At 40.0% G+C, this 72089-nt stretch overlaps 1 protein-coding gene across 1 annotated transcript; it reads left to right on the top strand.

The window, feature by feature from the left end:
* Nucleotides 1–15172: 15172 nt before the first annotated feature.
* On the top strand, nucleotides 15173–70417 carry LOC140693697 (uncharacterized). The gene is made up of 18 exons (XM_072957403.1): nucleotides 15173–15176; nucleotides 15549–17014; nucleotides 18495–18580; nucleotides 18862–18981; nucleotides 19087–19168; nucleotides 19823–19861; nucleotides 20462–20527; nucleotides 21324–21387; nucleotides 22745–22812; nucleotides 24759–24890; nucleotides 26238–26345; nucleotides 28199–28309; nucleotides 28691–28753; nucleotides 30979–31063; nucleotides 41970–42095; nucleotides 49481–49633; nucleotides 50391–50498; nucleotides 70183–70417. Exons 1-3 carry the CDS (start codon nucleotides 15173–15175, stop codon nucleotides 18501–18503), a joined length of 1479 nt encoding a protein of 492 aa, XP_072813504.1. The 3' UTR covers nucleotides 18504–18580; nucleotides 18862–18981; nucleotides 19087–19168; nucleotides 19823–19861; nucleotides 20462–20527; nucleotides 21324–21387; nucleotides 22745–22812; nucleotides 24759–24890; nucleotides 26238–26345; nucleotides 28199–28309; nucleotides 28691–28753; nucleotides 30979–31063; nucleotides 41970–42095; nucleotides 49481–49633; nucleotides 50391–50498; nucleotides 70183–70417.
* The last annotated feature ends 1672 nt before the right edge of the window (nucleotides 70418–72089 follow it).

Genomic DNA, 72089 nt, shown 5'->3' with positions numbered 1-72089 from the left:
ATCTATCAGCCTCAGTGATACATGTTGTCAAATACTAGAGCTATAGAAAATGATGATGATGATAATGATGATTTTGATAATGTCTAATATTATTGAGTGCTATATGCCTGCATTTGATTCCCTAATTTTCCTAAGAGTGGGATATTACTGTCTTCAATTTTATTAATGAGAAAATTGAGGAAGAGTTAATTTAACTCATATGCCCAATATCATAAAGCCCTATGACAAAGTCAATTATTTCAAATATTAAGCTTTATGGAAAAAATATTATCAGTGTTCATTAGTATCCTTTCTGTGCACCAGCAAGACTGTATTATTTATCCACTTGAAGATAATTAAGGTCATGTAACTAGCTTTGTCCAATGGCCATGAGTCAAATTTACATGAATAAGTTTTGGCATAAAGCATGGAAAAACCAGCAATGGCTCTGCAGGTGCCTCTTTTTCTGAGATGCCCATCAGGAGGCAGTAAGCTCCATATGATGTTGCTTCAAGACGGTGGTACTTTCCTTGTTCTGAATCACTGAGTTGCTGGTTTTGGAACAGTTCATCTTGCTTCTTATCTGGATACAGACTTTGCTAGAGTAAATTCTAAATCTTTGTTGTTTAATTCACTGAAATTTGGGGATATATATATGTGTGTGTGTGTGTGTGTGTATACATACACACACATACATACACACACACACACATATGAGGATATCTAGCCTATACACAAAATCAGGATATTTTTATCTTCAATGAAAGTTAAGGGCATGAAGCTTTGAAAGTTTTCCATGTTATCAATTATACCAGTATTTTCTGATATAACCAGCAACCTGGTAGTTAGCGTTGGCTACCATGAAAACATCCTTAAGCATGAATTATTCTCTCCTGCTAGATTATCTCCTTTTTTCTCACTTCTGTCTCTCTTGAAACCTCTTATTCCTTGCCCCCAATTTTTTAGTAAATACATAACCTAACAACTCCTACTTTTTTTTTTGGAAATATTGTTTCTTTCAAGATTGAGAAATAGTAAGAAATATTTGATTTTCAATACTGACATTTAATAGCAGTGTGATCTCATCAAAATTATGTCTCAGTCAGATTCAATCTGAAAATGAAAACAAATATGAGTATTATGTAATAAAGAGTTAGATATGTGATAGCACTTCCCCAAATTGTGTGTATTGCTGGGGTCATAAATTTCTAAAAGGGAGAATTGGAGGATCAGAGAAAAGACAATAACCAACCCTTTTAAATAAAGCAGTTTGGGCTGCCCAAGTGGGTCTGCAAAGGAGACCTGGTGGAAAAGATTATGGAAAGCTGCTGTCTCCACTTATTTGTTGGGTCTCAGTGGCTCTTGGTCAGTAACATTTTCATTTGGGAAAATGATGTTGGTGTGGAGCCAAAGACAGCAAGAACTAGCTAGAATCCACATGTATCTTTTGTTTGTTACTCGTACCTCTAAAATAACAGATTTCAGATGAGCTGCTTTATTTTCCCCTTCCAAAATTTGTAAAAAGAATTTTTATTTGGGCCAGTTAACAAAGTATCATACAGGATAGGGGATTCTTGTAAACTATCCTAGCTTAGCCAAGATGACAGTGCAAAAAATTGCTGCAAGTCAATTAATTTTCCTGTACTTTAATTTCTTTATTTCTAAAATGTTTGATTTTGCTTCAGAAACTCAGTGTCATAGTTGTTGGAATCACATGTGAATATACACTGAAAATTAGGATAATGATAAAAATTATTATTGTTCCAAAGTAATTGTGATAACATATTTTAAAACGATTTACCTAAACATATCAATCTGTGAAATTAAATATTTAATACATTTTAAAAATAGAAGCCTCTTGAAACAGTGTGGGCTTAACTTGTCTTGTGTATATCTGCTTGTTCTATAGTCTATGATTGTAGATTTCAAATTTTTACAGTGCAGTACACAAAATTTACATAAAAATTTCAATAATCATCTGTTAACTAAATCCTTACTTGTGACTTCTAATATAATATATTAATAATTTAATGTTCATGACACATACAAAGAGGTGGATAGCTTACAAATTCTATTACATGGAATTCTGAAGTTCATGTACTACCAAGAAAATTATAAATATAGATTAGAATCTTATGTAACTGCTGCTCTGATAAAATTAGTTGGAAGAAAATTCAGTGTTTTGAGTTTTTAATAGTTATTATTTTTAATACTTATTTACTTCAATTTTAGCTAATGATCAGTGGAAACCAACACACATTTAAGCCAGTAATTTCTACTTCTAGCCAGAAACACATAGGAACTGTGTATAAATAAATGCAAATGCCATTAATATATAGATTTTTAAAGTTCTACTATATTTTTCTTGGAAATGAAGTGAAATTTCAAAATTATCGTTCTTAATTCTATCATTTGATAGATAAAAATACAAAATTACCCAGATAAAGTAAGAAATATTATATAGATCATAAATAAACTTTTTGTATAATTACTGAATATTTCATGTGCCTGTTTTATTTTATTATTGTTTTTTGTAATACAACTGACTACTTAAATCAACCACTGTGGTATATATTTTACCAATTGTGCACATATTTCTATGATTCAGTCTTACAAATGTTGATTATGGTGTGTTCCAAATTCATTTGGGTTTGCAAACCTAATCATAACTAAAACAACTGAGGAATTAGAAATTCATTTTAAACAAAAATCAAAGGAGACTTTGCAAGAGACTATCCCAATCAAACCTATGGCCCTATTGCAGAAAACAGATTTTAAAGAAATCTGGGCTAGGCCTTGTTATGTACATGGTATATAGACTGAGGTTCAAACCACAGTGCCTGATGTTGGGAGTATGTGGTCTTATTAAGATAGTGAAAGACATGTAGTCAGTAGTTACAGAACAGTGCAAGTATTTGACAATGACTGTTTCATAGGAGAGGCAGTGAAGAATTGATTTCTGTGTTTTCATCAGAGACATAGAGTTCAAAACAATGACTTTGGTCCTAAACTTAGGAGATTTTATACTACAATAAGTAGTAGTAAGGAGGATGTGTGGATATATTGTGTTGTGCGTGTTGGGGCACACACACACATGCCTGTTTTGGGCAAAGATAATGTGTTTTTGGCAGGGTTAGCTCATTTAGCCGATACTAAAAAAAAAGGGGGGACATAGATCCCAAGTGACTGTGATTTTTACTACTAATAATTATAAAGAAAAACACTGGCAAAATAAGTATAAATTACAGAATTTTTCTAGTTTTTTATTTTTTTAACATTTTTTATTAATTTATAATCATTTTACAATGTGTCAAATTTCAGTGTTCAGCACAATTTTTCAGTCATTCATGGACATATACACACTCATTGTCACATTTTTTTCTCTGTGAGTTATCATAAAATTTTCTGTATATTTCCCTGTGCTATAAAGTATAATCTTGTTTATCTATTCTACAATTTTAAAATACCAGTCTATCCCTTCCCACCCTCCACCCCCCTGGTAACCACAAGTCTGTATTCTCTGTCTGTGAGTCTATTTCTGTCCTGTTTGGTGCAGCCACTATGGAAAACAATGTGGAGATTCCTCAAAAGACTAGGAATAGACTTACCATATGACCCAGGAATCCCACTCCTGGGCTTGTATCCAGAAGGAAATCTACTTCAGGATGACACTTGCACCCCAATGTTCATAGCAGCACTATTTACAATAGTCAAAACATGGAAACAGCCTAAATGTCCAACAACAGGTGACTGGATAAAGAAGATGTGGTATATTTATACAATGGAATTCTATTCAGCCATAAAAACCGACAACATAATGCCATTTGCAGGAACATGGTTGCTCCTGGAGAATGTCATTCTAAGTGAAGTAAGCCAGAAAGAGAAAGAAAAATACCATATGAGATCGCTCATATGTGGAATCTAAATCACAAAAACAAAAACAAACAAACAAATAAAAACAAAGAATTTTTCTAGTTTTTAAATCCAAAGTCTGTTTATTTTTTCAAGCAACTGTTATACTCACTGAAGGGGAATAACAGTTCCTGCCTTTTACAGTGAAGGAATAAAGAGTATTCATGATGTGACTTTTCATTAAAATATGAAATTTTCCATCCTAAGGTCCTAGAAAATTAGTTATTCTACCCTGATCAAAAATGGTCCTCTGGGCATTGACTCATATGGGGTAATTTAATGGAATTTCACATTCTGTAATCGAGACTATATGTTCATCTAATGATGCCACGCATATTTTAAAAACCCCTCAATACTGAAGTTTCAGTCTCTTGTCATGATTGTTTATATCTCTCAGTTGATTAGTGATTCTAAATGACAATGCAAATCAAAATGAATTTTCATATTGTGTTTACACCATTGGTGAAAATCTAATTAAATATCTAATAATTAATGCAACTTCTTCCAAGAGAGTTAATACATCAGAGAATGTCAATGGGGAATATCCAGTGGGAATATTACCTTCATTGTTGTGTTTCTTATTGTAAATTGAGTGAATTATAGTGTATATTATATTTTATATGCATATTTTTTAAAAACTGCGTGGGCAAGACAATCCAGTTCTTGGTACAATAATGTAACTTTCTTTTAGTTGGACATTATTATATTGATAACATGTCTATGTGTCTGACACCAGGTCACCCAGCCAGCTAGTCAGTAAACATTTAAAGAGTGCCTAATATGTGACCAGCACTGTGTTAAATGTCAGTGATATAGAAAGTGTTATTATAGAGACCTTTTTCTAAAAAAGATCTTTTTTAAAATTACTAACCATTATAATTAATCATCTAATTTTCAGTGGGGAACTTTTGAGTGGAGGTCAGAGAAGGTTATCATGCATATTAGAATATCCTTTGGCATTATATTTTCACGTGAGGAGTATTTATTTTCTCCTCCATTTGGGCTTGAACTTGTAACTTGCTTTGGCCCGTAGGCTATCAGCAGATATGATGTGATGCAAGCCAAGGCTTGAAATGTGCTTATGCACTGGGCTTTCTCTCTTGTACTCTACCTCTACCATGAAGACATGCTGAGTAGGCTGATTGGTCTCAAACAAATCAAAGGCACTTAAGATTATACATGAACTGAACCCATGTCCTCGAACTAAACAAAAGTGATGGCAACAGAGGTCTCAGCAGAGCTGGCCCAGTGGGTCAGCAGTTTGAGGTAGAACCCCGGTTGAACAATTAGTCAGTGCATAAGAATATTTATCTTTATAAGCCTCTAAGTTTTGGGATGTTTTGTTGCAGACCCATAGCTGACAGACACAAATGAATCTGTGTTTTATAGTGATTGCAATAACAGGTATGTTTTTCTTTTTAGATCTTGTATTTAAAAATATTTACAGGAGTATAAATATGTGTTCTCGGTTTTAAGGAAACAGAGGCTTCATCATTATTTAACTATAATTTAAGAACAAAGCAACAAAGGCAGAAACAGTGAAAACATCAATGGTATAAATGTAATAATATGAATGATTGTATTCTACCAAATGTATCCATGACAATTTCTTAAGTGATTATCAAAGTATAGGCAAATTATTCTCCTTAGAATGCCCTGTAAGCTCCCTGTGTAGTTAACCAGTTTACATAAACATGGAAGACAGTGATGGAGTTGCTTCTTGATTTAAGAAAAAAAGTTGTGTCAGTGTCTTTAGGTAATTTTCATCTGAGTTGGCTCAAAAAATGACAAATAGGCAACATAAATATAAAAATTCTAGGCCATTAAGAGAAAGAAATATATGCTAGACTTAAAGCCATTAATATGTAATTGTTAACTCCTTAAAATAAAGCACACTCTTATTTTATATTATACACCTCTAATCCTTAGAGCTATGTCTTTCATGATGTTGGTATATCATGTATGAGCAATAAATAGTATTATGTGATTAAAACAATGATCACAGATAAATATATTGCTAATGAAAAGTTAAATGTTTAGGGACCTTTGTATTGTTAGTCCTTGTATAATGTACTAAATTTACTAAAACAACCTTTTCATGTACATATGTACATTAATAATAGAAAGTCATTTGGCATAAATTAACTGTGTATGTTCAGTGATTATAGTCACACCTCAAATCTCTGGAAGCAGTTATTTGGTACACTTTGACATGGACCCTTTTAAAATTAGATTAAATTGTTAGTAACTCTAAAATCTCTGACAAGAATATGCTCCTTCCAGCACATTTTATATAAATATAAAATTAAAGGAAGGATGTACCCTCCTGTGAGAAAAGCAAATGTAAATATCCAGTTATGGGGATTAGGTGAAGCAAGGACCTAGTGCTCACTTTACATAGTTTTATAGTGGGCGTTTTTTCACCATGACTCTTTCATCACAGGGTGACTAAATGTGACTTGTTCATAACTCACAATTTAAATAGTTTGAGCTCATGTACCCCTTAAGAAAAAAGTGAGATTCAGCATTGCATATTTAATTCTTAAAGTGTAAACTGTCTCATATTTACTATCACACAAAATAACAGAACAAAAATAAGTAAATACAGTAGAAAAATATGAATCTGTAGGCAAAATTGACCTGTAAAAATAAATGGGATTATTCCAACAATGCAAATTAGTTTGCCTGTATACAATAAATTAATGTAGTATGGCACATTAATAGATTACAAAACTACAAGGGGAAAAGCAATTGATCATTTCAGAAGATGCAGAGAAAGAGCGTGATTAAAGTCCAATACTAGTCCTGATAAAAAGCTCTTAGAAAACAAGAAATGAAAGAACTTCTTTATTCTGACAAAGAATATCTGAAAAAAAAACACCCAAATTAAACTACTTTGATCAATACAAAAAAGTAAAAACATTAACTTCAAAATTAAAAACAAGTTAACAATATTCTCTATGACCTCTTGCATTCATCATTGTAAGGGAGGTACTTAAGAACTTAGTAAGAAACAGAATCAAATGTATTATTTACTAGAATCTGAAAGAAATTATCTAAACTGTTTACGTTAAAAAAATAGATATGTATAAAAAGAGTAGTTTACAAAGACTAAATATCAGGTGTATTTCTATGCCTAGAAACAAAATGTTTGAAATGCAATAAACAGATACAATTTTAACCACAGAAAATACGAAGAAAAGAAATTCACCAAATAAAAGTCTTGCGTGCCGTCAGAAAAAAAATATGACTGTGTGGAAATGCATTAAAGATACAAAAGTAACTGGAGAAATATAGCTTCTTCATGAATATGGAAAGCCTATATTTTAACCATATAAAATCTTACCAAAGTGATTCACAGATTTAATCTCTATGATTAAATGCTGGCAGAGGTTTGAATGGTACTCAACAAACTTACTCTAAAATTTATATGGAAAAAGACACAGCCAATGATAGTCAAGTTATTCTTGAAGAAATTTAGGTGAGTGTAAATTCCAGCCATAAATATTAGACAGTAACACTTAGCAGAAAAGATAGAAAAACACTTACCCAAATGTGAAACTTTGAGTTTAAACTTTAAACTTTAAGTACAAGAGATGTGGTGTTGGGGCAAGGAATAGCGACGTTATTTGGAAAGCTGGCAGACCGAGAGGATGGCCGACTAATGTCTTGGAGAACCATCCAGATCCAGTCACAATACAGGCTTCTTTTATACAAAACAAAAACAAAAACAAACAAGAACAACAAACAAACAAGAAATAAAGGAGGGTATATGGTTGGTTGTTGCAAACATCTTGCTGTAGAAATTCTTTGTTCTTGCAGCTGTCCATGTGGGTCAGTTCATGGTGTCCCTGTAAACCTCCAACAAACAAATGTTATTCTCTATTCTACAGCTGGTTATCTTTATGTGAGTGCAAAGCTAGCAAGACTAAGCCTCGGAAACAGGGCACAGTGGTCAAAGCTAAAGGAACAGATCTAAGATAGAGTCAGATTTGTTCTCCTCTTTTACATTAACTTCAGAAAATTATAATATTCTTATAAATTAAAGGTGTCAACACACGAACTCTAGCAATTTCTTTCCTAAGTTACCTTCAACCTTCTGCCTGTGTTCAGTGTGCACCAAGATAAATATACAAGTATGTTCATAACATCATTGCTTATAGTAATCAAAAATTGTAAATAACTCAAATATCCACTTTTTGGAAAATGGATTAATGGAGTAATTTTTAAGTTCCATTCTAAAAATTTCAGTTTTATAAATATTAATAATTCTAAATATAAAAATTGTAGTAAAGAGAATGTTTCAGGGGAAATTGAAAAAAATATAACATTTAATAAATATAAATGGCAACTTAAACTAAATGATATCATTTTATTGATATATATGTGTGTTCAAGAAATTATAAAGAAAAGCAGGAGAATGCATTTTAAAATCTCAGGATACTCCATAGTGAAGAAAGAGAGGTAAATAGGATAAAAATAAAAGCACATTAAGGGCTTTAATAATAAAGTACATGTATTAGTTAACGTCAAAAAGAAGGTTCATAAATTTCAGTTAGCCAGACAATTAGCCATTTTTGTTGTTTAAATTTTATCTTATTTATTTTTATGAAAATAGTACAAATTTATCATCATGAAATTTGTGGACACTTCCTTTCTGACTTACTATATAGTTATTTTTTGTCATTTTTATATGTACGTTTAAAAATATATATTCTGTGAGGTGTACAAATTGTTAGACAAAGGTTGGAAACTCTATAAGAAAATCCTTTCTGTACATTTTTTTGTCTAATTACTCTAGAAATCTTCAAGGGATTAGTTGGTTTTTATTATTGTAAATCTTCTCACTTTAATTTTGAGTTTCTCAATATCCAGACATTCTTTTTTTATCAGTCTACCCTATATCTACATATATGAGAGGACCAAGACCCTGATGCAACAATCATTCTTCCCAGAGAAAGCCCATATCCTGGGATATATAGGACCCAGCAGTATATATAAATATATACTTATCTACACTGGCACATTATAATCACTCATAATTACCTTTGGACTCACTCTTGGTGTTGAATACTCTATGTGTCTGGACAAGTGTACAATGGTATTTATCCACTATTACAGTACCACACACAATTGTTTCACTGCCCTAAAAATCCTGTGTGCTTTACCTAATCAATCTTCCCTTTCTCATAACACTTAGCAACTTTTCATCTTTTTATTCTCTCTATAGTATTGTTTTTTCCAGAATATCATGAGGTTGGAATCATATAATACATAGCCTTTGTAGATTGGTTTCTTTCACTTATCATTATACATTTAAGGATCTATATTATCTTTTTATGGCTTAATAGCTCATTTCTTTTCAGCACTGAATAATAATCCATTGTCTGATTGTACTATGGTTTATCCATTCTCCTACTGAAGGATATTTTTGTTGCTTCCATGTTTTGATAATTACAAACAAACCTGATGTAAATATCCTTGTGTAGGTTCTTATATGGACATAGTTTTCAGCTCCTTTAGGTAAACTGCAAAGAGTAGACTTGAAGTATTTTATGGTAAGAGCACATTTAGTTTTGTAAAAAACTGCCAAACTGCCTTCCAAACTGTTTTAATCATTTTGTATTTCCATCAGCAATAAGTAAGAGTTCCTGTTGTTCTACATCTTGGCAGGATGTTTGGTGTTGTCAGTGTTCTAGATTTGGTTAGTCTAATAGGTATGTAGTAGTATCTTCTTGTTTTAAATTGTAGTTTCCTAATGGCATATAATGCTGAACATATTTTCATATGTTTGCTTGCTATCTGTTACCTTCTTTGGTGAGAGATCTGCTCAGGTAATTTGCTCATTTTTTAAATCAGGTTGTTTAATGTTCTATTGTTGAGCTTTTTAGAATTCTTTATATATTTTGGCTAATAGTCTTTTATCTGATATATCTTTTGCAAATACAGCCTCCCAATCTGTGGCATCTTATCATTCTTTTGACAATGTCTTTTGCAAAGAAAACCAATTGTAATTTTTTTTAAAGTCCAGCTTAGAAATTATTCCTTTCGTTGATCATGCCTTTGGTGCTATATCAAAAAGTAAAGTGAACAAAGTCAAAATATGGACTAGATAATCCTTTAAATAGCAGAACCAAATTTCCAAAGATGGAGCGAAATACCATAATGTACTTATAATATAAAAAATAGTTAACATGACTATTTTCTTGATATAAAGTAGAAAATATATAAAAATATATAATTAGAAAAAATGTAACTATCCTTGTGTAGGATAGAATAATAACTATCAGAAAAAAACAATAAACAGGTTGTTTTTTTATATAATATTGGCAAAACTGGATTAAAGAAGACAGCTTCTTGAAATTTATCTTTTATAGAAAAGTCATCCTGAATTTTAAATTCTAGAAATAGCCAAAATATTATACAAGTAAGAAATTAATGAAATTATCTTCAGTGGTATAAAGAATGAGGTGTTTAATGCCTGAAAAACACATCTGAAGGAAAAACAAAAGAAAGTCACTCAAAAAAATGAAAATTAATGAACAAAGTTATATGTGGAAAACAAAATAAAGTCATAAATAAATTAGTCAATAATACATATGGATAAGCCTTAATTGAGTCAATTTTCCTATTAAAAGACATTAAAATGCATACATTCTCAGATATTTGGGGGGAATCTCTAGGATATTTGCAAGAGGAACAATTAAAAATGCTGCAAAAATTATTGAAAATAAAAATATAGAAAAAGAAACACCAGAAACAAATACCTATTTCTATAAAATGTAGTTATAACAGTTTTAGTTTTAAGCAACATAAAAGAGCAAGGGTAAATATATTGGAAATGTCATGTTTTACTTCTCAGTTTGGGTGGTAGAGTAATGGATATATATTTTATAATCATAACCTGTATGTATCAAATGTTTCATAATTTAGAAATGCAAATAAAAACTATAATCAAATCTTACTGTAATGTAACAAATAAAGAATTAAACATACTTTTTTGTATGTAATTCCTGGGTATTAGTTATGTGTGTGTATATTATATATATGTATGATTTTGTCCTTGAATCAAATTATGCACAGAATTTTGCTCTATGAACATTAGACATTCTATATTGAGAATCCCTTATGGTTTTAAAAGACTGTAAATATAATTATTAATAAAATAACTTTTTATTTGTGAAAACCATAAGAAATATAATTACTCAGTTTTACTGATGTTGTTACATTGTTTTTATGCTTCACACTGTCATTTTTCTATTAAAATAACCATTCTAATATCTCTTTATTTATACAATTAAAATGATTTTAACTTTGAAATTAAATTCTTAAAAATTTTTAGTGAATAATATAGGTTATTAAATTTAGAAACAAAAAAAATTACTCACAAGCCCATAATTAACTAAATTTAATCTTAGATATAGAGACTTCCAGAATGGTACCATTAAAAATATACTCAGTGTTGTAATCATAAATTTTGCACAGAAATTTTAAAATGTTTTACATATCCAAAAAGTCATTAACTCTGTTTTCCTTTTCTTCTTTTTCCCCACTACTTATACCTGATACGGATTAGTCTTGAAGGGATCATCAAGAGGACATGACTACTGGAATGCGTTTCGCTTGCCTTCCCTGCAGAAGCCCCACCAAGTACTCAGCCTTGTGACAGTAATGTGGTTGTTGCCGAGACCATCCGGACAGTATTTTAAGGCTTCTATATAAACTTTTAAGATTCTGGTGGGGTTGCAGGGAGACTCTTGTGGCTGCTCAAGACAAGTCTCATAAGTAAGTTATCTTGCTGATAAAACCTGCCGCCCACTAAGCTGCAGGGCTCTGCTTCTTTCTATGGTCTCTCCTTCCCCTCTGTGTTGGACCAGTTCGTGGATCATCAAGCAGACTGGGCTGAAGTACACCCTCCAGAAATTCTCTCTGTGAAGATGTCTGGGTGTAAATTTTTTTTCATCCTTTTTATTTCTAGAAGTATATTTGGTTATTACTCTCACAACTGCTAATTTGTCCAGATGCATAGTTATAAGCTTAGAGTGATTTATCTTCCCTTCATCATGCTGAAAATGTCTCTCCTTACACAGATTCATTATCATGGTGGCCCAGTTTATTTTTTTTATTTCAATTTGAAATTATATAGGCAGAGGTATCTTTTCACCAATTGTGACATCAATGTTTTGAACTATTTTAATATACATGCTGTTTACTGAAATACAATTTTATAACATGAGAGTTGTGGATTAAGTTTTATTTGGGGCAAAATGAGGACTATAATCTAGAAGACAGAACCTCAGATGGCTCTGAGGACCTTTTCTGAAGAGGCAGGGGGAAACTCAATATTATATATGTAATTTTAGTGAAAGGGAGTATGTGCAGTCAAACACACATTGAGTTCTTTTGCCAGTTATGAGGAGCAGATGTCACCATTAATGAATTTAGTGCTCTTATAGATATAAGGAGATGCAAGAATTGGGGCTTATAAAATCTTCTCCTGAAAACATTTATCTGAAGCTGTATTTTGTCATTTTTCCAACAGCACAAAGTGCCCCATTCCTTATCTCCACTGTGAACTTTCAGGGAGTGTTGGAGGTCAGCGGCTACAGTGGCTTGTGATTGGTTATAGTACCAAGCAGAGGTAGATGGCAAATGTTATAAACGATTATTCCCCTTAGCATTTTTATTTGAATCATTTTTTGCTTACTTTTTCTCCATTATAATTTTCTATTTTACTGAAAATATAAAGACTTATGATTGATAAAAATTCACTGTTAAAACTTTAATATGTAAATATTAGAAAAGAAAGTTATTTTTGCTATCTCAACTTTTTTATAATATTCTTTTAATTGTATCTGTGTTATTAAGCATATAATAATCAATAATGCAAATTGATATAAAGTAACATGCACTTACAAAATCAAACAAGTTAGACGGAAGTATCATTTTAAGAATTATTTTTATTTATTGGCATTTATTTTGAAATATTTTCAAAATAGACGTGATCCTTATTTTGTCTACCTGTAGATTCAATACCCTTTCACATAGCATTTACATAATCATATCTTTCTTCTTAAATTTTAATAAATGTATCCTTTTCTTAGTATTTATTTTTATTTTTTAGGATAAATATATGGTTACCATTCCTTCTGATTCTTTGAATGTCTTGGTATTACTTTGGCTTAACTACAAACATAACAACCTTAGTGGTAACACAATTATAGTATTATAATATTTTTTCTCAAAGCTTTATAGCTATTTCCATAATATTTTGTGGCTAGTCAGTCTTTAATAGAAGAAGACAAGGCTATTCTTTGTTTTCTCTATAGAAGTAATTTTGTTTATTTTTTTTTCTGGTCCACTTTTAAGTTTAACATTTTGAAATAGATATAGATATATATGTATTTTGTATTATAATTAAGCTTTAAACATGGTATATTCTTTTACTTATCTTGATATGCCTATTTCCCTGCCCTGGGAACAAATCTGGGTATCCAACAGTTTGGCACATTTTCTTGGTTGTTCTCTGATTGCTTAGAGTCAGGTCATACCCATGCTTTAGCTACTGCACTGGATGACTGAATTTCTAATGCTATTTCCGTCTTTTGAGCTGCAGTTTCATTAAATTTATGTATTATTTATTGTAGAAGCAAATAAAATTTTATATTTGTAGGTAAATGGCATAAGTTTTAGTGGAATGTGGAGGTCACAATACAAATGTTTAGTTGATATAGATCTTTACTCTAAATAATGATGAATTTTTTTGATGTTAAGTTGCCTTCCTGCTTTCCTTCCCTCTTCTTTTCTTTCTTTTTGATTGGTATTTTTGGCTCTAAAATTTATTTTTTTGGCAAAATCTTATTTGAATTGATACAGAGATGAAGGATACACACACACACACACACATAAATGTCTATATAAACTCTGCTAAATAAATAATCATAAATCTCTGTTTCTCCAATCAATTCAAAATATTTTAAGAATGCTGCTTTCCTTGAATTAAACTTAATTCTTCTCACTTGTTTATTAAGCAGCATTCCTTTGTCATGCACTGACTACAGCCTTGTTCTTCCTATAAGTAATTGTGTTTTATAAATTTGTAAGCAACCAGAGTGATTTCAGAATTTGTTAAAGATTTACAAAAAATTGACATGATCTTAACCACATGCTGCTATTGCCAATATGCCCTTTAGAGTGATGATTTTACTAAAAGCATTGTCTAACTCCTTCACATTCCTACAATAATGGCCTTATTATTATACTACAAAAGATGACATCTTCAAATAAAAATGTCTAACTCTATAACAATATTCCATGAATTCACTTATTACACAATATTAACAAACTACTTAAAGAATGAATCAAAACCATATAAGATATTATTTCTCATGTATTGGAAAAAATAATACGATGAAGTAAATTAAATCTAATAATGTTAAAATATTCAAAGCCTTTCTAATGATAAAAACTTTAAATATAAAATATTCTACTTCAAAAATGCTTTCAGAGATGTTATAAATGGTGAGAGGATTACATATCATATATAGTTTTCTGTTTATGAATTTGATTATAGCAATGGAACAGTGTAATATTAAATTAAAAAAATGCATATCAATTGAAGATATAAATTAACCTCAAATTTGGGTTGTAAATAATTTTATATTTAGCTTTCAGTTTTCTTTATGTGTTTTTATATACTTTCAGGAAAATAATTATCATATGCAAATGTACAGATTTGAGTATCAAATATGTCTCAATCTCAAGAGATCTAAAACCCCTCCATTTCCTTCTTTCCTTCCTTCCTTCCTTCTTTCCTTTCTTGGTATAAAAGTTAATTGTTGGCAATATTTTATCAGAACTTATATTGTGAATGAAGGATGAAAGATATATACATATATACACACACACATATAGTGATGATCCAACTTGGAATAAATATTCTCATATTTCTATGAAAAATTATGAATGAATTTAACTATAGTATGTAATTCCTTAACATTTTTCATAATATAAAGTATATGTACTTACAACTTTATATTGTGAACTTAATTGTTTAATATCTACCTTAATGCATGGAAGAGTTTTTATGTTATTATAAAGTATACTTTAATAAGTGTGATAAAGGAGCGTTACATGGTGTTAAGGAATTATGTTAATGTAATGGGCTTTATGAATTCACAAATTAGCTGAGCACTCAGAGTGATTGGAATTAGATAGGCAAATCTCTTGAGGGGAGTAGGGGATTGATGTGTAAACGATTATTTCTAAGAGTGAGAATAGCATGTGTATGCCACTGTAGCATAAGGGAACATAGTTAAGTACGAGGATTGTAAGAAGTATATCTATGGTAATGATCCTGAAGGTGAACAAGAAGTGATTTGAGGCTACTAACAAGGGTAAGGCCAAATATGTAACAGTCAGCATATTATAGCAGGCTGTCCTGCGAGCAGGCCCTCCGCCCGCGCCGCGGGGTGGGCAAGCGCCCCGCGGGGGTCTCGGGCTCCCAGCCCACTGCCCGGCCTCCCTGCCACATGCTATGCGTCATCTGGGGATGCCCCTCGCAGAGAGACCCTCAATCACAAGTCACCCGCCCTCCCCACCCTCCTCGCCATGCCTTGCAACCCCGCCCCCGAACCGCCCTCCCGATCTCCGTGCAGTAACCCCCGCCCCTCGCCGGGAAGAACGCAGTGACTCCAAGAGCCGTGGCGGCTCTTTGAGCCCAAGGGGAGAGCGATGCAGCCATTGGCGGAGGCCGCTGCCTCCGGCTGTCAATCCCGTGACCCGGCCCCGCCCCACCGGCGGAGCGTGGCAGGACGCAGGGCCGCGGGGACTGTCGGGACGGTTCCAAGATGGCCGCGCGCTTGGGGTCCGCACCGGCTGGCGGCCCCGAGCTCCGTTCACTGCCACCGCTGCTGACCGGAGCCGCTGGTCGGGCCGGCGACTCCGGGGTCTGTACACGCGGGGCGGGAGGCCGCCATGGCGACCCTGGAAAACCTGGCGAAAGCCTTCGAGTCCCACAAGCCTTTCCAGCAGTCGCTGGCGACGCCTCAGCCCCCTCAGCCGGCACCGCAGCCTCAACCGCCACCGACACCGCCGCCCGCCCAGCCCCCTCAGCCGGCACCGGCGCCGCCGCCGCTTCAGCCCCTTCGGCCGGTACCGCCGCCGATGCCGCCCCAGCCCCCTCAACCGCCACCGCCGCCCGCCCAGCCCCCTCAGCCGACACTGGCTCCGCCGCCGCCTCGGCCCCCTCAGCCCCCTCAGCCGGTACCGCAGCCGCCGCCGCCTCAGCCCCTTCACCCGGCACCGCAGCCGCCGCCTCGGGCCCCTCAGCCGGAACAGCCGCCTCAGCCGGCACCGCAGCCTCAACCGCCATCGTCGCCCGCCCAGCCCCCTCAGCCGGTACCGCAGCCGCCGCCGCCTCAGCCCCTTCACACGGCACCGCAGCCGCCGCCGCTTCAGCCGGTACCGCCGCCGATGCCGCCTCAGCCCCTTCAGCCGGCACCGCAGCCACCGCCGCTTCGGCCCCTTCAGCCGTCACCGCAGCCTCAGCCGCCGCCTCCTGGGCCCCTTCAGCCGGCACCGCAGCCGCCGCCGCTTCAGTCCCTTCAGCCGGCACCGCAGCCTCTACCGCCACCGCCGCCCGCCCAGCCCCCTCAGCCGGCACCGCAGCCGCCGCCGCCTCGGCCCCCTCAGCCCCCTCAGCCGGTACCGCAGCCGCCGCCGCTTCAGTCCCCTCAGCCGGCACCGCAGCCGCCGCCGCTTCGAACCCCTCAGCCGGAACAGCCGCCTCAGCCGGCACCTCAGCCGCCGCCGCTTCGGCCCCCTCAGCCGTCACCGCAGCCTCAGCCGCCGCCTCCTGGGCCCCTTCAGCCGGCACCTCAGCCGCCGCCGCTTCGGCCCCCTCAGCCGTCACCGCAGCCTCAGCCGCCGCCTCCTGGGCCCCTTCAGCCGGCACCGCCGCCGATGCCGCCTCAGCCCCTTCAGCCGGCACCGCAGCCGCCGACCCCCCAGCCCCCTCAGCCGGCACCGCAGCCGCCACCGCCTCGGCCCCCTCAGCCGCCACCGCCGCCTCAACCGCCACCGCCGCCCGCCCAGCTGTGGGTCAGGAGCCGCTGCACAGACGGTGAGTCCCTGCGGGCCCCTCCCCAACCCTGCGCGGGTCTCCGTCCCTCCCTCGGCCTCCCACGAATGCCCCGATGCTGTCCGGGCCCCAGGCCTCTTCTTTCCCGGCTGCGAAACTCGGGAAGGAACGGGGCTGTGTTGTGATCCGAGGCCGCGTGTCCCGTTCGGCTTCCTCTGGGCCACTCCCCACCCCTCTCCTCGTCCGGGCCAGGTGTAACATTTTGTCTTCCCTTTTCAACTGACGGCTTAAAACAGTGTTTCAGATAACTGTCAAAACACTGTACATGCAAAATACTAGGTTAACTTAAGGGAAGGAGTAGGAGAGAAGGGGGAAAGGAGCGAAGTTCACCGGTCAATTCTGTGGGGGTGGTTTAGGTGGTCACAGTGGTGGACGCGTAACTGCTACATGGCCCCGTGCGCTTACCATCATAGTCGTTACTGTTACTAACCCCGGACAGCCCTGTTATTAAGGAGGCATGACCACAGAACATGTGCTCATTGAGCTTAATTTTACACAAACAGTAAGATTTCCACGGAATCAAGACAGGCAGTAAACGCCAGCTGCAGAGGACAGCTTGTGCAGGGCTGGGAAACAGCATGGCATGATCAGAACTTTAGTTTGACTGGCTTGAAATGTAGAGGGAAAGGGAAACTTCACACTGATGAATCAGAGAGGAGATAGCTGTTTTTTATTAAACTAAAATGGTTGAATGAGCCTTGTTGGTTAATGATTTGCCTTAGCAATGTGAATTTGGATTCTGCAAGTATTTTATAAGTTCTGTAAGAAGCTTGTTTTAAAATTTCAGAACTCTTAAGGTATTAGAAGTTGTTTTATTTTATAAGAATTTTTTAAAAAGTGTTTATTTAACTCAATTAGAACAGAGTTCCTTTAACATAGGAGACTTTATTATCTCATGTATTAATACCCTCTAGAGGTACACAATGAAAAATGTGATTTATAAACAGATACATACAGACACAAGGAAAACAGAGCATGTAACTCCAGTAACAGTTTAAGAGAAAAGTCAGAAACAGAAATTTTCCCTGGTCAAACTATCAAAAAAAGCACCTGGGGCTTATATCCCTTAATTGATTTGAGCTCTAAATGGACAAATACACATTTTTTTTTAAATTGCTAAGAACAAGATTGTTTTTCACGTTGAGTAATAACTTTGAAGTTTAAATAAATACCAACAATGGAGCTATGAGGGAGGCAAAATATAAAATACTGATTTTTTTTTTTATTTCACCGTAAGGTGCATTCTTAAATACACAGGAGAGAACTGTCATGATTTGCGCAACTCGCTTGCAAATAGTTCAACAGTATTAACAATGATTGAGTTTAGGTGGTGGGCATATGGGAATTTATCATCCTATTAAACAGTTTTCTGTACTTCTGAGACTTATAATAAAACATTGGAAGGAACCTGTTAGACATAATGCTCTATGTGAAGTAATTTGTTCCCTTTGTGAAATTCTAGGAAGGTTAAAATGCATGTTCATAACATCAAGAAAATCACAAGCATTTACGATGTAATCAGAACTACCTGAGGATCTGTGAAACTTGGTGAGTTGGTGAATTTTTTAAAATGTCGTAAAACATTTTGTTTTTACAAAGATTACAGGAGTAAGAGAAGATACATCTTTATCAACTCTTAATATTTTTTTCCTGGTTGATGTGATATAATTAAATGTGGGGAAAAAAAGGTAAATTCTAAAAGGAGACACTACCTTGATGGTTTTCTATGGAGGAAACTCAAGCAGGAGGAAGTTTAATTTAAAAACATAAATTACTGCTCTTTATAATACATTCTAAGTTGTCATTCTTTTGAATGCCTTCCTTTCCAGACAGATGTGTTATTCTGGGAGATCATCAGGACTTCTGGGTATTTGGAGGTATTGACCTAACCAGTGGAACTGCTGATTTGTAAGAAGTTGTCCAGAATTTTGGAAAACTGATTAGTAGAGGTAAATAATGTTTCCTTGGCAAGTGATGACAGAAAGTGACTCCAGTGAATTTTCCTTTGTTTTTAGGCAGGTGTACCTAACCATGTATGTTAACAATGATTACAGGCTGGAGACCGAGAAGAACTGCCATTTTTGCCAGCTGGGATGCAGAAAAATTTGGACTTCTGGGTTTCACAAATGGACTGAGGTAACTAAGACAGTAAACATATCTTCTTGGTCAACATGTATCTCAGGGTAATCACAGATGTGTTCCATTACCTGATACTGTTTTAATTTGGATAAAAACAAGAAAATTTAAGAAATAGAGTTTGGTTTTGCTTTTACATCAGTTTGACAAAACAGAACAACCTCTTAATTACTAAGCACAAACCAATTTTTTCATTAATTTTAAAATATTTTAGTTTCTATTTATATTTGTTTTGTGATAAGTAAGTAAAATCTGTAAGCTCAGAAAATAGTCAAACCTAGGAAGCTGCTTCTGACAAGTGAATTAGCTTATTGAAAATCTGATTTAGATCCTTGGCATTAATTTTCAATTTTTTACAGTTTCCTTGGATTTCTTCTATCCAGGAAAACAACATGCTCTTTTAAGATGACTATACTCTGATTATAGTCTCTCCTTTATGAATTCCACACTAAATTGTAACCATAGGTATATTTTACCATTTACAAAAGTGCCTGGTTGGGAAGTATAATACAATGATTTTGTAAATTGAATTACTCTAAAATTTCAAGGATTTATTTTTAATTCAATTATGATTAATTTTCATTTGTCACTGGCTCTTAATGCTTTATTTTAAAGTGTCTCTCATAGACCCCCTTCTTTCATCTTCTTCCTTAGGCTCTCTGTCCGGTAACTCTAAGTTCTTACATGTTCAAGGTAGGCTTGTGTATTTTTTTAAAGGCAGGTGCACCAAAAAGCACTTTCCTGTGACTATCCTCTGTTTTGTTCATCATTTATGAGTCCAAATTTTATAGAATTGATTTAAAGAATGTCATATGTTTCCTATTATTGTGTCTGGTTTTTAAAATGCTTTCTTTCTGACTCATTTCTGCATACTTTAAAAGAATAATATGAATCAAATAAGTATGGGAATAAAATCACAGTTACTTGTATAACATTTGATTCCATTTATATGGCAAAGTCTTATTATTATGTTGGTGTTATGAACATGCATTTCATAATACACTTATTTAGATGAATCAGATCTTATTCATTAAGGTCATCTACTTTTAGAAATGTGTAATTTCTTGTGAATACATGTATATAGAAATACATGTGTCTTTCTATAATTTAAGCAGCTTAAAATACAGATAAAATAAATCCAAGATACAAGATAATATGCCTTGCATTAATTTAAATTCATGTGAGTTAAAAGACAATTTGAATATTGTTTCCCATTTTCTACTATCTTGATCATATTCAGCAGCACCTTTACCTTTACATATAGTTAAGGAATCTTTTTTATTTCTACTGTAGCTCTGTCATAATTGAAACTCTGCAGCAGAATCAGCTGTCATCTATCCCATGTGGCCAAGTGCAGAGGTGAGAATTCTCATTTGTGGGATGACCACTCACAGCTTTAAATGTTTTTACTGTAACTGCTTTTATAAGGTAGCAAGCTAGAGAGAGAGAGAGAAACAGAGAGAAGAAAAGAGTTCTCTCTGCATATTCCTATGTGTGTGATGGCATTAGTCTTCTTCTGCTGTATTTCTCTAGAATGTGTGTGCGTGTGTGCATGTATGTGTGAGAAATGTCTTGTCTTTGTCCTAATAGCCACTCTTCTCTCCCTCTAGTTTTTTCTCTATCCTCCCCTCCTATATTTTTCTTTTTCATTAATATCTTCTCTTTCAAAAAATTCTTGATAAATCTAATTTCCAACTTCCTCACTTTTAATATGGTAAAGTTACTTGGATCCCCAACATCAAGGGATCTCATACTTTAATGTCTGTAAGGATTGCCAGGGACAACTTTTAAAAATACAGATTTCCAGGCCTTACTTTGAGCAGTCCTCTTCCAGTAGATCCAGGGTGATGCTGAGCATCTCGAGCCTTCCCCCTTCATATTATGGTGCAGGGGATCAGGGGCAGTTTTCCTCTGGGTCTCCCTGCTGCTGCTATGAACAGTGGCTACAGCATCACTACTATTTTTCTTTCTTGTTTTAATTGCATTAATATTATCAACCAGTTAATAGTATTTTCTTAAAATTATGGTCAAAAGCATAGGTGTTTGATTTATAATGGCACCTGCAAACCACTCTTTTACTGAATTAATTTGTTTTGCTTGTATTTCCACTATTGTAAACGCTGTGAGTTAAGTGACTGCTTTGCTTCAACTACAGGAGAATGTGAAAACACTCCAGGAGAGAGAGGTTGCATATATCAATGCAGACTCATACACAGAAGGTAAATTTTATTTCAGATTGTCATTAAATAGTATACCAGTATTTAAGTCTATCAACTCCAACTCATAAACTAGGATTATCCTCTTTCTATGAGATGCCTCAATAATACCTCCATTTCTCCATTTTACCAGAGAGAACATTATTATGATTCAAATGAATCAATATGATTCATAACTAAGCTATTGATCCTAATTTCTTTAGTATATTTACCATTTGCCTATCTTGGATTACTACTTAAAACTTTAGTACTTTCGACATTCTTCCTGTGGAGCTATTTTTAAAAGTTGGGCTAAAATATTTCATACAGAAATAGTTCCTGTATGTATTGGAACAACTCTGGGATAAGCACCCACTACAGACTTCCTTTTGACCCTGATATGTGGCATGTGCATCTGTAGGCTTTCATCGTATTATGGTTATTTCTAGGTAAGTGTCAGAGGACACATGTTAGTTACTGACATGCTCTAGCCTAAAGTCTTGATATTGAATTGAATGAATGAATAAAAACATGAACATTATGGCCTTACCACTTCCTTTGCCAAAGACCCCTAGGTACTGCTGCCGTAATGAGCAATGACCCTTACTGTTACTGCAGGAGCTGCCGCCTTAGCAGCAGAGTCCACCTCTGCAGTCTCCTATCCTGAGTGTGTGCTGCAGCCTCTCTGGCTCCTGAAGGGTTATTTCCACCTTGTGTTTTAGTTTTAGCCAGACTGCCTGTCTGTCTATTTATCTCCCTACCTGTCTATCTATTCTAAAATTTTATTTATTTCTTTTTACTGAAGTACATCTGATTTGTAATATTAGTTTCAGGTGTACAGCAAAGTTACTCAGTTATATACATATACATATACATATACATATACATATACATATACATATACATATACATTGTTTTTAGATTCTTTTACATTATAGGTTATTATAAGATACTGAATATAATTCCCTGTGCTATACAGTAGGTCCTTGTTGGTTATCTGTTTCATATATAATAGTGTATATCTGTTAATCCTGAACTCCTAACATATCTCTTCCCTTCCCCCTTTCCCCTTGGGTAACCATAGTTTCTTTTCTATGTCATGAGTCTATTTCTGGTTTGTAAACAAGTTCATTTGTATCTTTTTTTGTTTGTTTACATTCCACATATAAGTGATAGAATTTGATATTTGCCTTTCTCTGTCTGACATACTTCACTGAATATGATAATCTGTAGGGTCCACCCTATTTTTAATTCTCCAGGAATGATGCCTTCAATTTGAAATCTGTTATATATTGTTTATAATTAGAAAATAAAGTTAGAATTAAATACAGGTTTGTAGTCCATTTGGAGGTATTAAAATTCTCTCTTATTTATTTTGCAGGCAATTATACTCTCAGAGTTGACTGTACACCCCTTCTTTTCCAGTTGGTATATAAACTGACAAAAGAGGTATGTAAATAGATCTGTCGTAATGATTTCTGATGAGTAGATAAATCAATAACTTTTGTTTTCTAAATTACTAATATTTAAACTGGTGACAGACATAGCTGATTTGTATAAACAAGAAATCAGAATGAGCTTTAATACACTACTTATGTAACATAACTATGAGAACAGTAGTGCTAGTCTCTGTTCTAATAATAGTTCCTAATAATTGTATACATTTGTTAAAATGTGCAGGGTCTATTGTTTCATGGGGCAGAGTCTCTTTGATATAACAGAAAGATTACTAAGCTGGGTTGGGGAAGCCTTGGCTGTGAAGATTGCCTTGGCTATTCATTCATTCATTCAGGAAGTATTTATTGTGTGGTTACTATGTATCAGGTCCTATGAAAGGAACTCTTGCAGCAACAGTGATAAAAGGACAAGGTTACTGAATCCAAATACTTTGTAATCTAGAGAGGCCACAGACCTGTAAATGAGGACTCATACTTCACTTGAATATTGGATACTATATACAGTGGAGGACAGTTGCAGAAGAGAGAAGTTAAAATCCTGGGGTAGCTGGTGAGTTTGGAAAGCATTAGAAGGTGTTTAGAGAAGGATTAGTGGTTAAGATGTAAAATGGAAGAATGTGAAAGTGGGGAGAATGTTTCTCCTCAGAGGACACAGGACCTAATAAAGATGTGGATGTGTGAAAGAACATTTCCTGACCTCTGGGTAATGCAATATAACCTCAATGTAAGGTGTTGGTGAAAAAGCTGGTAAGAAACGGGGCCTGACACATAGGCCTAAATGTTCATAAATCTGGTGATGGTGAAATTAAAGAATCTTTAACAAGGTTGTACATTATCATTTTTATTCGTTAGAAAAATTACTCTGTATCAGTGCAATGAATACGTTAAGCTGTAGTAAGTCTAAAAGCAAAATGGAAATAATTCCACATACTTATTTAGCACACAGGAATTTATAAATACTAGTTATTGATGTAAAAAGTACTCTGAAAATGCTACTGCACTCTGAATCTCTAAAAATTATGTGATCTACTCATTGAGTATATGTGTGCTTCATTTAAATAACCCCCATTATAGAATTTAACTGTAGAAATGTTTCTTTCAAGTAGGTATCACTTAGATGACAATGGGAAGTAAATGTCACATCTCTGTGGTCCTGTTTCCAAAACGCCCTTCATCTTGCCCTGTCCTTTTCACTGTTAGTGTCTTTAACATCTCATCCTCCCAAGTGAGCATCCTCCCATGCCCATCACAACTCCCACCATACTGGGAAGCTTAGGTCCTTGATCCTTTTATTGAAATGTCCCATAAAAACATCTAAAAGCACGCTGAAAAGACAGCCCTTGTTGGGGAATCCTTCTCAGGAGATACATTTACTCTCTGTCCTACAGAGGAGGCTCCTGCCTTTATAGGAGGTGTAGTAAGAATTTTAGGGCCAAGAAGGGGAAGCTTAGGTCTATCCCCTTTGTACATTTATTTAATAAGTATTAAATGTGTAAGTGGTTACCATAGTGACAGGATAAATCAAACATAGTTTCTGCTATTAGTGTGTTACCTGTGTAGCCAGGAGAGACTATGATCAAGAATTTTCAAATCCAAGATAGTGATTAAAATCACCAAAGCGAATACAAATAAAAGTGTGGGAAGCAAAAAATAAGTATCTTAGTTTATTATTTTACATGTTGGAATTAAACAGCCTGCTTAATGGGAAATTGCAAATTTTTTTCCCATTTTAAAGTCTCTTTTATGTTAATTTGAATTTAATTTTCATGCCACTTAAGATACAATATATTTGTCTTTCAGAGTTTTTGTTTTAGATAGATTTTAACAGTTTAACTGGGAAATTAAAATGTATATTTAGAAGTTACATTATCAGGGAACTAATTGATTGTCCAGAAGAGAAGAGTGAGATTTTATAATCTTGTTTGATTTGATTGTCAGTGGAAGAATCAGACATCATTAATCTGGAGAAATGCTATTGGTTGCTGAGGGCTCAATCCCAAACTGGATGATTTGATTTAGAGGCATTTGGCCCATTGGCTTCACCACCAATTCGTCCATCTCTGAGTGAAGGTGGGAATCCTTCTATTTCCTACAAATGTTCTTTGCTAAACACGTGAGCCTTGTTCCAACTTTGGAGCCTTGTGTAAGTCGGTTTACCTTTCTGCACTTGAATATTCTCATATATAAGATCAGTTTGACCAAGACAATCATGAAAGTGTGCTTCAGTGCAGTGCCTCAGCATCTGGTGCAGGGTCAGGGTGGTGGACACTGAATAGGCAAAGCTCTAGCTTCCACACCTGACCCCACCTCTTCCTCAGCTGAGAAGTGTCTATTGTATTTCTTTTATATAGAAGAAGGTTCCACTGCTGTATCCTTCCCCCACCCTTAAAAAATTAAGAAACCACTAGACCATCTCTAAGGTCCCCACTTAGCTCTAAACTTTTCACTACTATATATATATATTTATTTTAAATGAGGTTTACAAGGAACAGTTGTGGGTGATAATCACAAAAACTGTATTTGAAATCTGAAAGCTTGGGTTTTTCTTCTGATTCAGACCTTTTTAAAAAAATTTCTTAGTTTTAGCAAGTCATTTAACTACTTCTTAGCTCCAATTTTCTGCTCTTTGAGGGCACAGAATTAGATTCTTGAAATAGACAGTCTGTATTCTTCAGGTTTCTAGTGTGTTTTAGAAATATTTATTTGTTAGGGGAGCTAGAACAGACAGGGTTTCCACTTCAGCAGTGCAGTTATGTTTTTACCTTTTTATAATTAGAGATTGAGAAATCATTTCATTTGAAAATAAAATGATTCCATTTATTTTTTATGAAAAGTTTAAAAACCACAGGATTAGATTATAAATTGCCCTTTATTTCTGAAATTTAATATATTTAGTTATACAGATTAAGTGGTACAATGAAGACTGCAGTACAGAATTTCTGTCTCTTATAGTGTGTTAGTTTTCTTTGCTTCATGAAGGAGCCGTATGAAGCTCATTAATAACAACACAGTATATCTTTGATAGAGTTCAACTTTTCTTCTTCCTTTTTCCTTTTTCTTCTTAGTCTTTCCAAATTAGGATAATTGTGGTCTCTGACTTTTTTCCAGTTAAATTTTTAAAATACATTTTTATTTTTTACATTCTACAATCACTTTTGACTTTTGGAATTAATATAAGATAGAGAGGTATGCAGACAAAACCAAACACTAAATGATAGTATTTTCTTCTAGGAAGTTAAATTTTGGTTATAATTATGCCAGGGGGAAAAAAATAAACTTCCCAAGACAGTGGAAACTACTGATAACTTTTAAAAACTAAATCAGTTTATGCGAGTCATGCCTCCTTTCATAAGCATGTCATTATTAACAGGAAGTTTGTTGGCTGTGATTTATTCTGTCTGTGTTCCTATTTTGCAGGTTTATTTAATGCTTTTGGTGGAAATCATGACAGCCACATAGATTTTAAGGAGATATCCTGTGGGCTATCAGCTTGTTGCAGAGGACCTCTGGCTGAAAGACAGAAATGTAAGTGTGTTAAACATCACAAAATTTGGAAGCTATACAGAGAAAAACATAGCATCCATTCATGTAAAAAATCATCTGATTAAGGCTTGAATTTTCATCCCTTTGGCAAATAGCAGTCTCTTGCTGAGGTTTTACTGAGATAAGTGTAAAGGTTCAATCATCTATTCTTTTTTACTGTGGAGTAATTTAAGATCTTTGTTATTAATAATGGTTGATTTTCCAGATAAATGTACAATTCATGATAAGTGAACTACATCAATCATGATGTGTTTAAAAATGTTAAGCATATAGAAAATATTTTCTGGTAGTCTATATAGAAAATTTGTCTTGCTTAACTTGAATTCCAACTTATTTTCTATCACTGTGTATATTGATATTTTATTAGCAAAATTAAATTTATGATAAAACGATTTTATTAAATACTAAATTTATCTTTTAAACCTATCTAAAATATTATGGCATAATTTATAAGCATATTACATTCCTAAATCTTAACCATATTTGTTTAGGAAAATGCAGCAGTTTACATTTAATTGGAACATAATTCTTACATATTCACTAGGGTAGTTATCTCTGCATCTTTCTAAAATACAGCTTTACAAATACTGCATATTTTGGGTATGATACTTAATAGTTCAATATTCTTTAGTAATGTTGTACTGTGATGCACTTAGTTAATTTAATAGCATAAATATTACATGGGTGTGTGAAGTAGATAATTATTTAATCTTAAAAATTTAGATTTCTTTTATCTTCCCTGATAGTATAACATTACTCTAACCTGGCTTTGTGATAGATTATTTGTTCACATTAAAGTTCTGGTATTAAAGAGGCTGAAGTCTTTGTTTCTCAATTGAGGTTAATTGTTGTCTTAAATTTTTTTTAAATTTATTTTTTTGCCAGTGGACTAGTGGAAGTTAACCAACTAGACTAACTAGCAATTTTGCTGATATTGATGTTAATTAGCAAAGTGCTGATATTTTGGATTTTTAGCTTGTTGTATATAAACTTCATTGAAGATTTGAAATTGTTCTTAGGCAAAAATATTGGGTGCACATTAATTACATTGGAGAGGCAAAATCGTTATACAGTCATCTCTCATTATCTGCTGAGGATTGGTTCTGAGACCCCCCTCAGATACCAAATCCATGGATGCTCATGTCCTTATGTAAAATGGCATAGTATTTGCATATAATCTATGCACATCCTCTTGTATACTTTAAATCATCTCTAGGTTACTTGTAATACCTAATACAATGTAATTATTTGTAAGTACAATGTAAATGATATGTGAATAGTTGTCAGTGCATAGCAAATTCAAGTTTTGCTTTTGAGAACTTTCTAGGAAAATTTATATATATATATATTTTGATCTATTGTTTATACCTGTGAATGCAGAACCAATGGATACGGGGAGCTGACTGTAGCAGCTTTTTGTTGATTCTTAATGTAGATGGAATATTTTCAGCATTGTAAGAATCAACTCTGAAGTGATCAGTTATAAATATTAGAAATTAATTTAAAAGCTTGAATTACCTTCTCAAAATCTGTGAGATATTCTATAGTAACTTGGCCCTTCTTTTTCAGTTTTGCAAGAAATTTAACTTTAGGTTTAGGTGAAGGATAGAGTTCTCACAGCTGGCTAATGATATAAGGAGAGAGACTTGTGAAGTGTACAGGAATTCCTACAAGTTCAAAGGAATTTAATGACACAATCTCCTCCAAATAAGAACTTAATCCAGAATGTAGTTGTTTGAGGAACTAAGTAATTTCACTAGGGCAGCTTGTAATAAAATGTATTATACTTCAGAATATAAAAGTAATTTTCCTCCATAAGAGTTTCTTTTCTTTAGTTTGCTTCAAGGTATTTGATGTTGACGGTGATGGAGTTCTTTCTAGGGTTGAACTGAGAGACACGTGGTTGCACAGAGGTCTGGAAGGACAACTGCACCGATGATACCCTGGTAAAGTCTGATTGTATACATCTTCTTGCATGTAAACTTCCAACAGGAACATAGAGTGAAGAATTTTTTTAAAAGAGGTTGAGAAAAAGATTTCTTACTACTTCTAGGTTCTATATTATGCTACTCAAAATATTCATAGCCAAAGATGCAAAATTGGGAAGAGAATTTGCCTAAGAAAATTTAATAAACTGAATGTATTATGTAAAAAAAAAATGAAACCACTGGAAAATTGTCATAAATTTTTAAGGCAAACAAGCAATCTATTTCTGGAATTAAAAAAAAAAAAACTTGACCGAAAAAATATTTTATACTTCAGCTACTGGCTAATAAAAATGATACCTTCTCTTTCCTAACTACTGATTTGGGTTTCTGGTTTTAAAGGAATTACTTGTGGATCTATCCAGCATTGTAGACGACACATAGAATGCACATGACACCACAAAGGTGAGTCTAGCAGAGCCTAATTTATTCTTTTCTAAAAATACATTATATTCTGAATTGGTATACATACCTTACATATACATACTTGAATCTCTTCTACATCATCCCTGCTAAATGCTTATTTGGACCTGTGGTTACAATAACTCTAAGTTGTCCCTAAGGAAAGCCCATTCGACCTTTAAGCAACTCCATTAAGTGTTATGTACATAAAAACATTATATTTTATAAGCTAGGCATTTTGTAAAAATTAAGTACAGACAACCCTTGCCATCTGTAGTTTATAATCTTTACTTCTCCCAGTTTAATACATTATGGTAAGACAAAACTTATATTGAGCAAAAGAAGCCACAGAATAAAAGAACACATTGTACAATTTAATTTATATGAAGTTCTAGAACAGAGACAGAACTAATGTTAATAAGTGTTACAATAGTGATTTTGGAGATGGGTGACTTAACTGAGAAGGACCATAGGATATCTGGGATGATGGAAATTATTTTTTATCTCAATCTGGGTGGTGTATATAATTTTTAAAATTTTTTTTCAATAATATTGGTGAGGGTCTGTCCTAAGTTCTTTAATAGCAGCCAGAATAAGTGTATAATAGCAGAAACAAGCATGTACTTTACAAAGAATAAAGCTTTGAATTTTTTTAGTTTCACAACATTTATTAAAGATATTATAATAGGTTTGCCTTCATGTCTATGTATCCCTGTGAAACTGAAGATAATCCATATATGTGAGACACATATGAGTTAATTTGACCCTTTCTATTCAAATGTTGACATGTACCAAGTTGCAGATGGTAGGACGTAGACCATAGTGGCCTTACACAGGCTTAGAAAAATAAGTAACATTTTTTTCAATCACAAATCCAGAAGAAATCATCATAGTCTTATTAACTGACACTCAATAGAAATAAATAATAGAAATGAATTTTTCAGGGCTTGATCTTTGTTTGGCAATTCAGATAACCGTCTTCATTTACTTTTCTGCCCAAAACTAAGGTAGCCATTTCTATTTGGTATATATGAAAACAGAAACACAGGAAAGTTTCTACTAGGAAATACCTTATGTAGAGATACAATTTCCATCGCCTTTCTTCTGGGTGTTTGATAAGTATGAAGGTTATCATTGCTGTCTATTTTTATATAAGACCGAGTTTCTTCTTATGGCTGTACTTTTGAACATTAAAAAAATGATCATTTAGCTACTCCATCTCCATGTAACCATAATAATGAAATGGTAAAAATTTAGAATAGAATTTGGACCTTTCAACCAAACCTATTACCCATATTCACTGGTGACTAGATGGTGACAATATTACCCATTATTTTGTACCATTACATTGGTGTTAATATACTTCAATGGAAGTTGCATCATGAAAGCCAATAATTACCATCACAGTGCTTTAAAATCTTTCCTTATAATAAATGGTAATATATATTGAATGAATACATGAATATCATTAATAATAAATATTATTATATATCATTAAATAATAAATCATTAGATAATAAAAATATAATTAAGTAATAAAAGCTAAGAACATTATTATTCATCTAGGATTGTTAAGGTGATTGTTCAAAACATGAAGTAAGAAGCATTTGGTTATATTTTTGCCTGCCAAGAAATATTGTCTGCTGTATATAAATGTAATTTTTGGTACACTTTGACACCAAAAAAAAAAAATACTGCTTTACTCAACTTGTGAATGTAATGTTAAATTTTATTTTGAGGAAATGTTAATATAGATACTCATTTATTATATATATTTAGTTTTTTTAAATCTCTTAAGAAGTCTAATAATATTGCCAGATGTTTTAAAGATCTTAGAAAATTGTTAGGATCAAAGGGCATAATCCAAAGAGTTTGGAAAAATGCTTTCAAAGTTAGTAAATAGTCCTTTTTCTCTACCCAGAACCTTTTGTGGGTTCTGTTAGTAAACTTCACCTTGAGCCAGAAGATACTGTGAGTTATTTCCCAGGTCTTACTTGAGGAAGATTTTTGGTGATAAATTGCCCACGTTATGACTGACTACTTCAGAGTTTGGTTACTTTTGAACTTACTCTTGCTGGCCTACTTTCAGATGAATACATAGCATCTACATTAAATCATTAGTTTTCTTTCAGACAAATGACCATTGCAAGTTTAATAAAACAAATTTAATTCAAATAATATAAGAAAATGAAGATTTAAGATATTCTTAAATATTGTTTCTCTTTCAGAATGGCCATCTTAACTCTAGAAGAATATCAGATCTGGAGTGTGAAAAATGTTCTTGCCAATGAGTTTTTGAATCTACTTTTCCAGGTATGTTTAAGGTAAATGACAGAGACCGAGGGCAGTGGTACCAGTAGTTCTACATCTTTTCCATTATGTAGTAGTTAGACAACTAGACTACAAAACCATATATTGTCAAAAGAACTGCATTAACCTGTACACCACCTGCAGATGGTAAGTTAGAGCGTGCCTGCTTCTCAGAGTCACAATGTGCATGATAGGAAAGTAGAGTATAGCTGATAATGTCTATCTTAATTACTCTTGATAGAGCAGATTGTAGACACATAAAAAAGAATTTAAAATGAAAAAGCCATTATAATTTGCTATTTTTCTTTACTTTTTTTTTAAGACCCTCCCTAACAAGTAAGGCAGTGTGGACAGAGACATAGATCATAAGTTGGCAGCTGTAAATTTTTCACAAAGTATACCATCTTTCCAGTTAGGAGGTTATTTTAGATGCAGAGCTGTTTCTTAATTTTCTTTCTTTCTTTCTTTTTTTCTTTTTTGTAATTTAATTCTTTAGAAGGTCCAATAAAGATTGAAGGAGAAAGGAGGAAAGAAAAGCTGTCAGGGGTGAACATGAAATCATAAAACTTGCCAGATTTTAACTATTTTCCCAGTTAAAGTAGTTCTCTTTGCTCCAATTTAAAGAAACAACTTATAGTTTCCCATTTTTCATAATTCTTCAAAAATATATGTTGATTTAATAGTATTTTACAGGGGGAGGGGTGTGAGTAGGGACAGACTGGAAGTTCAAGATTTGTAAATAGTGACAGGTATATATAGAATAGATAAACAAGCTTATACTGCATAGCACAGGGAAATATATTCAAGAATTTGTAGTAGCTCATGGTAAAAATATATGAAAACAAATATACGTATATTCATAAAGGACTGAAAAATTGTGCTGTACACCAGAAATTGACACAACATTGTAAATGGACTATAACTCAGTTAAAAAATAAAAGATAAAACTGTTAGAACACTATAAAAAAAGTAGTATTTTAGATTTTTCTTATTTTATTCTCCTTTTCTTATAAAAGCACCCCTATGAAGATCAATGAGGCTTGATATCTTCATATCTATCATGATCCTCCATTGTGAATACAGAGTAACCTGCCTGTGGCACAGCTATGTTAGAATAAATGAAAATTGAACTCTTCCTGACAGCTAATAACTAATGTATATTTAAAGCATATGAAATCTGATAAGCCTGTGATGCCCATTTAAATCAATCAGTTGCTCCACTGTCAGTTATCTGCCAGGATCTAAGTTGATGTCTTTATAAAATATAAATACATGTAAAAATAATATAAACCTACTATAAACAGAAATGACTTGCTTAGTAATATGAAAATTGAGCAGCTATTTTTATCTCATTTAAAATGATGCCCTCAATTACTTTGTTATCATTAATTATATAGATATTTTGACCACTTAAGTTTGTGTCTGAGTCATCTGGCAGCTCTTACATAGCAAAGCATTTTGAACTTTTATATTGCCTTTCCTATTTTCTCATGCTTATCAGGGACTTGCATAGGCACTATTTTTTCTATGACTCTATAAACAGATTTATGCCTGAAATTTTCTTTTGTGTCTCAGGGTTTCTAGCATTATATTACTGACAGATTTCTTGTTGGTTACCAATCTAATTTTTTTCTTGGTATATTTAGTCCTTTCAGTCCTTTCAAATATATATATATATATGTAGTCAGTTTACAATGTTGTGTCAATTTCTGGTGTGCAGCACAATGCTTCAGTCATACATGAACATACATATATTCATTTTCATACTCTTTTTCACCATAAGTTACTACAAAACAGTATTGGATATAGTTCCCTGTGCTATACAGTATGAACTTGTTTATGACTTGGGAGTTTGAGATTTGCAGGTACTAAATATTAACATTACATTTTATGATGCTCACTTTATCCCATATTCAGACATGCTTTTAAAACTTTATGTTCACTTAATATATAAGTAAGCAGACTTACTCTAAATTGTTTTATTTTCTGTCTGTTTCTAAAATAGAATTAGCTAATAAATTCAGTGATAAAAGCTTGAATTATACTTTCATTTTATTTGCCAAGATCCCACTCCTGGCTGACCATTTTGGGTATTTAAGTATAAAGTAAGTAAATGTCAGTAGAATTAGGAAACCATTCCTGTGGTAATATTATTTTCAGTCCTTTCAAATAAACTCAGTGCCCAATATTTTGCAGAGGAAGCATTCTAAACATGATCAGGATCTTCTATCTTGTACGTTTGTCAGAAAGCGTGAAATGTTAAACAGTTTGATAAACAGAATAGTGCACCACACTGACCCCTACCTATATCCATGTTCTAATCCTGAAATCTGTGAATATGTTATTTTACATGGCAAAGGGGATTTTGCAGATGTATCAGGTTAAGGACTCTGAGACAGGGAGATTAGCCTGGATTATCTACATGGGCCTAGTCTAACAACAGGAGTCCTTAAAAATTGAAAATCTTTCCCAGATGTGGTCAGAAAGATATGACTTTGGAAGAAGGATTAGAAAGCTGTAAAGCTGTTAGCTTTGAAGATAGAGGAAGGGCCATGGGTAAAGAAATGTGGGTGAACACAAGAAGCCGGAAAAGACAAGGAAATATTTTCTTCCTTTGACTTACAGAAGGGCATACAGCCCTACTGACATCTTGATTTTTAGCCAAGTGATACCTGTTCCTCACTTGACCTACAGAACCATAAAATAATAAGTTTGTGTTGCTTTAAGCTGCAAAATTTGTGATAATTTGTTACAGCAGTGATAAAAATAAGTATAGGGGAGGTAATCCAAATTTATGGATTGGAGGGCTCAACATTTTAAAGATGTCAGTTCCCCTTCAACTGATTCAAAGATTTATATGTGCACATCAAAATCCCCAAAACTTAATTGCTGTTACTGTTTATTTGTAGAAATTGACAAGCTGATTCTAAATACATAGAGAAGCTTGAAGAGCCAACAATAGCCAAGATGATATTAAAGAACAATGTTAAAGAACTTACTATAAAACAATATTAAGTCTATGTGATAACTACCTAAAGTTAGACATATAGACCAATGGAACAGTATTGAATTAAACCCTGTACCATACATGAACAGTAATTTTAGATAGATTATAAATCTAATAAATTTGAAACAAAAAGCAAAGCATCTGGGGGAGGGCAAAGCTCAGGTGGAATGTGTGCTTAGCATGCATAAGGTCTTGGGTTCAACTCCCAGTACCTCCATTAAAATAAATAACCTAATCCCCCACCAAAATAAAGCATCTAGGAAATAGTGTAGGAGATATTTTAATGACTTTGAAGTGGCAAAGAGTTCTTAAACAGGACACAGCACTAAACATAAAAGAAGAGTTTTAAGTTAGACTTCAGTAAAATTAAGAATTATTTTTATCAAGAGATACCATTAAGAAAGTGAAAAGCCACACGGTGGGAAAATATATTTGCTATACCTATATCCAACAAAAGACTTGTATCTAGGGCATATAGAGAACAAAAGCCAGTGGAGAAAAAGGCAAAACCTCAATATTAAAATGTGCAAAAAAATTGAACAAGTGCTTCACACACAAAAAGAAAAATCCAAATAAGCTATGAAAAGTGGCTGACCTCTTTAGTAATAATAAAAATACGTACTAAAACCACACTTGGAACACCATTAGACATCCACTAGAATAGTTAGTTGTTAAGTGATATGAAGCATTGGTGAGGGTAACATGCAATGGGGACTCTTACACATGGCCAGTGGGAATATAAATTCTTTCAAATACTTTGAAAGTAGGCTTTTTGAATGAAAGTTATATATGTATATGTGTGTATGTATGTATGTACACACACACACACATACATACATACACACACACACACACACTCCCTGTGTACCCTTCAGAAGCTTCTACATCTGAGCACAAAAGGACATCCAGAAAATTCTCATAATCACTATTTGTTATAGCCCCAAATAGAAAATGACCCAAACACCTGTCAACAATAAATACATAACCATAAGTGGTGGCACATGCATACAAATTGTATACTTTAAAGCAATAAAAATAAATATACCAGTTTACAGAAAACACTAGTGGATGAATCTTACTTAATGTTGAGTGGAATGTACGGGACTAAAACTTTCAAAAGCAAAAAAAAAATCCATGGTGGCTGAATTTAGGATGGTGAATCCATCAAAGGGGTGCCATAGTATCTGGGAAGAAACCCAAAGTGGAACAGCAATGTTCTGTTTCTTGACTGGATGAAGTTTACATAGATGTGTTTACTTTGTGAAAAATCACTGAGCTGTATACTTAAGATATGCTCACATTTAAGCATGTATATTATATTTGCACTTTTTAAAAAAATGTTTGCTGCAAAAAAAGATATCCAAAACCTAAGTATTTATCAGTAGGAGAATGGATAAAACAAATGATATTATATTCAAACAATGGAATACAATTCAACAATAAAAAAGAATCAACTACTGATACAAGGATGAACCTCAAAAGCCTAATTTATACATTTCATTGTCAGGTAAATTTTAACTCAGAAGGTAAACAAAACTATAAGCAGGCATGTGCCCTGGGGGGAGGGGTGCTGAAGCCTTTGTCTCCTCAGACCTGTGCCATTACTGGCACATCTCGCAAGAAGAGAGGCAGGGCTCAGCCACAGCTACCATCTCCTCCTGTGCATAGTGCCCGGGTGGGGGCAGGGCTGAGACCTGAATCTGCACATGGGGGCTCCACAACCTTTTAGGCAGGACTGAGACTTGTTTATAGCCTGAGGCAGAGAGGATTTTTCTACCCTGACACCTCAGAGAACTTGTGCTGCCAAGGGAAACAAGGAGCTCAGATTTGGCACAGAGCGTAGGCGGGGCTGTTCCGTGGTCTTCCCTGAGCCCACCTACAGACCGCCTACCTGAGGCAGAGCAGGCTGCTGCACAGAGCAGCAGAGTGACCAGCACCAGGAGAGGGCAGGTGGGCAGCCACCCACCTTCCTGGCAGGAACACAGCACCTGACCACGGTGCTGGGGTGGGGTGTGATCTGCCCACCTGCTTTCCCCCAAGCACAGCATCTGACTGTGGCATCAGGAGGGGGAGTGACCTGCCCACCCACTGGATAAGAGCTCAGTTCCTGACCTAGTGTTAGGAGGGGGCACAATCTGCTGGCCAACAGCCACTGAGAGCAGCACAGATGAGGGTGCCAACAGAAGGCCTATGAAACAGCAAGCTGAGTTCGTGAAGCAGGGCAAAGACACAAAGACCTCTCGATAAAATCATTAAGGGCACACCATCTCCAGGATAAGGAGGTAACTGCTACTCCTTAAGCCACGGTGCCAGAGAGATATGAGCAATGTGAAGAAGAAGAGAAACCACTCCCAATGAAAAATTCAAGAGAAATCCCCTGAAAGCATGATCAAGGAAATAGACATTGATGGTCTGTTAGATCAAGATTTCAAAAAAGAGTGATCAAAGTACTGAAGGAACTAAAAGAAATAGTGTTTTGGTATATAAAATGTATCAAAAATGAAATAGAAACTATAAAGAAGAACTAGGTAGAATTAGTAAACTCATTGGCTGAGATGAGAGCTGACCTAAAGGCTGTGCAAAGCAGACAAGAAAATACAGAAGAATAAATAAGTGACCTAGAAGACAGGACAACAGAAAGCACCCAATCAGAACAGCTGAGAGAAAAACAAATGAAAAACAAAACAATATATGGGACCTATGGGGTAATATAAACTGTGTCAATGTATGCATAATAGGAGTTCCAGAAGGGGAAAAAGAACAAAGCGGGTTGAAAAGGTATGGGAAGGACTCATGACTGAAAACTTCCCAAACCTAAAGAAGGAATCATATCCAAGCACAGGAGGCTCAGAGGGTCCCAAGCAGGAAGAACCGAAACAGACCCACACCAAGGCATATCCTAATCAAGATAGCCAGATTCAAGGATAAAGAAATGATCCTAAAGGTAGCAAGAGAAAAACAAAGAGTGAGTTACAAGGGAACCCCCATAAGGTTTTCAGCTGATTTTTCTACACTATTTACAACAGCTAAGACATGGAAACAGCGTAAAATGTCCATCAACAGATGACTGGATAAAGATGTGGGATATTTATATGATGGGATACTATTCAGCCACAAAAACTGACTACATAACGCCATTTGCAGCGATATGGATGCTCCTGAAGAATGTTATTCTAGGTGGAGCAGAACAGAAAGAGAAAGAGGAATACCATGTGAGATCACTCATGTGTGGAATCTTAAATATATGCAAGATCTTGTGGTAACTCACAGCAAAAAAAAAAAAGTGACAATGAATATATGTACGTTCATGTATAACTGAAAAATTGTGCTCTACACTGGAATTTGTCATAACATTGTAAAATGACTATTACTCAATAAAAAATGTTTAAAAATAAGTAAAATAAAATATAACCTTTAAAATACTGTATAATGAGAGGTGTGATGTTCTAGTATCTGTTCTAAGAAGTACGTTAGACACACATAAGAATAGCCAATGGTCAGAAAGATCACATGTTATCAGCTACCACCCCATGCAAATTAATGGCATTTAGCAGATATTCATATATGTGTGTAAATATATAAAATAGGTATTAGTCTATATGTAAATCAAATCAAATATTATAATCTAACGTAAAATCATATCAGCAAAAGCACTTTGCTGACATAAGTGTCTTGGTGTAAACAGATTACAATTTTTTATTGAGTTGTCATAATGGGATAATATTGTGAACCAAGTGGAAATTGTAAAAAAAAAAAGTTATCCAAAAAAAAAAAAAATCCTGACTACATGAAAAAATGCACAGTTACTATAAGGCCTCTCCCATTATTTACCATCAGTGTCAGAAAGTCTTGGAATAAGTTAGGAGAATTAAAAACTCTAACAAGACACAAGAATGCACTCTCTGTTAAAGAAAATAAACGAAAAGAAAAAAACAAATGAATAGACAATTAAGGTCCTACAGATAAAAATACCAATTTTTATGGGAAATAGCCTTAAAATCAAAAATAAGGAGATTATATTCTAATTTCACCTTTTGAATAAAGATATACAAAATTTAGCTGAATACCTTCGTATTTTGCACTTATGAAGAAAAAAATATATTTGCAATGAAAAAGCAGCCATTACCCTGCCTTTTGAGTATTCTAAAGTTTTAGGTTTGAATATATTTCATCTTAAATGATCTTAAGCACTATGCAGTGGTTGGTGTTTTAAAAATACCACTGTGTGTGGAACTTCTAAAAGTGCTTCAAAAAATTTATATTTTTGTAATAATTTAGTAATGGCCTGGATATTATTTTTAACAAGACAACTCATCATGGAATACTGCAAGATTTTTTCAATGAGTTTATATTCACAAATGTTTAAGATTGTCACTTTATTATGAGAAAATGTCAACCGTGGCAGTATTTTGACTTGAAAATGAGATAAGCTGAGAAGCATATTTTAAGTATAAACTAAATGATAGCACTCCTTTAAAGACAAGAAAGTAAAAGCATGATAAACTCTGACTTTGACACACTTAAAATATAAAAATTAACATAATGTAATTTTACACACTTATGTGTAACTCTCAGTACTTTCTCAGCCCCTTTCCCATTACACCCGCGTCCCCGCTCCTGACCCTTGGTGTACACACCTCCGTTCACACGGAGGAAGGGGGGACCCGGGCGGTGAGGACCAGGGGCGCGGACACCCCCGCGGCCCGGATGGACACGGACACTCACCCGCTCCCGGCGGGCAAGGAGAATAGTCGAAGAGGGCCCGCCAGCGCACCCGTCCCCTCCTGCCCTGCCGGCCGGGGCCCCAGCTCGGTCAGGTCCACACACATCCCGGCAGGAAGCGGGCTCAGGCCGTGGGAAACCGGAGTAACTTCAGACAGAGAGCGGGGAGCATCCTCCCACAGACACGCAGGCAGCGCTGTCCCGGAGCCTCCTTGGCGCCGCCCGCTCAGTCCTGAGGAAAACAAGCTCCGCCCCCAAGGAAGACGCTGGCTGCTGATGCGGACTGCGCATGCGCACCGCTACCTAAGACACGCTGGCTTCGTGCACCCCCTGCAGGTCCTCGAGGACGGTGCAGGATACTCGGAACTCATTGTAGAACACATGACTCCTCCCAGCCATGATGCTAAATCACTGGAAATCTCAGTGCCCTGGCCTCTTTTTTAATGGCACTGGTGATGCTCTCATCCAGCTATGCCTGCTCTCTTGCCTGGCACATGCCTCAGTCCTTGGAATCCCGTCTGAATCAGATTCTGTTCTGGAGGAAGGACAGGTGAAGAAGAATCTCAAAATTCCAGACTTAGAAGATGACCAGGAACCCAAACTCAACTCTGCCAACTCCCTGGGGTCCCCTGAGGAGTGTGGTTTTCTCAGAACCATCTGCCCTGTGTCAGGAGCAGACCAAGCCTCAGGTAGCTTAGAGAGGCTATCATGCAGCACATGCTTTGAATGGTTCTCAGTTCTGACCTGCATGATCTTGAGACCCTTTTGTAACTCCTAACACTCTGTTCTCTCATACCTATAGTGATGGTTATTGACGACTGAGTTAATCCTCTTACTATGCTGAGGTGCTATTGTTCCTTGGATAACAGAATATTTTGAAGGGATAAACAGTTTATCACTTCCCCCTAATGAAGTATGTTTTTAAAACTAGAAATGTTTCAGGGGGCACTGAGGTCCTCCTCTTGCACCAGTTCCTGGGGTGTTGGCAGTTTCTGCTCTGAGCTCCAGATCCTGATCCTGCCGGTGGTCTATGGTGATGCCAGTGTGTACATGCTCTTCCTTTTGCACCCGTGTGGAAAGGAGACAGCCCTTCCCCTACATGAGGCTGCAACATGCTGACACTCAAAGCAGGCACAATGAAGAACCAGCTAGAGTCCCCGGTACCAGCTGTCCCAGGTAGAAACGTCAACTTCACCACAGTGTTCCTGTGCTCCTATCAGGCCTTCACTACTCCCAACAGGCCATGCCTGAGCAGTGTGACAGGTGACTGTCCCAGCATGGCATGGTGGTGATGATCCCACCTTATCTGTTTGTTTTTGGAATGTCCCCACACCTCTCTGAGCTTCACTTTGCTCTTCTCACAGGCAGAGTTGTACAGGCATAAACCTCACAGGGTTATGGTAGGTAGTCACAGTAGCTGCTCACCCAGTGGCACTCTCTGCCGAGAGGGCTGCTGGGAGTGCTGTGTGTCTTCACACTTGTCCTTCACTCTTCCCAATGAAAACACTCTTGGCCTTATTCTTCCCTGGCCTACGGCCTTTCTGTGCTTGCAAAAGAACATGGAAACAATCTGCAAAGAACTTTTGAGGTTCTGTCCATCTTGTCCAGGAAATGCTGACTCTGCTAGATATGCTGCTGGGTGGGCTCTCATGGGAGGGGCTTGGGCAGGACTTCCCTTTGCAATAAGCTGCCCCACCCAGGCCTTTCCATGATCCAGACTCCTGGGACCAGGGTGCAAATCCCCAGCTCCCCACTTGTCAACCATGTGACCTGGGCAACTTTCTCAAACCCAAGCTTTGTCCACCCAAGGTCAGCAGAGATGGGGGATAACAGGATGTCCCACACAGAGTGTCTGTGCAGATTAAGTGAGGTAGAACAGACAGAACAGTGGTGGGGCCTGGCCCATTGGTTGGCAGAAGGGAGCTCACCATGTGCAGCAAGTTCCGCGGGTCACCCAGCAATCTGCCCAGAGGCTTAGCCACTCCATCGCTATCATGCTTCTGAAGTCCACTTAACCACATGGGAGAGAAACAAACACATATTCTGAGAGTAGCTGCCACAGGGAAAATTGCATCTTAGCGGGGAGTAATACCAGAGGGTGATCAGGATGGCGGAAGATGCCCCCTGGGTTTGAGCAGACTGGAGCTGCTCTTCAGAGACTGGGGTTAGTGAGGATGGGCTTGTAGAAATACCCCTCTCCTTTACCCATCAATGCTGAGTCCTGCGGGTACTGAGTCCCACAATCGGTGTGCTGCTAGTGCCCTCAGCACAGAGAAAAACCCAGGGGTTCCCACAAGGCTTCGGCCACGTCCTCTGCTTCCTGAACTCCCACTCTGGTGGCCCCACCTGGGATGCAGAGATGAGGTGAGGCAGGGACCTGTGCTGTCAACATCACTGCTCTACCCTGGGAATCTGGCACACAGTAGGTGCTTGGTAAGTCATTGTTGAATGAACAGCAATACTGGGCCAAGTTTTGTGGGTGTGCCCCCAGATCAGGGACCCCTCAGGGCCCACCTCACAAGTGACATGAAAATAATGATCCCACCAGGAGCAATAACAGTTCCTCAGAATAAATGGGCTTTTCCAAGCACTCTCCACCTGTTGCAAAGGCCTCCCAGCAGGGAAGTGGGCTGTCAGGTGCAGCACTGCACTCTCCACTGTAACAAGGAGAAAGCCAAGGGCCACAGAGAGGAGTGCATTTCCAGTGTCACTGCTCACTTTCCCACCTTTTGGGAGACCAGGAGGCTTTTCTACTACATTCTGGCTCTGAAGCCCCAATACTGTGTGGACATGCCTCCCTCCCTGGAGCAAGGAACCACTAAGTGACCTGTCACTTGTCACCAAGCAGACAGGCTCATTCCAGCTCATTGTGCCACCAGCAGGTTGTGCTAGAAGCAGGATCCTCTGGGAGACATCACACTCTCCCAAGCTGGAAACAGGTGAACAGCACACAGGTTTCCTGGAGAGGATGGTCACATGGCCTTGATCTGGCCAATCAGCATTTTCCATCCTCCCTGGCCACTGTGATTGGCTCAGGGCTGGGCACCAGCCCAATCAGGCTCCACGGAGGTCAGGCCTAGTTGCTGGAATCCTGGGAGCAGAGAAGTTCTATTTCAGTTGGGAGTTGAGGGGTGGTGATGTCAGACTGTGGCAGTTGGTGACTATCTTGCTTTCATAAAGGCAGAGCCATGTGAAGATGTCACCAGTGGCAGAGCCCAGAGGTGGGGAAGGATGACTTCTGTTGATGTCACTGAGCACCAGGTACAGACCTGCCTGAAGCTATCTCCCTGTGGACGTCTCAGTTAGGTAAGTCATTCTCTCCTGCCCTGTTTGCTTCATTAAGCCACTTTGGTTTTCTGTCACTGGTTTTAAGAAAAAGTTTGACTATTCCTTCAAGCTGGCTAAATGGAGACCCTGGAACTGCAACAGTGAGGTGACAGGCAACAATGTGGCTAATAGAGTCCAGAGGCCTCTGTTCAAACAGGGGATTGTAAATGACAAGGGAGAGTACACATGGCCTCAGTGAACAGATTTGCTACTGGTAGCTCCCAGTTCCTGGATATTAGAGTGCATGCACTCAGCCAAGTCTCAGCTCTGCTGCCACACCTGCTAACCCACACCTCTCCTCTCCCACCTGCCGGGCCTAGGGGGGCTGGACACCCCCGGGCACCTGAAACAGCCCAGGGCTTTGTGTTGTAATTTACACAGGCTGCCCCCAGTTCTGAGGGTGAGGGTGACTGGGTTCCAGTTTACAGAGAAAACAGACTAGACGGTCTCACTGGTGAGATGTGGGGGTGGGACCCCAATCTACCTTCTGACCTATGACTTCAGAGTGGACAGCCTCCCCACCCTCAGCCAGGATGCTTGCTAAGCCTAGGGGCTCAGGAGTCCTGCTTCCTCCAGCACCCCTCCTGGAGGTGAGAGTGGGGTCTCTTCTCTATACAACATTCACCCCTGCAGGGGCACACTTGTGACCTCACAGTCTGTCATCCCTTCCTTATGACCTGGACCTCCTTGATGTGTGAGCACTGCAGATCATGGGTGCACACGTGGGCAGGTGCACCATGACTGAGAGGACAACACTCCAATTTAAGCCCCCTCCTTGCTCAGATGATTACATCCTGGAATTGAGGGGTTCCCAGGGGTCAGTTGGCCAATTCTGGCCTTAGGGGCAAATTCTTATCACCCAGGGGGCTAATTTTTAAATTAAATTACACATTTACAATTCAATAGTCAAGCCCCTTTCTAGGCAGCCTTGTAGCCACTCAGCTTTTACCCCTCGCTGTGACCATGTTCTTAGCTTCAAATTGAGTGTCATTATGGACATGAACATGTCCCTTTCATGTGTCACCTTCACAGTAAGCGGCCACCCCAAACTCCCCTCCCTTCCCCTTGTCGATATCTCCACTCAGGGAGTAGGGCCCTTTTGATGCAGTTGTGCAAATGTGTGAGCAAAGGGTTTAGAATGTCCAGGCTAGGAGGGGTCTGCCCCACATGGCAGGGCAGGTGGGCTGGCAGGGGGTGATGGTTCACTTGCAAAACCTCAGCTGGTTTCAGGCAGTGACAACAGACTGGCAGCCAAGGGCTCAGCTGGTGCAGAGTAAGCGGATTAACTGTGTTCACCCAGACGCCTTGGGGGTGGCAGCCCTGGAGTACGACTACAAGTGAGGAAGGTGGAGGGTCCCCAGTGCCTGGACCTCCACCTTCTAAAAATCAGGACTGAGATGTGGCTCTGAAGTCAGAACACTGGAGTTCAAAGCTTCCCCCACCACTTTGTCAATAATTCAAAGCAAATGAGCCTCAGTTTTCTCATGTGTAAAATGAGAACTTTGAAGCCTCTCCCTCTGAGGGTGTGGAGGGAAGTAAATGCGGTGACAGCAGAGCACAGGAGCTGTCTGGGCTGAGCCTGCACACAGGCAGGCCGTTGTTGCTGCCATGACCACTGTCTTCCAGGGCAGGGTCTGCACTCTCTCCCTGTGAAGGTCCAGACAGTAAACATTCTAGGCTTTGAGGGACCTACAGTCCCTGTCACAACTACCACCCTCTGCTGTTGGAGGGCAAAGACAGCTCCTGCAGTAGGTAGTCCAGTCTCGCACCCCCGCTTCCTGACATAAGTATTCCTGAGATACAATTTTCACATAACTTTGTTGGCTTTAGGTGTGCAGCATAATGACTTTTTACATGTGCATATTGTGAAATGATCAGTGCATTAAGTTTACCTGACGTCTGTCATCACCCATAGTCACACACTATTTTCCTTGTGATGAGAAATTTTAAGAGGTACTCTCTTAACTATCAAATGCACAATGCAGTGCTGTTAACTACAGTCACCTTGCAGTACATTATGTCCCCAGGACTTGTTTATCTTCTAACTGGAAGTTTGTACATTTTGATTATCTTTCCGAATTTCAATCATCCCCTGACTCACCTCTGGCAACCACCAACCTGATATCTGTTTCTATGTGTTTCGGTTTATTTTGTAGATTCCACATATAAATGAGATCATAGGTATTTGTCTTTCTGTCTTATTTATTTCACTTAGCATAATACCCTGAAGGTCCTCCCAAGTTGTCACAAATGGCAGGATTTCACTTTTATAATGTCTGAATAAGATTCCATTTTATATACATATATATGCATCACGTTTTCTGTACCCATTCATCTGCTGATGGACACTTAGGTTGTTTACATGTCTTGGTTATTGTAAATAATGATACAGTGAACATGAGGGTGCAGTTGTCTCATTGACATAGTGATTTCATTTCCTTTGGATATATTCCCTACAGTGGACTTGCTGGATCATATGGAAGTTCTAATTTTAAATTTTGGGGGAGCCTTCATACTCTTTTCCCGAGTGATGGCACCAATTTACATTCCCACCAACATTGCACAAGTTTCCCTTTTCTTCACACCACCACCATCACATGTTGTCTCTTATATTTTGATGACACCCACCCTGACAGGTGAGAGGGGGTATCTCATTGTGGTTTTGATTTGCATTTCCCTGATGGTGAGTGATGTTGAGCACCTTTTCATGTACCTGTTAGACATCTGTGTGCCTTCTTTGGAAAAATGTCTATTCAGTTCCTCTGCCCACTTTTTAAATCACATTGCTTTTTTTTTTTTTGCTGTTGAATTGTAAGAGTTCTTTATATGTTTTGAGTGTTAACCCCTTATCAGATATATAGTCTGAAAGTACTGTCTCCCCTTCTGTCTGTTACCCTACCCTCTGCTTTCTGGATGACAGGGGTCCAGGCACTTGGGAATCTCTGCTTCTCACGTGTTTCCAATGTTGGTTGGGTGAGGGCCGTGTTCTGATAAAAGTGTGCACAACCGTGGGTCACTACCCCTTATTTTAGAAGGTGGGCTCTGAAGAGTGCAGTGTGGGCAGGGATGTTTCCCTGAAGTCATCATTTGGATGGTCATGTGCTCTGGAACTCACATCAACTAGCCCGGATGTGATGGGGCAATTTGCAAAGGGAGGACCTTGCAGCTAAGACACAGACCAGGTGCTCTTGTGTCTTGTTGGAAGGACCTGGAAACAAAGTTGTGTGGAACAGGGAATCCTCCAGGTCACAAGGCTCAGTTCAGACTTCTGGGATGCAGAGACCTGCTCTGAGCCACTGTCACTGAGGAGCGAAGGGCCTCAGGCAGGAGGGAGGAGTTGCTGGATTTCACTTGCCCTGTGTGTCAAGTTTCAGCTCTGGTGATGTGTGGAACATGGGCTTAGCTTTGGGAATGTAAGAGGAGAGGTTCCTGGGGAAGGGCTGGCTTTTTCCTTTGATTGAGGTCCTACTGTGTGCCAATCACAGCAGTCCTCTGAGTCAGGGCTGGAAAGCCAGGCACAGAGAGGTCAGGGAGTTTCCAGGTCACACAACATTAGGCGCATCATTAGGGTCTGATGCAGACCTGACGCCCAGCCCACATTCTCTCTCCTTTCCCAGGACCATCATGATCCCACATGTCAGAATCACCCAGAGAGGCCCAGGTATGGGCACTGGGACCTTTCCTGCCTAACATGCAAGGAGCCTTAAGAGGGACGACAAGGCACTTCCTGAGTCCATGATGCCCAGAGGCTGCTCTTAGCAAGAGGCTCAGCACACACTCTTGGATGAATCCTAGCTCTGTCCTGAGTCACTCTGTCCTCCCTGCCTCAGTTCTTCTGCCCACATGGGGCTGGAAACAACAGCCACTTCACAAGGGTCTAAGGAACCTCCAGGATCCTGGAAGCAACACCCTCACACAGGGAGCAGAGTCTCCTTAACTTTTCCTCACCTCTTTGCTGGATGTAGAGTCCCAGCGGGGCCCTGGCTTGTCCCAATTCTCACCCCAGATCAGGGTCCAGCAGGGGGTGGTGTCCAGGCTGGACTCTGTCCTCTGCCCCTTTTGGGGACCCTCATTCATCACACCTTGGCTGCCTAGACACTGTCTTCCAGGGGCCACTCTGTGCCTCCCACACCTACCTAGCATCCACCCACCCTGGGTTACTCCAGCGCCCTCTGGCCCTTGGACACACACCTACTCCGTGTTGAGTGGAAATGAGGTGACCGACATGCTGGGCCTCCTGGACAGTCTGGAGGAGCCCGATATCCCCAACCTGCCCACCACCCCAAGAGCCCAAGATGGGGAGAGGGTGTGCCTCCATTCATACTCTGATTTGCTCAGATTCTCAGCACCTACTTTGCTGGGTGGATATGGGGGCAGAGGTATGATGTAAAAGCAGGAGACCTGGACAGCAGACCATGAGAAGGGGGCTAGCCCAGGCTGGTCTCATAACCCCCTTAGCTTTGGTTTTATCATCTTTAAAGTGGGACAGACTCTTGTGAGGTGAGCAGGATCCTGACCCATAGCCAGGAACTGCCCTACACACCTAAGAGAAGCTCACTGACTCCTCACGAAAATCTGTGGGGCAGGGACAGGCATTATCACCCATTTCTGCAGAAGTAACTGAGGCACAGAGAGAACAGCTGAGGTGACCACCCCAGATTACAGAGCCCAGGTCATCTGGTTCCAGTGTCCAGGCTCATGGTCAGTGCCCACTCTGGGTTTTCCTCCTCCCTTCATCCTCCACTGGGACCCATGGCCGCAGCCTCATCTCAGTGTGATTGTTCATGGGGAGCAGGATGGGTGCACTGAGGGCCCGTTTCTCTGAGGACTGCTTTCCCAGAAGGCTCAAGGGGTTGACTGTATTCACTACTGGACACCCAGGCCTGGGCCCAGGCCAGCCACACTGCAAAGCCTGAATCAATGATTGTTGAGTGAATAACTGAACCTCTGCATGTACCTGCATGTTGCCCCCATTTCCTCATCTCCACAGCTGGCTACCCGGCCAAAACCCCGTGTAATCAGGCCTGGGCCAGGGACAGTCAAGGGGACCAGAGATGCTCAGCTGGGGACAGGAAGCCTCAGGGGCCCTGTGGCTGTCCCAAGCATCTCCTGGGGCAATTCACAGGGAAGCCCAGCCAGCTTCCCGGAACAGCAATCAGGTCCCAATCCCAGGGGTATAAGGTAGGTCTTGAGGGGTGTTTCCTGAGACTGACATTGTGTATGAAGGGGACCTGGGGGTCAGGCTGCTTTCAACGTCCATTCCAGGCCTACATCCCTGCTGGCAGTATGGAGCTAGTCATAAAGGACACAGGCCGTGGGGCCAAGGCTATAGCAGTGCTCTGCTCCCTCTCTGTGGCTCAGTGTCCTCATCTGTAACAGAGAACTAGTAACAGGGCCATGGGAGGGCTCACTGAGACCCTCCTCTGTGGCTTTGGTTGGACACTGCCCTCCCTCTGCTCAGTGCCATTCTCTGTAATAGAGAATAGTAACATTTCTCTTAGCCCGTTTTGGCCCCATTTTTCTGAGTCTCTTTCTACATTGGGCCCAGGGCTTTCACAGAGATCACAGACTTGGGATGTAATCAGAGTGTGGTCACAGCCCTAGTGGTCCCAATTGAGGCCAGAGGAGCTTCAGGGGGGGTGGGAATCCAGAACTGCTTCATGGAGGAGGTGAGATCTGAGCTGTGTCCCCAAGGATGAGCTGTCATCTAGCTGAGGCCTGACACTGAGCAGGACCCATGTACATGGTTAATGAGGGTGTGAATGAATGAAATGGCACCCCTCTAACAGAGAGTGAGCGGGGGAGTCCCCTAGGCCAAAGCAGGAAACACAGGGCACCCTGGGGGAGCAGAGGGCGGGGCTGCAGTTTGATGCCCGCCTCACCCTTTATGGGTGTCTTGCCACCACTTTAGCATGTGTTCTGGTGGATTGGGAGCCCTTTTCTCTCCTCTGCTTCAGTATCCTGCTCTTCATTCCCAGCAACACCCGCCTGTGTCACCTCAGTGTCCCCAAGTGGACCTGGACCTGTCTTGTGGGAGATTTTGAAGAGGGATTTGGTGTGCAGCCCAAGACTGAAGTGGGAGGGAGAGGATAATAGGGACCTCCAGAGGGGATCATGGGCTGGGAGTCATCGGAGGGGTGGGGAAGGCAGAGCCCAGAGCTGTAGGATCCTGCTAGTGGTGGCTCCTTCACGAGGGGCTTCACAGGGAGGAAGCAATCATGGGGAAAAGGCAGAGCTCAGTTTGGGGCTTGCTGACATGGAACAGCTCATCACAGAGACGTCCAGAGGAGCTGGATGTAGGGAATGAAGATGCCACTGATGTCAGGGTCAAAGCCTGAGACCCAGATGAGGTAGGGCGGTGGCGCAGGGGAAGGGGCTTGAGGATATCAAGATGTTCATTCATTGGGGTCCTCAGGGTGGGGACCTTCATGTTCATTTCACAGCCACCTGGTGCCTGACAGAGTTAGGCTTAGGGAGGTCACTGAGTAGACACGTGCCGATAACCTAGATTCTCCTCTTTCCACATAAAGTCCCTGGTGTGAAGCCAGCAGGCCCTCTTCAGAGTCATACACCCTCACCCCTGGGCTCTCTGTGTGCCTAGAGCCCAGTGGCCCCTTACCTCCCACTCCCCACTGCAGGACCCTTTGCACACCTGCATTTCCACAAGCTATAAAGCATCTTCTCTTGCTGTGTGTTTACCCTATGAAACCTCATTGCCCCAGGAAGAGAGGCCTCACATCCTTCCCTTATTAAAGTGGTAAAGCCTTTTGTTCAGAGAAGCCCCTGTCAGATCTCATAACCAACCAGGTACCTGTGCATGAATTGATCATGCAGCCCCCTCCTCCTTGTGTGCACAGCACCCCCCCAATAACAGACCCCACACACTCAACCTTGGCGCTCGTGTAGGCACCTCTTGCCTGTGTGGCCTGATGTTGTCTATAGCAGTGTCCCTATTGAACTTTCCTAAACCCTTCTCAGACGCTGGTATTTCTTTACCAACCCAAGTAATTAGCCTGCCATTGTGCCCACAACACCTGAAACAGAGTTGGCTAAATTATGCAAATTGATGATGCAGGTTAATTTGCTATAAAGCTGAAATCAAGGTTTACAAATAAAAGCAACATACATACTCAAGGCAGGACTAAGAACTCACACGGATAACTAAGACCCTCCACATACATCCCACTTTGCCCTTAGGGCCTTTGCGATGGCTGCTCTTCCAGCCAGGATCTCTCTCCGCCTGCTTCTTAAACACCTCCAGGAATCTGCTCAAATGTCCTCCCTGACCTTATTTTTCTCCATGGAACATATCACCTCCGGACATTGTGTATATTTTACTTAATTTTCTCTGTGTCCCCCACCAGGCTGTCTGCTGCATGAGGATGGAGAACTGACTGCTTCACTACCTGCTGTGCCCAGTATCTGGAACCCACCCAACACACAGTAGGACCTCAGAGATTGTGTGACGGGTGTGTGATCACTGTAGGCCACAGACAAAAGTCTTCCCAGCAGTCATGGTAAGAGTCATTCATTCTCTACTTACTGAGCCCTACTGTGTGCTGGATACTGACCTGGGTGGGAGGCATGCAGTGGATTAGACACAGTGAGCACACACAGCATGTTAGGAGGGACATGTGCTCTGGAGACCACACAGGGCTGGGGGAAGTCAGGAGTGCAGGAGTGGAGGAGAAGAGGGCCAGGTGGAGACAGTGGTGCCAGAGGAGACAGAGAGGTGGGGCCCAGGTCGTGCAGGGCTTTATGGCTCCTGTGAGAGCTTTTCCTCAGGGCAGCGGAACCATGGCTGGGTACGGAGCAGGGGTCCGGTTCCTGAGTGCTATGCAGGAAATGGAGCAGGTGTCTGCTGGGGAGATGTGCGTGGAGGAGGCTGTCCCTGTAGACTGTGCAGGCAGAGAAGGCTCCTCTGAGGAGGTGACATCTGAGCTGAGCCCTTGTATGGACCGTGTTTCCACCTTCTGTAGACTGGATGCTTTCATCTGCCCTGCAGCCCTATGCAGGACACACCCTGTTCTCAGTCACCTGGACTTGGCCTCCTGCCTGCCTTTTGGGCCCTCCCACCCCAGAAGGAGTCCTTCTAGATCTAAATCACTACCTCCTCCACTGGACTTGGACTCACACTGAGCCACTGTCCACCTGCCCAACTCACCCAGAGTCAAGTCCAGACACTTGGGGGAGCCCCTCCACTCCAGAGCCCATGAACTTACTCAAATGGCCAGTCCTCAGCCTGCTCACATGCCTCACACTCCCCTCCTGCAGAAACCCTGTGACAGATCATGTCCACAGCACCCTGCTCCTCCGATCCTGACCCCAGGCTTTCCCATGGGGTGTGACCCCACATAGGTTGCAGTCCCCTCATCCAGTCTGGTGAGTAGAAACTACCTTTTCTTTTTTCTTTTGTTAATATATTTATTTTTTAATTTTTATTTTATTGAGTTATAGTCAGTTTGCATTGTTGTGTAAATTTCCAGCATAGAACATAATTTTGTCAATTGTGTTTACTCTTTCAAGAAACCATCTCTTGGCTTGATTTTTTCAAATGTTCCTTATATCTCTATTTTATTTTTTTCCTCCCTGATCTTTATTATTTCCTTCCTTCTGCTTACTTTTGTTATTTTTGCTCTTCTTTTTCTAATTCTTTTAGGTGGTAAGTTTGATTGTTTATTGCAGTTGTTCCTCGTTTTTGAGGTAGACCTGATTCTCTCGCTATAAACTTCCCTCTAAGCACTGCCTTTTCTGGATCCCATAGGTTCTGTGTGGTTGTGTTTTCATCATCATTTGTCTCAATGTGTTTTTTATTGCTTCTTTGATTTCATCATCCACCCATTTTATTTAAAGTAGTATGTTGTTTAACCTCCATACTGTCATTTATTTCTCCTTTATTTTTCTGTAGTTAATTTCTAGTTTCATGTTATTGTGGTCAGAAAAAGTTGCTTCAAATATTTTCTATCTTCTTCAAATTGTTAATGCTTCTTTTGTGCCAAAGTATATGATCTATTCTAGAAAATGTGGTATGTGCACTTGAGAAGAATGTATGTTCTATTTTAGGGAAATATAAAGTTCTGAAAATATTACCCAAAACAAATTGTTCTATTGTATCATTTAATTTCTATGTTGTCTTATTAATTTTATGTATGGAAGATCTGTCCAGTGATGTTAATGGATTGTTAAAGTCTTTACCGTGATTGTATTCGGATCAAATTTTCCCTTTTTATCTGTTAGTATTCTCTTTTTCTCTGTTATATATTTAGGTGCTCCTATGTTGTGTTCATATATGTTAATGAGTGTAATATCTTCATCTATGACTCCTTTAATCATTATAAAATGTCCTTCTTAATCTTTCTTTATAATCTTTGTTTTAAAGTCTATTTTATTTGAAATCACTGTTGATATTCCTGCTTTCTTGTGATTTCCATTTGTGTGGAATATCTTTTTCAATCCTCTCACTTTCAATCTATGTGTGTCCTTCTCCCTAACGTGGGTCACTTGTATACAGCGTATTGTAGATACTTGCTTTATTATCCACTCTGCACTCTATGTCCTTTGATTAAAGCATTTAGTCCGTTGACATTTATAGTAATTATTAATAGAAATGTGTTTATCACAATTTGAACTTTGTTTTGCAGTTCATTTTGTATTTCCTCTTTGTTCCTTACTTTTTCTTTTTGTGGTTTGATAATTTTCCTTTGTATTATCTTGGTGTCTTTTTAGTTTTGTGACTCTATTGTAACTTTTTGGCTTGTGGCTACCCTACTTTGTACATATATTAACCCATTACTATATCTGTTTGTTTTAAACAGATAATAATATAAGCTCAAACCCATCCTACCAAGAACAAAAAAGAGAGAGAGACAGAGAGAAAGAGAGAGAAACCTGCATATTTTCTTGCTCGCCTCTCCCACCCTTAATGATTTAGATGCCCTCTTTTATGATTTCATGTTTATTCTGTTGTAATTCATTGTAGCAATCACCTTTCCAATTATGGTTTTCTCCTTTTTGTAGCATCCTGCTTCTTTTCTATTTAGAGTAGGTCTTTCAATATTTCCTTTAGCATAGGTTTAGTGTTGCTAACTTCTTTTAGTTTTTGTTTCTCTGTGAAGTTCTTTATCTCTCCTTCTATTCTAAAGGATACCCTTGCTGGATAAAGTATCCTAGGCTGCATCATTTTTTCATTCAGGACTTTGAATACACCTTGCTTCTCCCTTCTGGCCTGTACTGTTTTTGTAGAGAAATCAGCTGAAAATCTTATGGGGGTTCCCTTGTATCTCATTCTTTGTTTTTCTCTTTCTCCCTTTAGAATCATTTCCCATTCTCAACCCTGGTCATCCTGATTGTAATATGTCTTGGTGTGGGTCTGTTTGGGTCCTCCTTGTTTGGGACGCTCTGTGTTTCCTGTACTTGGATATCTGATTCCTTCTTTAGGTTTGGGAAGTTTTCAGTCATGATTTCTTCAAATATCTCTTCAATCTCCTTTGTTCTTTCTTCTCCTTCTGGGACCCCCATTATGAGTAGGTTGGCATGCTTTATGTTATTCCATAGGTCCCGTATATTGCTTTCATTGGTTTTTATTTGTTGTCTTTCAGCTGTTTTGTTGTCCTGTCTTCTAAGTCACATATTCATTCCTCTCAATTATCCAGCCTACATTTTACAGCCTTTACCTCATCTCTCCTCTCAGCAAATGAGTTTTCCAATTTTCACTGGCTCCTCTTTAGAGTTTCAATTTTGTTATTTGACATATTCTCTGTCTCTATACACAATCTCTTTTAGTTTCTTCAGTACTTTGATCACTCCTTTTTTGAAATCATCTAGTAGACTATCAATGTCTATTTCATTGATTGTTCTTTCAGGGGGTTTATCTTGTTCTTTTAATTGAGACAGGTTGCTCTGCTTTTTTATCTTGCTTATATCTCTCTGGCACTATGGCTTATGGAGTATCAATTATCTACTGTGGTCTTTTAAGAGTTTATTTATTTATATAAAGTGGATGCAGAAATAAAACTAAGCACAAAGAAATTAGTTTTAAAAGCAGTATAATCAATAACAGAAGAACATATTGAAACAAGATAACAATTGAGTTGGGATGAATTTTTAAAATATTAAAGGAAGAAAAAATATTTGAGAACAGAGTATAATCACAACAGAAGAACAAAACAAGGATAAAACTGAAATTGGACAAATTGTAAGATAATAATAAAAGTATTTTAAAAGAAAATTTTAAAAGGGATTAAAAATAGAAATATAAAAATTATTTAAGAAGTAACATTTAAAAAGTAAAAGAAAATGGAACAGAAAAGGAAAAGAGTATGTTCCCGTGGAGATTGTGTGCCCTTAGTAATTTTATCAAGAGGTCCTTCTTAAATATGTGTGGTTACCAAGTCTTACTTCTGTGCCTTTTGTCTGTTATCCCTTTGGTTAATGATGTGGCCATTAACCTGTTAACCAGAGCCTACCCTGGCTATTGAATGGGGACTCCTCTTTGTTTTGTTGTTGTCAAAGCTCCTGCCCTTGCCTTGCTTCATGAACTCAGCTCGTTGTTTCCAGAGACCCTCTGGTCACACCCTTGGTCTGTGCTGCTCCCAGTGCCTGTAGGTAGACATGTCACTTCTCCTCCCAGTGCTGCATCTTGGTGCTGCACTCCTGCATGGTAGGTGGGCAGGTTGTGCCCCTTCTCAATGCCGTGTCCAGGTGCAGCAGTCCTCCACAGTAGTTGGGTTGGTTGCTCCCCTATTCAGTGCTACTCCCCACTCCACATCTGTTTCACACTCTGTGGGTGGGCTTGAGGCAAATGGCCACACCAGCCCTAGTCCCTGCTCTTTGCCAGAACGTTGCTCCTTGTTCATTTGTCTTAGAGGTGTGAGTTCGTAGAGACACCAGGACAGAAACGTCCTATATGTCTGGGGATGTAAACAAGTCTCAGTCCCACCTATGAGGTTGCAGAACTGCCAGGTACATATTCAGGTTTCAACCCCATGTCTGCCTGGGTGGGTATGATGGCTGTGGCTGAGCCTCATCTCTCTTATTCTGAGAAAACACCAGTTATGTTGCCATGAGTCAGTAGAAACAAAGGACAAAACACCCCTTCCCCCAGGCAAGCTAGCAATATTGCTTTGCTTTATTTTTTTCTTATTTTATTTGAGGCCCAGGCTGTTCTGATCTGTATACAATCCAAGCAGTTGTCCACAGCACACTGCAGTCCCCCAGGGTTACCTATGTACAGTCAACCAGAGTCTGCCTGGATCCAGCAGCCTGTCCCTTCCCATCCCTGATTCACTTCTAGGTTTGGGGGTTGTTGACACACTTTGTGCCCATTTAACTTAATTCTGTCAGTCAAGGGTGGTTCTGTACACATCTGAGCCTCAGAGGTTCCCTGTCCATCCTGCTGACCTCTCTGTTGGAAACAGGGAGACCCAGTCAACCAGCACTATCCCTCCTTTGCTGCTCCCTCTTCAAAGACCAACCCCAAGCCATTTTGCATTTTCTTCCTTCTTTTTTCCTTTTCTCCTACCAGATTGGTGGCACATTTTGTCTTTTGAATATGGCAATGTTTTATCAAAGTTCAGCAGATGTCCTGAGTGGATGGGTGTGTCTGTGAATGTCAGTCTTGGTGAATTTATTGAAGAGTATAAGATACAAGCATCCTTATACTCCACTATCTTGGCCTTTCTCCAAGAATATACACTCAATAATTTTGTCATAAGGTTATTTTTAACTATGGGTGGTTGCCAAGTCTTCCTTCCACGCCTTTTACCTGTTATCCCCTATGTTGGTGGTGTGGCTGGTGTTCTGGTGGCCTGAATCTGCCCTGGATATTGAGCAGGAGCTCCTTTTTTCCTGTGGTTGTCACACTCCTGCCCATATCCAGCTGTGAAAACTCCACTTGCTGGTTCCAGAGGCCGTCTAGTCGTGCCCCTGGTCTGTGTCCCAGCATCAGTAAATGGGTGGTCTGCACCCCCCACCAGATGCCTGGTCCCAGGACCACACTTGTGCAAGGTAGTTGGCAGGTAGCTCCCCTGCCACATTAGGTCCATGCTTTGTAGGTGTACTCAGAGGAAACAGCTGCACTAGCCCTCACCCCTGCTCTGTTCCAGAACACTGCTTCTTGTGCATTTGTCTTAGAAGAGCCAACTCAGAGAGGCATCGGTGTGTAATGGTCCCTTCTTCTTGGGACTGTAAACAAATCTCAGTCCCACCTATGAGGTTGTGGAGCCCCTAGGTAGGGATATGAGTTTTGAACCCTCCTCTACCTGGGAACCATGCACCAGAAAATATGGTGGCTATGGCTGAACCTTGACTCTCTTCTCCCAAGAAGTCTCCAATAATGGCACTGTGGGTCTGCAGACACAAAGGCTATGGCTCCCCTTCCCCCCAGGGCACACCAGCAGTGTTTTCTGCCTTTTTTTTTTTTTGTATTTTATGGGGGACCCAGGCTGTTCTGTATACTCTCCCAGCCATGGCACACAGAACATTGCAGTCCCCCAAGGTTTCCTCTGTAGAGTCAGCCCGAGTCCTCTGCTCAACTCAGACAGCCTGTCCCATCCCACCCCTGCTGGTTCGCGTCTAGGGCTGGGGATCGTTGGGACCCTTTGTGCCCAATTAACTTAGTTCTGTCAGTCAAAGTCTATTCTATACAGATCTGAGCCTCTGAGGTTCCATCTCCATCCTGCTGAACTGGCCATTGGAGTTGGGGAGACCCAGTGTATTAATGTTATTCCTACTTTGCAGCTGCCTCCCCATTGGAATGGTCCAGAACTATTTTCCTTTTTCTTCTTTTCTCCTGTTCTCCCACCAGATTTGTGGAAAATTTTATCTTTTGAAGAAGCCAATATTCTCTCAAAGTTCAGCAGGTATTCTGGGTGGTGGGTGTGTCTGTGGATGTCACTCTTGGTGAATTTGTGGGAGAGGGTGAGCTCTGAGCATCTTTTTTACTCCACCATCTTTCCTCCTCCTTCACTCTTTTTCTTTTGATTGGAACATTTAGTCCATTGACATTTATAGTAGTTATTTTATACATGAGGGTTTATTGCCATTTTGAAATTTGTTTTCCAGTTGATTTTGGTAATTATTTGTTTCTTTCTTTTAATTATTTTTATTTTTGTGGTTTGATAAATTCCTTTTCTATTAGCTTGGTTTCTTTTTGGGTTTTATGACTCTAATATATACTTCTGATTTGTGGTTATCTTGTCATTCAAATATGGTAACCCCTTACTTCATCTGTTTGATTTTAGTTGATAGTCATGTGGGCTCAAGTGCATCCTAAAAAGAAAGAAGACAAAGAGAAAAAAGAAAAAAGAGAGAAAAAATATATATTCTCTTGCTCTCCTCTTCCACCTTTCATGATTTTGCTATTCTCTCTTTCTTGTTTGCTTTCTTGTTTTCTTTATTGACTTACTGACTTATTTATATCCTCATGTTTTCCCTTGCAACTCACTGTATTTATCGCATTTCCAATTATGGTTTCTTAATTTCTATAGCTTCCTGTTTATTTTTTATTTAGATTAGAACTTTCAAATTTTTTTTAGCATAGATTTAGTACTGCTGAATTCATTTAGTTTTTGCTTGTCTGTGAAATTCTTTCTCTCTTTCTGTTCTAAAGGATAGTCTTTCTAGATAGAATATCCTAGTTTGCAGCCTTTTCTTATTCAGGACTTTGAATGTATCTTGCCACTCCCTTCTGGCCAGAAGTTTTTAGGTAGTGAAATCTGCTGAATGCTTATGGGACTCCCTTGTAACAAACACTTTGTTTTTCTCTCACTGCCTTTAGAATATTTTATTTAACTTTAGCCATTTTAACTATAATATGTCTTGGTGTAGATCTGTTTGGTTTCTCCTTGTTTGGGACCCTCTGTGCCTCCTGTACTTGGATAGTTCTTTCCTTCTTAAGGTTTGGAAAGTTTTCAGTCATGATTTCTTTAACTAACTTTTCAATCCCCCTTTCTCTTTCTTCTCCTTCTGGGACTCACCATTATGCATAGGCTGGCACACATTATATTATCTTGCTTTAATTGGTTTTTATTGACTTTTCTGTCTGCTGTTCTTTTTGGGTTATTTCTTTTATCTTGTCTCCTAAGTCATTTATTCATTCCTCTGCATTATCTAGTCTTTTTTGATTGCCTGTATTTGAATTTTCTATTTTTAACTAGCTCTTCTTTATAGTTTAAATTTTCTTTTTAAAGTTTTCTGTCTCTATTGATAGTCTCTTTTAGTTCTTTCAGTGATTTCATCATTCCCTTTTTCAAGTCTAGTAGACTATCAAAGTCTATTTTACTGCTTGTTCTTTCAGGGGATTTGTCTTTTTCTTTTAATTGAAAGTGGTTCCTCGGCTTCTTTATTTTACTTATATTTCTCTGGCTCTATGTATTTCTTCTAGACCCGTTTCTGAGCTGTTACATGTAGTAGGCAGGGTTGGAGCACTTCAGTTGTGAAGAAAAATAGGCAGAAGATGTTCACTGGGGAGTTCTCTCTGTGGTGTTGCCTGTCACTTGTTATGCAGACTTACAAAGTACTATTTGTTGATTTTGGCTTTATCCCTGCCTTAGCTATGGGAATGTCAGCCACCTACTCTGGTGCCACTCAGGTTCTGAGCCCCAGGAAACATCAGTGCAGATCCAGCAGTGTCAGTCCCTTGGACCTGCCTTAGCAAGTGTGCAGTCACACATATGAATTTGTGGTCCACTACAGGTTCAGCTCAAACCCCAATCCCGCACTCACATATGGAACCATACACCACCCTGTTGTAAATACCCTCACTGGCCACCCTTCTTGAGTAAGAACTCCACTCACTACCTGTAAGTCTCAGAGGTGTGGATCCACAAAGTGACCAGATACAGCAAATCCACCCTCTCTGCCTGGGGCTGTAAACAAATCTCAGTCCCGCCTGTGAAGTTGCAATGGCACAGGGTATGGAGTCAACATTCAGCTCTGCCTTTGTTCAGCAGTGTTGGCTCTCACCAAGCCCCATTTCTCTTCTCACGAGAACACACCAGCAATGGAGCCAAGTGGAGTAAGTGACTTTGGCACAGCTGTGTTTCATTCCTCCCCCATTATATCAAAATTGGTGCTTTTTTATGAGAGTTTCAGTCTGTTCTGTTCCACACACACACACACAGCCAGAGCTCACACTGCCCTCTAGTTTCCTGAGGCTGCCTCTCTGCAGTGTGACCCAGCCCTCTGCCTGGGCTCTTCACTGACTCCAGTAGCCTGTTCTGGCTCATCCCTGCTAGCTCATGTCTAGGGCTGGTCATCACAGGGACCCTCTGTGTCAGTTTTCCCCAGTTCTGCCTGCCATGCAGTTGCCACTGTCTCCTCCAAACCTTGGAAGCTCTGCTTCTTTTCTAGCTGATCTCCCAGCTAGAGAGGTTGTGTCCCAGTGTGAGGGTGCCTTTATTCCTATGCTACTCTTTCCCTGCAGGATCAGTCCTGCACTGAATTTTTCTTTTCTCTTTTTATTCCTTACCATATTTTGTGAGAATCTTCCTGTATTTCAAAATAAGAGACACTCTACCAGAGTTCAGGAGGTTTCTGTGCAATTCAATGTTTTTGTAGATGTAATTCTTTGAGTATTTGTGGGAGAGGTCAAGCTGTGAGTCTGTCTACTCTGCCATTTTGGCTCCTTCAAATTTTAAAATAGGGCTAGTTCTTTCTTAATTACTCTCAACAAGCTGTTGTAGTTTTCAGCGTACATGTCTTGTAATTTTTCCTTGCCTCTATTGGATGCTGATTCAGAATATACACAACCTTCTAGAGAAACCTGTCCCACCCTGCCATTTACTGCCAACTAGCTGGCCTGTGTCTGAATCACCAAAAGGTTTTGTTCTTTATCTGATTCTTAATTCTTTAGAATTTATCATTTTACTCTCATAAATGCTGATAGTACTTGTAACATATATTTTAAAATAAAAATAATAAACTTTATTCTATAGATGAAATATGAATGAATCTCAAGTAACATATGCTTTTAATACCTTAGAATTAGTAAAGCAATATAGATACATTATAAACGCTTGAAATGTTGCCTAAAGGAAAAGTGCAGAGATTTGCAAATCCCACTCCCAGAAGTGACCGTCATTAATGGTTTGGTGAACATCTCTCAGTCTCTATCTCTCTCATTCTCTCTGCCTCTGTGTCTCACACACCACAAGATTCATTTACATCTATGATGATTTGACACATATGTGGTTATAGAGATGACATCTGGGATGTAGATGATGGATTAACAGGCATCCAAACTGAGGGCTTCCTTGACATCAGGTAAAGACCTAGCACTCATTTTTCCAGCTGCACAACATTCATTCCTCCATGTGAACCAGAACTGATGAATCCCACCCCCTCTCCATGAACATTAGTGTTGCTTCCATTTCCCTAGTAGTTTAACCAGGATTGTGATGAACATCCTTGAAAAGACATCTTTGAAAAATTGTGCAAGAATTTTAGTATGATCAACACTAAGCATCAGCACTGCTCGGAAAGTGGTGCACTTGTGGAATTGTGATGCATTCTGCATACTGTTCTCCCAGAGAGAAGAGTCTGCTCACTCTTCCCTCCAGGGGATCTACTGTGGCCTCTGCCTCCTCATGTTGTCACTAGAGCTGGTTGTCTCCAGGCTAAAGGCCTGCCAGTGTGATGTTGACCAATGCTGTCTCTGAAGTGTGGACATCTTCATGCATCCTCACTTGAGAGGTCGAGCACCTCTAATATACACTGGCCACCTGCATTGCCTCTTGTTGGAATTGCATGTGTTTGTTCTGTTTCTGTTTAGAACACAGTGTTTCAAGATATTTTTGGACCACAGGGATGTGAAACCTTTCTCTGACTTTAGGTTATGAAAAATGATTTTTCCATGTTATGGTTTGTCTTTCATGGATTTTGATTATTATTTTTTTTTATTTTGTTAGGTTATGTTTTGCCACAGGAAGAGCTAAGCATCTCCCTCCTGGCTCTGGTTTCACACATAGAATAGCAGTGCCTATCTCGAGATTATGCACATAGTTACTAAAAATATTCGTTTTGTATATCTCATATTTAATCCACCTGGATTTCCCTTTGAAATAACCAAAATGCTACTTCAAGTAAAAAAAAAAAACACCAATCCCTTGTTAAAATATGACAGCAGACACAAACAGCCACCTTTTGTATGATTTCATTGATAGGGAACATCCAGTGTAGGGAAAGACACACAGAGAGAAAGAGGATTAGGGCTTGTCAGGGGTTGGGGGAGGGATAAAAGAGAATGTGTGCTTTGGATACGGGGTTTTATTTTGAGGAAAGAAACAGTCTGAAACTAGACAGTGACGATGGTTACACAGCATTGTGAATGCACTTAATGCTCCTGAATTGCACAATTTAAAATGGAAAAACATCTAAATTTTATTATGGTAAACTTAAAACATAAAAATAGATGGTACTCTAAATGACATGAAAGAAAACAAGGAAATGACAGAAAAAACAAACAAAAATGATGCCAGGAGAAGGGAAGTAAAGTTCGGGTCTGGGAGTGGGTTGATTCTTAGAATTAGATGACAGTGTTGGTGGTTGCAGAGACATCTCAGCCCGTAAGGGTGGTGATGCCTGAATTGGCTCTGGGTCTCATAGAAGTATGTGTGTATGTTCGGGGGGAGCTACAAGATCAGGCTCAGGGACTCCCTGCAGGACTGGTAATGTAACTTGGCTCTAGGTCTCCTATAGGGCTAGTCTTACAGTCTGCAGAGCTGGTGGGATGTGACACGGTTCTGTGTGTTTTGCAGGTGCAGGCTCGGGTTCCCCAGCAGGGTTGTTGGAATGGGACCCAGTCCTGGGTCTCCTGCAGGAGCCAGATCAGGATCTCATGCAAGACCAGGCTCAGGGTATCCTTGTAAGGCTTGTGGAATGAGACCCCATCATTTTTCTCCTGCAGCAGCAGATTCAGGGTGTCCCTGCAAGGTTTTTCAATTTCACCCTGCTCTATATCTCCTGCAGGAGCAGGCTTGGACTGTCCCTGCTGGGTTGTTGGAATATGACCCATCTCTGATTCTCTTTCAGAAGCAGGCTCAGGGTCCCCCTACAGGGCTAGTCGATTTTGTTCCAGTCTTAGGTCCTTTGCAGGTGCAGGACTGGGGTCTCCCTTCAGGGCTGGTGAAATGTGACTCAGCTGTTTGTCTCTTGCAGAAACAGGCAGAGTTTCTCCCTGCAAGCCTTGTGGAATGAGACCCAGTGCTGGGTCTCCTACAGGAGCATGCTCAGGGTCTACATGCAGGGCTAGAGGAATTGGACCTGGCTAATGGTGTCCCTGCAGTGCTGCTGGAATTGTTCCAATTCTTGGGTGTCTTGAAGGTGTAGGCTCTAAGTCTCCCTGCATTGCTAGTGAAATGTGACTCAGTTGTGGTTCTCCTGAAGGGACAGTCTTGGGGGTTTCCCTGCAGGGCTGGTAGATGGGACATAGTGCTGGGTCTCCTGGAGGAGCAGGCTCATCTTGCAACATGACCAATCTCAGGTTCTCCTGCAGGAGTAGGCTCGGGGCCTTCCTGCAGGGCTAGTGGAATTGGACATGGCTCATGGTCTCCCTGCAGTGCCATTGGAATTGGTCCAATTCTTGGGTCTTTTGAAGGTGTAGGTTGCAGGCTGATAAATTACCTGTAGGGCTGGTGGAATGTGACATGGCTCTTAGTCTAATGCTAGAGCTGATTCAGGGTCTTTCCACAGGGTTGGTAGAATTGGCCCAGGCCTGGGTCTCCTGCATGTGCAGGCTCTGGTATCCCTGCAGGGCTTGTGGAATGTGACTGGGTTTCTGTTTCCTGCAGGGGCAGGCTCAGAGTCTCCTAGCAGTGTTGCTGGAATGGCACATGGTTCTGAGTTTCCTGCAATAGCAGGCTTATGTTCTTCCTGCATGGCTAGTTGAATATGACTCAGACCTTGGTCACTTGCAGGAGCAGGCTAGTTTTCTCACTGCTGGGATGGTGGAATCAGACCCTGTCCTGAGTCTTCTGCAGAAGTAGCTCCAGGTCTTCCTGCAGGGCTGTTGGAACATGACCCATCACTGGTTCTGCTTCAGGAGTAGGCACAGAGTCTCCTTGCAAGGATAGTGTAATTGGACCCAGCTCAGGGGTCACTACAGGGCTGATGAAATGTGTCCTGGCTCTGTGGTTCCTGCAAGTGTATATTCTGTGTCTCCCTTCAGGGTTGGTTTAGTGGGACCCATTCCTGAGTCTCCTGTAGTAGTAGGCTCAGAGTCTCCCTGTAGGGCTGGTGGAATGGGCCCCTTCTCTAGGTCACCTGCCAGAACAGATTTGGACTCTGCCTTCAGGCTGGTGGAATTGGGCCTGTTCTTGCATCTCCTGCAGGAGCAGGCCTTGGGTCTTCCTGGAAGAATACTGTAATATGACCCATCTCTGGTTCTCTTGCAGGAGAAGCTCATGGTCTCCCTAGAAGGTTAGCAGAATTTGTCCCATTCCTTGGTCCAAGGCTCAGGGTATCCCTGCAAGGTTGGTGGAATGGGACCTAGTCCTGTGTCTCCTGCAGTAGCAGGTTCTGTTCTCTTTGCAGGGCTGGTGGAATATGACTCCACCCTGTGGTTCTTTTGCAGATGCAGGCTCAGGGACCCCACCAGAACTGATGGCTCTTAGTCTCCTATGGGAGCAGGTGAGGGATTCCCTGGAGAGCTGTTGGAATTGGTCCCAGTCCTAGGTCTCTTACAACTGCAGGCTCAGTGTCTCCCTGCAGGGTTTGTGGAATATGACTTGGCTGTGGGTATGCTGCAGGAGCAAGCTCAGTGTTTCCATGCAGGGTTGGTGGAATGGGATCTAGTTCTGGCTCTCCTGCAGGAGGAGGCTGGGGTTCTCCCTGGAGAGGCTGATGGAATTGGACTGGGATGTCTGTCTCCTGCAGGAGCAAGCCTATGGATTACCTGCAGAGCTGGTAGAATGTCACACAACTCTTGTTCTTCTGCAGGAGCTGGCTCATGTTCTCTGTGAATGGCTTGGTCTCCCCCAGGAGTAGGTTTGTAGTCTCACTACAGGGCTGGTGTTATGTGAACCGCACTGTGTTTTCTGCAGATGCAGTCTTAGTGTTGGACTGCAGGTTTGGTGGAATGGGACGAAGTTCTGGGTTTCCTGGAGTAGCAGGCTCACGGTCTCCCTTCTGGGGTATTGGAATGTGACCCAGTCATGTGTTTCCTGCCGAAGTGGCCTCAGGATATCCCTGCAGGGCTGTTGGAATTGGACCTCACTGTGTATCACCTGCAGGATCAGGTTTGTGCTCTCCCAGCAAGGCTGGCGTATTTGGACCTATTCCTGGGTCTCCTGCAGAAGCAGGCTTTCAGTCTTCCTGCAGGGCTTCTGGAATATGATGTATCTCTAATTTTCCTGCAGGATCAGGCTTGCGGGTCACCCAGCAAGGCTAGTGGAATTGGACCCAATTCAAGGTCTTAGTGCATGATTGATGTAATGGGACCCAGTCCTGGGTCTCCTGCAGGAATTGGCTCAAAGTCTTCCTGCAGGACTGGTGAAATTGGACCAATTCCTGAGTCTCCTGCAGGAGGAGGCCCTGCATCTTCCTGGAGGGATGGTGGAATATGACAGAGATCTGTTTCTCCTGCAGGAACAGGCTCAAGGTCTCCCTACAAGGCTAGTGTAATTGGACACATTCCTGGATCCATTGCAAGTGAAGGCATGATGGTCTTCCTACAAAGCTGGTGGAATGTGATTCGGCTCTGAGTCTCCTGCATTAGTAGGCTTAGGGTCTCCTTGAAAGATTGGTGAAATGGGACACAGTGCTGTGTCTCCTGCAGTAGCAGGTTCAGGTTCTCCCTACAGTATTGGTAAAATTGGACCTGACTCTAATTCTCCTGCAGTAGCAGACTGAGGGTATACCTGCATGGCTGGTTGAGTGTGAAGGAACAGCAAGTCTTAATACATTGGCCCACTCCTGGGAAAAGGATAAACAGGGCTTGGTGCATGGTCTCGTATTTTCTGAAAAAGCCCCTTGAGATGTGTTGATTCTGATGACCTCTTCCAAGAACTTGAACACTTTTAGAATCTCTGCCAACTCATCTTGTTTAGACTGAAGGACTCTGCCTTTCATCAGTTCTTGGAATAGAGATCAACACAAAAGGAAACAGGGAAGAAAACATTACCAATCTATCTGTTGAGAAATCAGCTGAAGACATTAAAAAGTTCTCTTGCAATACACTTGTTTCTATTTTGGTGCATTTAGAATCATTTCCTTATTATCAATTTTTGCCATTTAAATTAGAATATATATTGTCGTAGGCCTACTGGGGTTCATTATGCTTGGACGCTCTGTGCTTGCTGTGTTGAGATAGCCGGTTCTATATTTGGTTTAAGAAAATTTCAGTCTGATTTCTTCAAATAACTTTTCAAACCATTTGTCTTTATTCTTTTCCATGTGGGATCCCTATGAGTCATACACTGGTATGTTTTCTCTTATCCCAGGTTTCAGTTGCATTGCTTGCATTGGTTTTCACTTGCTTTTCTATGTCGTGTTCTGACTGAGTGATTGCGGTTATCCTGTTTTCTAAGTCATTTATTTGTTCCTGTGCATTATCTAGTCCGATTTGGACTGTCTTTAGCTTAGCTATTCTCACCATTGAGTTTTCTGATTATATTTGGCTCATCTAAAGTGTTTCTCTTTCCATTTATACTAGCCTGCATTTGTATTCATAGACTCAAGATTTCCTTCAGTGTTTTTATGTCCTCCCTTTTCAAGTCATGTTCTATTAAATTTTGGGGGTCTAATACATTGGATGTTCTTTCAGGAGACTCCTGTCTTTTGAAAATTTGGAATAGTTCTTTTAACTTTATTATATCTCTCTATCGCTATGGGTTAAGGATTATCAGTTATCTATTATAGGCTTGAACGGCTTTTGTAAGTGAAATCATTTCTGTGCACATTTAGTTTTAATGCTGTGAGGATTGTTTTTGGTATGTAATGATGCCATGCATTCCTTCTGTGTCCGTTGCCTGTTATATCTATGATTGCTACTGTGGTTTTTGTTGTGGTGAATATAACCTATTCTAGTAAAGTTAGCAGAGTGTCATTTTGGTTAAATGTTTATCATAGCTCTGACAGTGCTGGGACTAGTAATTTTTGCTGGAATAGAGGTTTCCAAATGGTTTCTGGGCTGCAGGCTGGATATGTGGAGAGGGAACTTTTCCAATATACACTCATGAAAGTACATTCGTCCTTACTGTTGCCACGGAAAAGTCAAAATTTTATAATGGGTGCCCTCAGATTCTCTGCAAGCAAAAACAAAAGTGGAAACAAATCTAATGATGTCACGCATTAGAAACTGCTGAAACAATCCTGCAGTGCCACAATTGGGTCCTAAGTGTAGTACTGGGTCAGCACCACAACTATAGTTGCATTAGCATGTGGTAGGCAAGGTTGATGGAAAAGCTTCAAATTCTCCTATTTTTCAGCAGATCTCTGCTCCAAGAACTCTTGTCAATAAGGCATGGGAACTCAAAGGCAAGCATGGAGCATTTCAAAAACCTCTGCATTGGACAATAAGAAATTTCAATCCTGCCTATGAAAGTTGCAGATCTTTTGGCTATAGAATTTTATTTCAACACTAAATTGCCCTGGATTCCAGAAACCAGATAAAGATGGCTCTGATTGAGACCATTTCTCCTTTATGGAGAAAATAAGCAATTATACTGTGAATGTGAAATGGCTGTGATTAAGGCCCTGGGTTACTAAGCTAATCTACAACACATATGCCAGCAGATTTAATATTAAGAGAGGACCCAGGCAGATCTGCTCTCTAGATAGTACCAACCACAGCCCAAAACAATCTCGAAATCCCTGGGAATAAATTTGAGACATCAGCCACACCCCTAACACACAGATTCCACAGGCACACCTAGCTCAAAATTGGCAGATGGAGTCTTGGTCTGGGAATCAACTGAAGAGAAATTTTGTGATTATTGCTTTCAGTTATGTCAATCAAACGTCCACTATGCACTCTTTTAACCCTCAGCACATCGTCTTCCATCTTAAATGACCTGTCCACTTTAGAGTGTGCATCCCAGTAAAACACAGTTTCGCCTTTACTGCTCCTTCACCAAAGGTCAGGTCCTGCACTGATTTCCATTCTCTACTTTGCCTTCTACTCTTTCCAGGTTATGTGAGAATACTTTCTGACTTTTGAAGTAAGAGATGTTTGGCCATTATTCAGCAGGGATCCTGAGCCAAGGGCCGGGAGAGTGGATGTTTATCTTGCTGTATACATGGGAGAGTGAGCAAAGATTGCACTGGTACTCTGCCAGTTTGGCATGGATAAATTAACACAATCTAGACATAACTCACAGACACTTAATCCTTGTTTAGATATTTTTCTCTATATCAATGTTGGAAGGATCTGTTCGAAGTATCCAAGCCTGACAATGTGTACATACCTCCATTGCAGACTTTAAATAGTTAACAGAAATGAATTACATACTATGGGAAGGGTAAAAAATTAAGATAGTTTTAGAAATATGCTAAATCTAATTAAAAGACAGAGTTGCCATATTTAGGTATCAGCTTGAAATACCCAAATACCATTCAGGATATGGTCTATGTCCTGGCATTCCTCCCTGTCCTGCAATATTGCTGCCGATATATCAGCTGAAACCCCTCTGGAGGTTCTCTTGTGACTATGTTGCTTTTCTCCAGGCGCATTTTAAATCCCTGGGATGCTCATGAACTTCGTTGATTTGAATCATACAGCTGCTGGTAGGTCTATTGGGATTCCAACTCCTTTGGACGCTGTGTACTTCCTGAATCCGCATAGATGATTCTCTCTTGGCTTTCAGCAAGTTTCAGTCCGATTTTTCTACAGATAACTTTTCAGACATCTTTGTTTCATTATCTCTTGCTTTTCCATCTGGGACTCTTACGAATCCTAGTCTTTCATGCCTTGTCTTACCCGAGGATTCAACAGCAATGTTTTCATTGGTTTGCACTTGCTTTCCTATGTCTGCTTCTGACCGAGGGACTTCTGTTCCCATGTCTTCACAGTCATTCACGCGTCCCTCTGCATTATCTAGTCTGCTTAGGACTGAATTTTAGCCCAGATATTATCTCATCCATTGAGTTTTCTGATATTATTTGGCTCATTATTAGGCTTTCTCTTCCCCTTTTCTGGTATTCTGCCTTTTGTGATTCTGAGACACTGTTGTTCTTCAGTGTTTCCCTCACCTCCGTTTTCAATGCTTTCTCTGGATTGCGTTTTGCAGTCTAGTTGTTTGAAAGATTATCTTTTGGGCCTTCAATCTCTTTGGAACTGAAAATGGTACTTCATGTTTCTTTTACTGTACTTCTTCAATTCTACTGGTCAGGTAATATCAGGTACCTAATATAGACTTCTAGGGCTTTGTTAAGTGAAAACTTTGGAATCATGGCTCTATGCAATTCCATGGGATTTCTGTGAGGACAAATTCTCCTAGACATTGATGCCATGTCCTGTTCCTGTGTGTTGTCTGGTATATCTCCATTTGCTGGTGTTGCCTTTGATGTGATGAACACCCCATACTATTTCGATTAGCAAAACCTCATTTTGATTACGCTTATCTCACATTTCTGAAAGTGCACAGTACACTTCCTCTGGTGGAAATGAAGCTTCTAAAGGTTCTCAGCTCTGCATTCTGCTCTATGTCACTTTGGAGTGTTTCCAAAACAGCCAACTGAGAGTGCGCTTGTACTTTGAAGTGCCATGAGAATGTCCCAATGAAACCAGTTCTTCCCAGAGCTTCTCTGCCTACAGAAACACCAGTGGAAGCATATCAATGGATGTCACACATCAGGGCCAGTGGAATGATCCCGCAGACCGACCTTGGTGTCCTCGGTGCCGTACCGTGCCGGTGCCATCCAAAATGGAGCATCTACTTTGGGGAGATAATGCTGAAGGATATGCTTCATCTTCTCACGCTGTGGACTTGGACCACTCTTCCTTGTCCTCTCATCCTTGTGGCTCGGGTGCACGAAGGCAACCACAGAGTTGTTGCGCATCCTGTGCCTCAAACCAAACCATAATCCCAGCCCAGGTTATGAATGTAGCTGATCCTAAGGCTTTTCATTCTGATTTCAAACCCAAGGCCCCCTGGATCCCTCAGACCAAATGCACGATATCTCTGATTCAGCCCCACACGTGCTCTATTGGCAAAATGCCCAATTGGTCCCTGGTCCTGCAGATGCACTGGGTGTGGCCATGGGACATATCGATAACCTCAACTGCATGTGCCGGTGTGGTGGCTTTCTCATTGGGGTCACAAGTCGGTTTGCTTTCTTGATAGGAACCACCACATCCCACAACGCACTTCAGATCCCTGAGACTCAGCGTGTGCCCTCATCCGTAGCCCTATCTCTCCCTGACCGCTGCCTCTGCTACGTCAAATTTGGCAGCTCGGATCTTGGTCTCAGAATCAACTGTGGGGATATTTTGCGCTGGTTTCTTTGAGTTCTGTCAGCCAAGCATCTGCTGTGCACTCTTCTAACACTCAGCGCATCACCTTCAATCCCATGTCTACTCTTCGCTTGAGAGTGTGCGTCCAAGTAAAACAGAGTTTCACCTTTGCTGCTCCATCACCAGGGGTCAGACCCTGCACTGGTTTCCATTCCCTGCTTTGCCTTCTCCTGCTTCCAGGTGTTCAGAGGCCTCATCCTGTCTTTGGAAGAAACAGACCACCCTTCGGCAAGTGTCCTGTGCCAAGGGCTGGGTGAGTGGATGTTTCAATTGCTGTGTACATGGGAGCGAGTGAGCACAGGTTGCACTGCTTCTCTGCCAACTGGGCATCGGTGAATCAACACTTTCCAGATACACTTCCCAGATATGTGATTTTTGTTTAGCTCTTTGTTTCTATACAGCCGTGGGGGGAGAGATTGTCGGAAGACTCCAGTTTTCACATTGTGTTGGTATCTAATTTGCAGTCTTTAAAAAGTTTAATAGAATTGATTTCCATGTTTTGGGAGTTATACGAAAGTGAAGTTAGTTTTTGAAGCATCCTAAATCGACCTAGAAGCCAGACTTGTCAATTTCGGTAACATTTTGTCAGCTCTAAGGAAAATATAGACAGATAGAATGCAAAGTAGCAGTCCAAAGTGTAAAAGTGGTCATATCAACTCTTTACTGCTGAAGCCTCCGAAACCAACAGGAACCATGAAATAGCTATTGGAAACATGAAATAACCCCCAACCTTAAATTCACTTGTGCATGTGGTGCCCTTTACTCCCCATGACAACTACTGGCCAATGTTGGCATTTCAAGGGGTAACATCCCTCTCTTGGAAAATACAAGAAAAAACAAACCAAATATATAATTTAGGTTTGAATCCAAAAGCACCTAGAGGCATTATAGCTTAGAGAACGCTGCTGCAGCTATGCTAGGCTATTGAGAACAAGGTGTTCTTCTATCAGTGATGAGAATGCTTAATCATCCGATCATGTTGGGTAAAGCAATTTAACACAACCGTGTCTGCACCCCCATGATATAGTGCCCCAGGTGGCTTGACTCAGTTGAAAGACTGTCCACATAAGCTGTGTTTTTAATGTCATTGGCGACTTTTACAGTTCAGTTCACTATCTGACTTATAATATTTACTTATTCTGTCTTGAAAAACTGAGGGCTAGTACATATTCAAGTTCATTTCATTTACCACTCTCCCTTCACCTCAGAGAAGACACAAACCCAGCATTTGCTGAATCTAGCGGAAGGCCATCGTTTCTTTGTGTGAGCTAAGTATTCAATTCCTATCTATTTCAGTTGAGACTCTTTGACCTTTAAGGAGTTCACTGTTTTTCACAGAGTGTAAAGCTGGAGGAACTCTGATTCGAGGAGGGGCTTGCCCTTCTCGTACTGGCTTCATTGCAGCTCAGGTACTGATCCTTCCAAATGGATGCCTGAGTGGAGGGGAGGGAAGAGCAAGTGCTTGTTATCTAGGCCCAAACCTGGGAAAAGGCTTACCTGGGCTTGCTGCACTTTGGTCTGAATGGCTTGGAAATGCCCCTTGGGACATGTGGATTCTCACGACCTCTTCCAAGAACATGAGCGTTTTGATCACCTCTGCCATCTCTTCTCTTTTAGATGTCAGGGATCTTGGACCCGTTCTTGGAGCAGAGAATTGAGGAACTTCCTCAAGTCCACGTTGGCACTCCGTATGTTTCTGCCAGTATCAGCGAGGTTCAATAGGTCTCATGAATGTCTTTCGAGCCTGGTATCCTCTACAGCTGTCTCCAGGCCAGTAATCTCCATTGTAGCAGAACATCTCTCATCAATGTCTTCGCATCTCTCCTCTATCTGTGCAGCCAGCTTTTCGGCCAGCTTCTCTTCGTATCTCCCATACAGTCGACTTCAACAGGACTGGGCATGTCTGAAAGTAGCTCGGAGCCTCACCAGTAAGCTGATGGCAGGCAGATCTTCCACTGTCTGCCCTTTCAGGTTCTGGAAACTGACCCGTGAACTCAGGTCTTTGGGCAGCAGCAGTATCTCGAACTGACACAGCTTCCCGGACCAAAGACCTAAGCCAAGCTCCACAGAGGGCGGCAGCCCTTCCATCACACGGATCCAACCACAGAACTCTGCCCGGTTACCTAGGATCCACCGGCCACAACAAGCCTCGCGGTACAAACCAACATTCCACCTGGAATCCAACGGGTAACTGCCATCCCCAAAGGCTGCTGCATCTTGTCAGTGTTGGGGGAGGGGCTGCATCCGACGAGAGGTTCCTAAGCTAAATGTGATTCTACCCACTAGCGTCCCATGGGCCTATGTACTTCCCTCTTTCCTTTTCTTCAGATCTGTATGCACAGTACCAACGGAGGCAAGTGTGTCCATTTTCAGTTGATGGTTTCACACGTCTTTAAACTTTCTAACAGTTCACAGTACACAGAGACCCTCTAAAGGAAACTTATGTTCCAGTAATATCCGTACACCCGGAATACATTTCCGTCGGTTGATTTCTGCTGAAACACCCGCACTCTCAGGACATGGATCCATTGGTTTCATGGGGGCTGAAATTCCTAGAAATGAAACCAACCCCAATGTGCACTTTACTGTCTGTCTCTTTTGCTCTTAGTACACTTTTGCAGAGCTACTTGTCTTTGTTAAAGGCTTATGCCATTTCTTCTCGAAGTAGGGTTTTATATGGCATTCATTCATCCTGTTGGAAGGCTTGCAAGTCTATATCACGGACTAGGAATCCATTTGACTCCAAATCGGCATTTGGGTTAGGTCTCGATATGCTCTTATGAATCAACATTAACGAATATAAATGCACGCCTCTGATTTCCGAATACAAGTGTGCTGAGTACATGCAAGCCGCGTTACTGGGTCGATGCATACTGAATGATCCTTGACATCCCCTTGAGTATTTTCTTTTGAATAATCATGGTTCCCTTGGTATATGTCAGCCAACAGTACCCTTTGGGTGCTTGTTTGTTTCTTTGATTCTTTGTTGGTCTGCTTCTCGTTTGTTTTACAAACACGTCAGGCCATGCATCTCTCCGTTCGCTTCAAACAGAGAGTCATATAAGCTGATTCACTTAAGATAGTGCTTCCAATCACCTATGATTTCCTGCTTCCCTATCCCATTTTAGGGTTTTGATGTCCTCCTTGCCTTCTTCTGGTTTCTTCCTTGCCACTCATGCTCCTCTTGCATTTCCAATAATGGTTTTCTTCTTTCCATTTCATCTTGCTGCTTTTCTATTCAGGGGAGAATTCTCAACCTTTCTTATAGGATAAGTTTCGAACTGCTGATTTCTTTTAAGATTTGCCGGTCTGTGGAATTCTCTAGCTCTGCCGTTATTAGAAATGGCCGTCATGTGGCCTAGGCTACCCTAGATGGCAGCATTTGCCCTTCAGGGTATGGTCTATGTCCTGGCACTCCTCCCTGTCCTGCAATATTGCTGCCGATATATCAGCTGAAACCCCTCTGGAGGTTGTCTTGTGACTATGTTGCTTTCCTCCAGGCGCATTTTAAATCCCTGGGATGC

Source organism: Vicugna pacos, unplaced genomic scaffold (genome assembly GCF_048564905.1).
Source record: "Vicugna pacos unplaced genomic scaffold, VicPac4 scaffold_20, whole genome shotgun sequence".
Classification (NCBI taxonomy): Eukaryota; Metazoa; Chordata; class Mammalia; order Artiodactyla; family Camelidae; genus Vicugna; species Vicugna pacos.
Note: the sequence above shows the minus strand (reverse complement) of the source record. Positions and strands in the feature narration are given on the sequence as shown.